A 72,089-nucleotide genomic window follows, 5' to 3' on the forward strand; every position below is an offset into this window, starting at 1 on the left:
TTTTCATCTAACAACAAATTTTCATCAAATGAGGGCCTTTGCCCTTTTCTTATGCAAAATATTTATCAAAATATTTTGCTCATGTATCAATTTTCTCTAAGTCACAAAAAAGACATAAAAGCCAAAAAAAAATCGTATTACACCTCACATTGATCTACATTTACATAATATTTTTCTAGTTTTGTGCTGACGAACTCTTTTTTTTTTTCAAAACTTCCAGCTCTGTACTAATGCCAGCTCCACACTGATGAACTTATCTGCTTTTCAAACATTCCAGTTGCGTACAGATGAACCTCTTATAAAATTGTCTCTTTATAAAAAAAAAAAAATTCAGCCCCATGCTGATGAATCCTTATACCAAACAAATTTTCTGGCCTTGCATTGATGTTAGCTCTATGACGATGAGATCTCTTAAAATTTTATGAGTAATATGCCTGTTCCATGTTAAAGAAATATCTCGTAGGCCATCCGAGAAGCATCCAAATTTGCATTGATGTCAACTCCGTGCTGATGTAACCCACTCTTTTAAGGTCACACAATCCAACTCCTGCAACATCGAAGAAAGTTCTTGAACACCTTTTTGGTTGAAAAAAATAAAAAATATGCATTCCCTTTTTGAGAATATTCATTGAACATTCGTCCTTAGGAAGGGTATTAATTTAGAATGTCCATCTTTCAAATAAAAAAATAAAAAATAAAAAATAAAAATATATTTCAAAATTTTCAATAAATAGGATTGTATTTCCTTATGGAAATATTTATCGAATCTTCGACATCAGGAAGGTTATTAATTTAGAAGGTCCATTTAAAAAAAATTTATTATTATCTATCTCAAAAAATAAAAAATATATGTATTTAAAAAAAAATCAAAATATTTCAAAAACATCTTTCAATTATGAGTTTTATGACTACAAAGAATTTGGCATTAATGAATGACATGGGTGGCCTGTCAAAATTTGAAAAGTTAGACTTAGTTCGATAAGAGGACTAAAGATGGCTTAAGAAACTTATAAATTATCGTCATACGCTCTTCAACCCTTTTTTATTATTCCTGGCTCGTATGAGTATAAACTGTGAATGACAAAATAATAATAAAATTTTTTTTGTCTAAAGTGAGGCATTTTTTTTTCTCAAACTAAGATAATAAAATTCTCATTCATCCACCAAAAACCTTCATTTTGAAAGTATCAAGTCTGATTTCAACCAACCACTTTTACTTCAATGTCCAATTTTCAAATGAAACTCGTAATTTGGGAAATTCATGTCAACGATGTACTGATTTGTTATTCCTTGAAAAAAAATTTCGCAAGATTTATCGAAGAAGAGAATAAAAAATATATGTGCAAGCAAGCCTAAATGATTAATTCTATGGAGCTTTGTAAAACTTATCGAAAATGATCAACAAATAAAGAAGAATGTCGAAAAGATGAGTAAATCAATGAAAGTCTGACAAAATGATTCAGTTATTGTCAAGGAAATCGTAAAATAAATCCTAGTCATAGTAAGTGTAGACACCCCATTTTTGCATTCGCCTGATTAATCAACTCGTCGACCCGATCGCAAAGGTTCCCAATGATGGATGTCTATTCCAATGCTTTATTTTGTTACCAGATATGTTTCAGAAATCCGGATGAGGTATCTCGAACTGACAAAACTTAGAAACCACGCTACGCTAGGAAAATACGACTCCAGAAACATAGAAATCATCATCTTGCAAACCAAAAAGAAGCTTCACGATAAAAATCACTAAAATTACCAAATTACCCCTAACATCAAAACAACCCTAGAGCCTGGATTATGCTTAGGAAAACCCACTCAAACACATTAAACAACAAATCGAAACCAAGTAAACCACTTCGCCAATTTTCACAAAATTTGACAAAATTACGAAAATACCCCTCATAAAGTTCACAATCATTTCATACAAAAAACTTCATAAATGAAAAAAACCAACATTCCCATTAAATTCCTTACGAAAAACTGATTCCAAAACATCCTGAAACATTGAAAAACGACTTAAAACGTAAAAAATCCTCTCCGAGGGCAAAATGGTAATTTCACAATTTTCATAATTAAAAAATTCGAAATTAATAAATAAAACATTAAATAATTAAAGTAAAACATTAATGAAATTAATTTAAAATTTTGAACCTAAAAAATTGATCAATCGGACTTTCGGGTAAAATTGTTGAGGGTTCGTGGGATATTTCTTTAAGGACCCCTCCATTTGGGGGTCCAAAGAATTAAAGATATAATAGAAGGGGGTTCTCCAAAAATTAAAAGTAAATCAAGCAAGACTGAAGTCAAGGTATTAAAGTCAATCAAGTGAAACTGAAGTCAAAATTAAAGTCAATCAACCAAGACTGAAGTCAAGGTACTAATCGAGTCAATCTCATAAGACTAAGGTCAAAACCCTAAATCAAAACCCTAATCTAAACTAATCAAGTCAATCTCATAAGACTAAGGTCAAAACCCTAAATCCAAACCCTAATCTAAAACTAATCAAGTCAATCTCATAAGACTAAAGTCAAAACCCTAAAACCCTAAAGACTAAGTCAAAACCCTAATTGAAACCCTAAAAGAAACCCTAATCAAACCCTAAATGCTTCTAAAAACTTTATAAATAGGAGCCTCCACACCCTATTTTCGTATCAAAGAAAAAACCCTAGGAAAAGTAGGTGAAGAAGCCTCCACAACCTCCCAAAAACCCTAATTTTGGAGCCCCAACTCCTTCCCTAACACCCCTACTCCGATTTTAACCTAAAAAACACCCAAAAATCTCTCAAAAACATCCTAGAAATCCACAACAAATTTGAAGCACTCAGATCCAAGAAGGAGACACCTTGCCTCGGAGATCAGAAATCAGATCCGGAGACAAAACGAAGCAAGGAATACGGTGCAAGGAACTGTTTTTCAGATCTGAGGGAATAGTGCTTTTGCAGATCGAAGGTAAGGTTTTTTTATTTTTTTTAATCTAGGTTTTATCATTAGCAATGTAGATCTATTTGGGATAAGTAGAGACCGGCATTGGCCGGGCGGGGTTGGTGCCTAACACCTTCCAACCCCGTAACATGATCCCCGGATTCAGATTTCTATAGTAGATTAGTTCTTTTTATCCATTGTAGGGTCAATTTGGTTCCTAGACCACAATAACTAGGTGGCGACTCCCAAACCTCAAGGGTCAAAAGCGGATCCGCGCACCCCGCGGATCGAGGGCGCTTTCAGTGGCGACTCCGCTGGGGACATTGAGGATCAGACTTGAAAAACCCCAAGTATGGGAAGCATTGCCAGTAGGACCTAACTTCTTTATTTTTATTGTTAGTTATTTATTTTTTGTTTATTTTGATAATTTCTTTTGGCTCTATTGTTAATCATTGATTTGAATGTTGATCTTTTTGGCACATATTTGTTATGGTCCAATTTGGGGTCATTTATAATGACCATAAATAATACAGGATATCGAAGCTTAATGATATGGGGAATGACCCATTTGTATTATTTGGATTATTGGGACTGTATTAATTAACATTATCCAAGTCGATTTTGAATGCCTTGATTTGGTATATGATTTTCTATGGTTCAACCAAGAGTTATTCGAAAAGATCCTATATAATGCGAGATTTCAAAATGGATGATTATTAAGGATGGAATACTGAAAAAGGGGATCTTTTACCTTTTTATTCTTTTTTTTAGGCGAATGTCGATCTGTTTTTGGGTTTGCGAAAGATTTTTTTTTTAAATTTTTTTTATGTGTTCAGTTCTTCTAAGGAGGCAAGTTATGCTAACAGCAAAAAAAAAAATTAAAAAAAAATAGTTTTGGGCGTGCTGTTGGCAAACAGCAACAATTAAGTTGTTTTTAAGTAAATGGTGTGCCAAAAGTAAAAATTAGATTTTTGTTCTTTCTATCTTCTTCTCCAATGGGAGAAGATAGAAAACAGCACACACAGAGGCGCCTTTCTCTCTCTCTCTCTCTCTCTCTATTAAGGTTTGTAGAAATTCGATCCCCCATTTTTTTTTTCTTTCTCTCCTCTATCTCTGATTCATTGAAATCACCCAGCCGTTCATACTCGAAGTCTTCCCCTCTCAGCACCATTGTCGACAGCCTCTTCTCTCTTTTCCCTTCTCTTCTTCTTCGTCCCTGTCCCTATTTTTCGTTGGTACATTCTGAAGACCACCAACAGACGATTTGTTCACCAACACAAGAACGATCTCTACTCCAGATCAGATCCTTCTTTCTCCATCAACTAATGTCAACCCGATTCGGTCTGTGGCGCCATTAGAGTGGCATACTGATTTGGTTATACAAATGATCATCGCCCTGGCATGCAAATCACGAATTTAAGATCTTAAAAGATCGATGATGACAGAAAAGGGTTCGAGTCTGGCCGGGATCTCTTCGTTCATAGTATTTGGTTCATGGTTTCGGTTTGTTTTTTTCACTTCGAACCTGGAGAGGAGATGATGTTGAGGGAATGTATAAAGCAATTGTTGAAGTTGTAGATGGTGTAAAATTAAGGGAGACTCCTATTTTGTCCGAATCTAGTTGGTATTCGGATTCAAATAATGATGATTACTCAAGCATGAGCGCAGAATCCGTGTTTGTTATTTCACCAATTGGCAGAGAGAGCAATCTATCGCCCCCATCCCTTCGGGTTTCCTTCTTAGCTAAATTTAGAGACTCCAAAACAATTTACTAAAAAGGAATAATTTTGTTTTTTAGCCTATTGTTTGGTTGTTCACTGTTTTAAAGATCTTAACATTACGATTTTTGATTGGGTTTAAAAAAAAAAAAAAAAAAATGTTTTGTTTTATAATTTGTTTGGGGGGGCTAGTTTTACTAGCTTAGCAAGGTTCATTCCTTACTAAGGGTCATTGACCTTGCCACGTGGCATTCGAAAAAGTGATCCATTACCACATGCTTGTGGTGAATGAAATTCTGAGAATTTTAAAATAAATATCTATATATATTTTTTCAAAGGAATTCTTAAAAATTAATTTTCATTTTAAATGTTGACTTTAAATTTGATTTCATAGCCGTTCATTTCCAAAACCTTGGATCAAAGCTAAAAAAAAAAAAAAAAAAAAAAGAGTATTGTGATTTCTATTTTCGGATCCAAACTTTTCCATCAAAATCTACAAGGTTGTGATATTGGATTACTGACATGATGAACCACGTTAATTTGATGACCCTTAGCAAAATTTTGAAATCTTATTGAATTAGTCAAGCTAGCCGATTTCTTACCCCAAAGTTTCTTAGGTAATTTGTTATGGACCTCTCCACGTGAAAAAAAAATCAATTTGTTTAAAAAAAAAAAAGGGGTACATCAATCCTTATGGTGATCGTTCTATCATCAATTCAATGTTCATAGAAATCTCGACTTGTTTAAGGTCATCCAAAATAATTTTTTTGATTGGACCATCAAAATAATTGTGCTAGGATTCGATTGATTATTCCTGATTGATTGCCTATCTAACATGCCATGATCTTGATTGATATATATTTTTGATATGCATGCCTTAATCTTGATCTTGATTGTTTTGGATAGTTATGCTTTATGATCATATTTTTTCTAATATCCATATTTTATGATTTGATCTGACCCATGGGCCCACGTGTTTGAAAAAAGCCCCGGGCACACCCCACCCTGTTTTGCACACACCACATGCACGTTTACTGCTTTACTCACTTACACGTCCCATTTAGCCAACGTGGCACTAGTGCGTGACCCGGTCTTTTCGGAGATGCGACGTCATTCATGAAACCCACAACTCCAGTCACGTACCTTAGGGTATATCGAACTGGGGCATCAATACCGTCTGATCAGGTGATTCTGAGAGACATATTGATGCACCCATGCTGGGGCGACCTGAGCCTTTGACCTATTGTAAGCCACACAGTCACATGTCCCGATTGCCAACGTAGTACTAGTACGTGGTCGGTCCCTTCGTGGGATGCCAAACCATTTATGAAAGCTACAACTCTTGACTCATACCCGTAGGTATAAAAGGTAATCTAAGTATATCAATTGCACTTCTTGGTCAAAATCGGTGCCTAAGCAAGATCTTGCCCCGCTGTACCCTACTGTACGAGGGGGATAGACTACGTCTATTCTAGACGAGAGGTATTTAAGTGGGCCCTTGCTCTGCATTGTGCGCCACCTCTCAACTGGAGATCAAACTGACTGTTTTTGGCTTCAGAGAAGTGAGTTGAGGTTTTAGATTATCGCCTATACGGTATATCAAACCAAGTCACCACGTATCGAAAGGTATATAGGTGTGCTTGGGCAAGGGTGGCCAGATAAAAATGCATTGCACGTAGTAAGTTTAGAGTCTAGAAACCTTCCTAGTAGGTCACGACTCGAACTTATCGTGGGTGTTCCCGGGTTGTTTATTGAATGGAGTCCGTTGATTGATGAATGTATGTAAGTGATGTGAATGATGAGATCCAAGTGTATGATTGTCCTCAAGGATAAAAAATGTTATTTTTGAAAATCAAAATGGGTGCACCGACCTAATAAAAAATCCATCTCTTGCAAATGACCCAGCCCAACTCGATCCAACAATCCTGATGGACCGGGCCATTTAAATCGAAATAGAAATCAAATTTTCAAAGAAGAAAAATAGTTTACAAAGGAAAAGTATTTTCCAGAAAAAATATTTTCCAAAAGGAGTGTTTTCCAAAAAAGTGTTATTCTCTAAAAAAAATGTTTTCTAAGAAAAAACGTTTTCCAAAAAATATTTTCCATAAAAACAAGATTTTCCAAGAGAAGATACTTTCCAAATAAAAAACTATTTTTCAGAGAAAAAAATATTTTTCAGAAGAAAATGTTTTCCAAAAGAAAAGAAAAAGAAGGAAAAATAATTTGTAAAATATCTATTTTTGCGTGAAAAGTTTTTATGGACATTGGAAAACTACCAAAAAATGTTGCAAAAATATAATCAGATAAAAACATTATTTTCCAATATTTTTCAAGAGTGCAACATAAAATTATTTTTCTTCTGAATAATCATTAAATGGATGAACTTTTTAATGGATTGGTGCACAAAATTCAATAAAATCTCAGGGTTCATTTCAAATGTTATCAAGGGGGTGACACTGAAATTGGTTAAATTCACCTTCAAAGAGGTTTTAAGGGTTATCATTGTATCTAAGCTCAATCGTCTATCATCTAGCTAGGGTTGTAAATCCGGTCAGTTAGAATAAACGTCAATATCAAATCAACAGTCAGAAATGACCTCAAAATTTCTCAACATCATCCAATTGTTCTTTGAAGATCATAGTGCTTCAATCTTATCGGTTATAAGCAATATCTCAGTCCTCAGTCCTAATCAAACTCGTGTGGGTACTTGTCTTGAGTTTTCATGAGTCATTTGGGTTAGCTCGAGTCCTTTTTTCCAGCAAGGTCATGTCTTCCTTATATTGAGTCTACTCTTTCCTATTGAGTCAAGCTAGTTCATCGAGTCTATAGAGGTGTCTGTTTCCCCATCTGAAATTGATCGGATAAAGGAAATTTTTGAATACCCCGAGCGCATTAACGAATTAACTAATAATTTGATAGATTTTGAAGATAAGAGTCAGGCTCAACCTTTAATCGAGAAAGGAAAGGTCCTTGACCTCGGAACATAAATAAATTCCTAAAGAGATTCAAATAGAAACCATCTTATCTCCAGAAGAACACAAGGGGATAATGAATTTTCTTAGAAATTTCGAAGACTTGGTTCACGTGGGCCTATGAGGATATGTTAGGTGCAAGTTTGGGTGTTGTCTAACACGGATTATATATTGACTCGTCTATATCGATGGAATCAAAGAAGATGTTATAAAATATATCAGCACTATCCTTACTACATCTTGAGTTGCAAATCACATATTATCAATCGATATGGGGATACCTTTTGAACTGATCTCTAATAATGGGTCTTACTTCAAAGCTTAAATCATTACTCCGTGTTCAAAGTTGAAGATCCAGAATCACAAATCATCCTCCTACCTTCCTCAGATCAATGGAACGGTTGAAGCAGTTAATAAGAGTATCAAGACTATCATCAGGAAAATGAGTCAATAACATCGAGATTGGTCAGAAAAATTATCATTCACGCTGTGGACATATCGAACCCTAATTCGATTCTCTATTGGAGCTACTCCCTACTCTTTAGTGTATGGCATGGAAGCAGTATTGCCAGTTGAAATGGAAATTCCGTCTCTCAGGGTCTTGTTGGAAAATCATTTGTTAGAAACAGATTGGGTTCGTCAGCAGTATGAAGAATTAAACTTGATCGAAGGAAACGATTTAAAGCCCTGTACCACGTGCAAGCTTATCTAAGAAGAGTCACCTGTGCATTTGACAAGAAGGTCAAAGCTCATCATTTACAAGTCAAAGAATTAACTATCAGACTTTAAAGAAAATTGAACACTCCTCATCAACTATAGGAGAAAGTCTAAATTGGAGAAATTCATTCATTAAGGAAATACTGTCTGGAAAAGTCGTCAGACTTCAAGATCATGATGGAGATGAACTACCAGAACCAACCAACCTTGACCAGATCAAGCGGTACTACATTTAAGGAGGCCATCTTTGACCGAATCAATCCTCATATTACCCAGCTACCTTGTTCAACATATCCTTTCTCAACCCCTTTGCAGCCTGTTCAAAAAGAGAAAAATTGTGCCTTTTATTTCTTAGCCTGATTACCTAACCCAGGGGAGGGAAAAATCCGAACTAGGTTTTGGTCTGATCTCAAAATTTGGGGTACGTAGGCAACCTGAGAAGTTACTTCAGACCCGACCACACCAAAATAAAAAAATAGATTCCCTGATGAAGAAAAAATCTAAAAAAAAAAATGCAAAAAAATATCATCCAAAATGGGGAAGAAAATTCAAGAAAAAGTTTAAATGAAATGCCACACAAGGGGCATTTGGGTTTTTGAGCCTCAAAATCCCTTTCATTTTATGCCTAGTCCCAAGCCTACCTATAAAAGTCCTCCTAAGTACCGTGTGAAAAAGTCAAGGAGGGTAGTAGAACATGATCAGACAGTGATTCTAGAAGGTCAGAGGAAAAGAAAAAAAGATAAAAAAAAATGATGAAGCCTACTAAGTTGAAAACCCGAGAAGGGCGACTTAGGTAAAAATTAAGGCAAGCTCACAAAGTTGAAAATCTGAAAGGACAACTTTGGCAACAATCAGAGCCAAGAAAAAAAAAGAAAAAGCTCGCTAGATTGAAAACCTGAAAAGGCGATCTAGGCAAAAGTTAGAGCAAGCTCGATAGATTGAAAACCTGGAAAGGCGATCTAGGAAAAAATTAGAGCAATAAAAAAAAAACAGAAGAAAATCCCAAGCTGAGAGCAGTTCGAGCCGAAACGTTAGAAATCTGAATAATCAAGTTCAATACTCAGCTTAAACCAGGCATAGATTCAGAAGCCACAAGTATCTTGTCTACGATCGATCTGAAAATTCTTGCTTCCCCAAGTAAACCAATGGAGAGAATGGTGAATTCTATGATGAGTCTCAAAAGGAAATATTTTGTTCTCTTGAGCCTGACTCAAAATCTTTAATAAAATTAATCAAAATTAAAAGTTGAATCTTTATTGCGCTTGTGGTAATCAAATATTTCAAATCTTCATACCAGGGGCATTTTTCTTTTTCATCTAGATATGTAATTTCCTCCTTATACCAGGGGCATCTTCTTTATGATGTGTTCAATTATTTTCAATGCCATGTTTATTGTCAAACTAAGGACATTTTGTTTTTAAGCAATGTTAATCCTAAAATGAGAATTCCAAACTTAAGGTTACCCTCTTGATAGCAGTTTTTCAAAAAACTCTTGAGGTTCAAACTCAGATTTTAAATTTACAAAACTTTTTTAAAACCTTGAGGTTCAAACAAATGCATTCTGAATCTCACATAGGAGATAGGACATCCATTCTATCCCAAATTTATTCATTCCCAAAATCAACCACTCTTCTCCAGACTCATTTTCAATCGTTTCTCTCCCAGATTTATTTCTTTGTTCTCAGTTTTACTCAGTCAGTTTCCGCCAAGGGTTATCTTGGATTTTGCTCAGATGCCGCCAAGGGTTATCTTGGATTTTGCTCAGATGCCGCCAAGGGTTATCTTGGACTTTGCTCAGTTTCCGCCAAGGGTTATCTTGGATTTTGCTCAGTTGCCGCCAAGGGTTATCTTGGATTTTGCTCAGTTTCCGCCAAGGGTTATCTTAGATTTTGCTCAACCAGATGCCACCGAGGGTTTGCTCGGATTATGCTCCACCAGTTGCCGTCGAGGGTTATCTCGGATTTTGCTCAGTTGCCGCAAAGGGTTATCTTGGATTTTGCTCAGCCAGTTGCCGCCGAGGGTTTGCTCGGATTATGCTCAGCCAGTTGCCGCCGAGGGTTTGCTCGGATTATGCTCAGCCAGTTGCCGCCGAGGGTTATCTCGGATTTTGCTCAGTTGCCGCCAAGGGTTATCTTGGATTTTGCTCAGCCAGTTGCCGCCGAGGGTTTGCTCGGATTATGCTCAGCCAGTTACCGCCAAGGGTTATCTTGGATTTTGCTCAGCCAGTTGCCGCTGAGGGTTTGCTCGGATTATGCTCAGCCAGTTGCCGCCGAGGGTTATCTCGGATTTTGCTCAGTTGCCGCCAAGGGTTATCTTGGATTTTGCTCAGCCAGTTGCCACCGAGGGTTTGCTCGGATTTTGCTCAGCCAGATGCCACCGAGGGTTTGCTCGGATTATGCTCCGCCAGTTGCCACCGAGGGTTATCTCGGATTTTGCTTAGTTGCCGCCAAGGGTTATCTTGGATTTTGCTCAGCCAGTTGCCGCCGAGGGTTTGCTCGGATTATGCTCAGCCAGATGCCACCGAGGGTTTGCTCGGATTATGCTCAGCCAGATGCCACCGAGGGTTTGCTCGGATTATGCTCCGCCAGTTGCCGCCGAGGGTTATCTCGGATTTTGCTCAGTTGCCGCCAAGGGTTATCTTGGATTTTGCTCAGCCAGTTGCCGCCGAGGGTTTGCTCGGATTATGCTCAGCCAGTTGCCGCCGAGGGTTTGCTCGGATTATGCTCAGCCAGTTGCCACCGAGGGTTATCTCGGATTTTGCTCAGCCAGATGCCACCGAGGGTTTGCTCGGATTATGCTCCGCCAGTTGCTGTCGAGGGTTATCTCAGATTTTGCTCAGTTGCCGCCAAGGGTTATCTTGGATTTTGCTTAGTCAGTTGCCGCCGAGGGTTTGCTCGGATTATGCTCAGCCAGATACCACCGAGGGTTTGCTAGGATTATGCTCAGCCAGTTGCCGCCGAGGGTTTGCTCGGATTTTGCTCAGCCAGATGCCACCGAGGGTTTGCTCGGATTATGCTCCGCCAGTTGCCGCCAAGGGTTAACTTGGATTTTGCTCAGTTTCCGCCAAGGGTTATCTTGGATTTTGCTCAGTTGCTGCCAAGGGTTATCTTGGATTTTGCTCAGTTTCTGCCAAGGGTTATCTTGGATTTTGCTCAGATGCCGCCAAGGGTTATCTTGGATTTTGCTCAGTTTTCGTCGAAAGTTTTCTCGGAATTATGCTCAGTTTATGCTCAGATTATGCTCAAATTATACTCATATTTTACTCAAATTTATCTCAGATTTTAAATCACACACTTGCACAGTTGTTATATCAGTCAATGAGAATTTTTTAAATTCAAGGATTTGACACTGCCAGTGAGAGCTCGCGCTCAAGGACCTGACATTTTCTTTTAGTTCGGGGAGAGTTTACCCTCAAGGATCCGAACACCCCGACGAATTGCTAAATCAGGCTGCAAAATGAACTGTCACTAGCTTTGGCATTCAGATATCGCACTATCTACCAAAATAGATTTGCTATCTAGTTTGCTTCAACCCTCTGCCAAAGAGGGGCATCTGTAGACACCTCATTTTTGCATTCGCCTGATTAATCAACTCGTCGACTCGATCGCAAAGGTTCCCAATGATGGATGTCTATTCCAATGCTTTATTTTGTTACCAGATATGTTTCAGAAATCCGGATGAGGTATCTCGAACTGACAAAACTTAGAAACCACGCTACGCTAGGAAAATACGACTCCAGAAACATAGAAATCATCATCTTGCAAACCAAAAAGAAGCTTCACGATAAAAATCACTAAAATTACCAAATTACCCCTAACATCAAAACAACCCTAGAGCCTGGATTATGCTTAGGAAAACCCACTCAAACACATTAAACAACAAATCGAAACCAAGTAAACCACTTCGCCAATTTTCACAAAATTTGACAAAATTACGAAAATACCCCTCATAAAGTTCACAATCATTTCATACAAAAAACTTCATAAATGAAAAAAACCAACATTCCCATTAAATTCCTTACGAAAAACTGATTCCAAAACATCCTGAAACATTGAAAAACGACTTAAAACGTAAAAAATCCTCTCCGAGGGCAAAATGGTAATTTCATAATTTTCATAATTAAAAAATTCGAAATTAATAAATAAAACATTAAATAATTAAAGTAAAACATTAATGAAATTAATTTAAAATTTTGAACCTAAAAAATTGATCAATCGGACTTTCGGGTAAAATTGTTGAGGATTCGTGGGATATTTCTTTAAGGACCCCTCCATTTGGGGGTCCAAAGAATTAAAGATATAATAGAAGGGGGTTCTCCAAAAATTAAAAGTAAATCAAGCAAGACTGAAGTCAAGGTATTAAAGTCAATCAAGTGAAACTGAAGTCAAAATTAAAGTCAATCAACCAAGACTGAAGTCAAGGTACTAATCGAGTCAATCTCATAAGACTAAGGTCAAAACCCTAAATCAAAACCCTAATCTAAACTAATCAAGTCAATCTCATAAGACTAAGGTCAAAACCCTAAATCCAAACCCTAATCTAAAACTAATCAAGTCAATCTCATAAGACTAAAGTCAAAACCCTAAAACCCTAAAGACTAAGTCAAAACCCTAATTGAAACCCTAAAAGAAACCCTAATCAAACCCTAAATGCTTCTAAAAACTTTATAAATAGGAGCCTCCACACCCTATTTTCGTATCAAAGAAAAAATCCTAGGAAAAGTAGGTGAAGAAGCCTCCACAACCTCCCAAAAACCCTAATTTTGGAGCCCCAACTCCTTCCCTAACACCCCTACTCCGATTTTAACCTAAAAAACACCCAAAAATCTCTCAAAAACATCCCAGAAATCCACAACAAATTTGAAGCACTCAGATCCAAGAAGGAGACACCTTGCCTCGGAGATCAGAAATCAGATCCGGAGACAAAACGAAGCAAGGAATACGGTGCAAGGAACTGTTTTTCAGATCTGAGGGAATAGTGCTTTTGCAGATCGAAGGTAAGGTTTTTTTATTATTTTTTTAATCTAGGTTTTATCATTAGCAATGTAGATCTATTTGGGATAAGTAGAGACCGGCATTGGCCGGGCGGGGTTGGTGCCTAACACCTTCCAACCCCGTAACATGATCCCCGGATTCAGATTTCTATAGTAGATTAGTTCTTTTTATCCATTGTAGGGTCAATTTGGTTCCTAGACCACAATAACTAGGTGGCGACTCCCAAACCTCAAGGGTCAAAAGCGGATCCGCGCACCCCGCGGATCGAGGGCGCTTTCAGTAAGGGTTTTGGATCTACAAAATATCTAATCTTAAGTTGATAAATATCAAATATTATGAAAATATATTATTTTGGAAAAATCAAATCTCGAAATGAAGAGAGGCATTCCTTCTACTACCTTAATATATCTAATGCTAGTCAACCCACTTGAACCTTCATTATCCTTCAATTACTTAGAATTAGGGCATGCCACCCCACACTGGGGTAATTTTGAAAAAGTGATAATAAAAAAAATAAAAAAGGATCATGTTAAAAATAACTTGGATTAAACTCAACAAAATGTGGTTAAAAACATCAATTATCCCAAAATTTATCAAATCCAAGATTTCAAATGAGTTTCGTACCACGAATCGAGAAATTAATAAGACAAACCTTGTCAGCCGCTATGCTTGGGTAACAATTTTTCATCAATTACCCAATTTCATCAAATCCAAGATTTCAAACGAACTTCAAGCTACGAAATCAAAAAATTCAATAAAGTGAAATCCTATTAGACCCCATGCTTGGGTATTCTTTTTCTAAATCCACCACTCCACTTGATGCTCTCAAATGTGCTTAAACAAGTTCTGTTAAACTCACGTAAAAAAAGATGTAGTTTCATTTTTACAAAAAAAGAATAAAAGGTAAATCATCGGTTCAACCTATTCATTATATTAAATTCCATATTGAAGCTTATATCATTTCTTTGCAAACCTCAACCATATCCACGTTACATCTAAAAATTAATGCCTATCCGATTGAGAAATGATTTGAAAATAATACTTTCACCATGAATGTTTGTTGGCGATAAATGAACAACTATCTGTGAGAAGTTTACAAGAAGTGTCTCGTGATTTGAAAGGGTATAGTGAAAACCTAAAAAGATGCTATGAATAAAAGAATCAAATCATGACAAGATCAAATATCATATGCACAACAAAAATTTGAAAGGGCATTGATGCGTAGAAATTATGGAGCTAGACTTGGTGAAAACCGTAATTGGTACCAGGAACATGAAAAACAAAGAAAAAAATGAGAAGAAATGTCATCTCTATCTACCAATTACTTTCTACCTCAAAAAATGTTTAAAGTCGGAATACTCATCAATTTATCAATATCTCTGACAGATTCTAAAGTCTACCATATATCATCAATTATTACATAATTATTTATCTCACAATTAAACACAATCAAATCATTTTCTATCTTTTCGTTGATATCTGAATTTTTAATCAAATCATTTTGCTCATACTAAAAGAATGATTTAAGAAAAATGATGAAAAAAGGCAATAATAAAATAAAAAAATTGCATTTTTGCAAACCAATTTCAAATTGCCAAAACATGTTGGAAAACTTCGATTTTAAAATTCAACAAATCATTACAAAAGCAAGACTTCAAATGATCTTCAAGCCACAATGTCGAGAAATTTAGATCCCGTGCTTGGGTAACTACTTTTCACAAAATCTAGTAATCTACTCAGTGTTTTCAAAATTTGTTCAAACAAAATTCTTAGGTCCGTACAAACAGGGGTTATGTCTATTTTTCGTAGTTCTTTGAACGTAACTCTTGCAAAAAAGGGTAGTTGTAGACACCTCAATTTGAACAGGCCCAATGCAAAAATGTCTAAAAAAGATGTTTTAAATCAAAATGGGCTTAAGGGCCCAAACTCTCAAAAATGTTTGTTTTATTCCTAATATTAACCTAAGGCCTCTTTGATTAGTCCGTGGGCTAAGAATGGGCCATCTCCCACTATAAGCATTTACCCACCTAAACCTTCACCACCTCATTTCTCAAGCCAACCCAATCCTACACATACCCTAACCTAAGCAAGTCCAACCCAACTCCTAAGCCCAATAACTTAAATCAATTCTAATGCAACCTAGTCTAAACCACTACCAAATTGTAAGCCCAAGCCTCCTACTCAAGTTCAAGATCATACCCAAGAATCCAACCAATCACTACAAAAATTAGTAATCATTAATGAGGCACACTTGTCACCACCACAACCTACCTCCCTAAATTCATCTACACAACCTCATCATCATTTTTAAAAAGTTAACTAACTCACACTCATGTCATAACCTACTCTCATCATTCTCTCCAAACCCTCACCACAAGTCATTCTCATACCCATTTTCCTTAATCAACTCACCTACCACAGTCTCATACATTTTTTCTATGTGTCACTATATCCTTCACCCTTCCAAAATATCAATAACCACCCTCTTTACATAATCATTCTTCTAACCAACACCCACACCCTTTAACCAAACCTAAAACTCATCCCATATGGGTCGAAGGATCCAACCCACTTGGATAAAGATAATTATTTAAACCATTTTTTATATATGCCCCCCCTAATCTTAAATCTTCCACACCTATCCTACAAGTCCCATGTCATTCTCTATCATTGTGTACTTTCACCTCATCTTTCCCCTAAAAGTTATCCTAAGGTCCTATAAACCCTCATTCTCTCACAAAACCCCCAAGGTTTGAACCTTTCATCAAGCCTCAACTCTTATATCTCTCAAGTCTCATCTCTTCCAATTTCAAAAAAGAATTTCTCAACTTACTATCTCAATCCACTCAATTCCCAATAATTAAAAAAAAAATCTATCAACCTTCAAGCTCTACACTACAAGCTATTCAAGTCAAGACAAAGAAAAATACTTCAAAAATACAAAAAAGAAGAAACAAGAACAAAGTAGGGTAAGGACAAAAAAGAAAGAAAAAAAATACATTCTCCCCCTTCACTCCCTTCCATTTTCTATTTCTTATTTCTTCCCCTCTTTCTTTATTTTCATTTTTAGAACAACATTAAGATACAGTAGATATCCTCCCTTACTTTAGGAAGATTGGACTTCGCTCGGTCGAAAGGGTAGAGGTTGAAAATCATTTTCAAAAACATTTCTTAAAAACTCCTACACAATTTGCACCCACCACAAAATGTTTTGAGACTAAGGTTTTGGGCCTTTTTCTTATAAAAATGGGTCCTTAATCGATAAGTTCATAATTTCAAAATGTGTCCAAAAGGATGGATCATGAATAAGCCCCTTCCTCAATAAAGAAGCCCTCATTGGTTTAAGTCGAAATTGAAGTCCCTTACAATCAATGGCACAAAATCATATTTTATTGACTTTTCTATTTATGATAAAAAAAATGATCAAATCTAAGATTACACCTATGGTGGAGAAAATAGAGTGCCTAACACCTTCCTTATTTCTTAAAATAGACCACTTTACGTAGATCTTAGGTAGGCCAATGTCCTTATCCATACGAGAGTCATTAATAAAAACACAATAAAATTATGAAACTATTTTTTGGGTGCCCATTCACACCCTTTTTTTAAAAAGAATTGCGGCGACTCCTAATCCAAGTAGTAGTGATCTTCGGACTCGAAAATCTCATGTCTATACCTAGTTTTAATATTAATTCATGCTATTAACCTATGTTATAACTTGATTTTATGCTTTGTTCGAATTTCATTTTTTAGTTCAACACTATAAAAAGGGGTACGAAAAGATAATATGTTATGTTCTCTAATTCGACTCGCTTTTGCATATATAATTCAAGGAACGGATCCTTTGTAGCCCATATCTCATGTAGCTCTCTATAACTCCTTTCTAATGGTGGTAAGATTGTCACATTTATAATAAATCAAATTTTCAAAGATGTTATTAATTCTAGATAATTTACATCATTAACTGAACTTTCTTTTTCTTTTATTTTTATTTTTATTATATTTCCAATTGTGCAATACAAAACTCTCATCATCAGTAGCATTGTAATCATTGGAGCTTATAAATCATCGCCAACCTATGACTGAACTCTCTCTCTCCCAATCTTTGTATTTATCGCTTAAAAATCCTAAGGTTAGGGTTAATTCTCCCCCCCCCCCCCTCTTTCTCTCTCTCTCTCTTAATCTTTGTATTCCACACAAATCACAAAATTATCTGAATTTACTTTACCTTCATGCTTTTAATTCCCATTTACTATTAGGCCTTTCTCTTTTGTGATTTGATGTTATTTAATATGATTTTGTTCAAGACAGAGAGTTACAAAATAGGTAGAAAGAGAGATTTATTCATTGATTGACAGTATTGTTCTTTTATGATGGAGATGTCATCGGTGATGAGAATTAGGGCTTAAAATAAGACGGATTTTATCCAAAATTTGAGTAATCCGAATCCTAATCCTAATTTATTGGATTTGGTTCCTTCAAGTATATCTGAATTAAAATATGGTTCGTGTAAACACCTCAATTTGAACGGGCCATTACTCAAAAGGACCCAAAAATACAGATTTTCCAAATAAATGAGCCAACGGACCTCAAAGGCCCAAGTCATTGAAAAGTGACATTTTGATCGAACCAAAGCTCCTAAGACCTCCTAATGATTTGGGAGGCCCGCCAAAAGGACTGGGCCAACCCTTCGCTTTCCCAATATTCACCGCTCCGCTTTCAAAATAAAAAATGCCAAATCTTCGATAAAGTTCACCAACGGGCCTAAAAAGCTCAATTTGCCAACAAGTGGCATTCTGATTAATTCAATAATTTTAAAATCTCAAAAAAAAAAAAATGGATAAACTAAAAATGTGAGACTTGAGGCATCTATTAATTCCTCTACTTTCACCGCTCTGCTCCCGAATCCAATTACCCTAAGCCCACCTAAAGCTTGCAAGTCCTCAATACTCACAAATTACATTTCTCACCTTATCCCCTAACCTAAATCCAATCCCACACCATCAAAAACCTAAAACATACCAACCATCAAAAATCCAATCCAAACCAAACCCTAGCCAATCCAATAACCCAAACCCATTCCATAACCCAAGCCCAATACACTAAAAAGCCCACAAGCTTTTATCCATATCCAATTCACATCCAACCCATAATCCTAACCCACAAACCACTACCCACATCAACCAATCACCATCTTGATAATCAAATATGACACATGTCATCATCCCATTTCACCTCCCTCATGCAACTATTTACCCTATTAATTTTCTTTAATCCTCATCTACCCACACATCAACCCATCACCTTTTATCTCAAATTAAACACATCAACCCACACCCTTCTCTAACCTACCCTCATTATTCCTTATAAACCTCCATTATCTCAAATCAAACATATCAACACATACCCTCCCCTAACCTATCCTCATAATTCCCTAAGCCCTATTATCTCAAATCAAACACCTCCTCATATCCTACTATCATCACTCTTTACTAACCAACCACCACCTTTCCCTAATCTACCATCTCTACAACCTAAACCTACACTCCCCTCAAACACTCATTTTCTCCCATCAATTAACCTAAATCCCTAATCTCCACACATCATGCCACATGTTACCATCTCCCTCACCCTCCCAACCACCCTCTTACACCCTCCATTCTCTTAAATCAAACACCACTCAATCAATCAACCACTCTCTTAAACACCCATCATCTCACCTCACCAAACACTCTACCCAAATAGTTTGGGTAAGATCCAAATATTTGGTTCAAAACAGAATCCATTTACACTCATTACTTAATTACCTCTCTCCCAACTACTAATTTCATACCCCCACCTTTAAAACATATGTCATTCTCTACTCTCCCCCACTTTACCCCATTATATCCCTAAAATAATCCCTCAACATCTATAAATACCCTCCTCCTCTTTCCAAAAAAAGGCCCCCAACTCTCACTATCAACCATTATTAACAACTCTCTCTCACCAATTCTCTCTTACTAACTCTATATCAAGTCCCACATAAAAAAAGAACTCAAATCTCTACTCACTTCTCCTCTACTATTCTACCTTCACAATAATCTTCTAAAAAAATATATACATACTCTCTCATAATCTACTAAGGATTCAAGAAGACATAAAAGAAGAAAGAAAGAAGAGAAGAGAAGCTTCAAGGTGGGTTCAAGACTCCATGCCCCCTCTTCTCCTTCCTCTTCTATTATCCCCTCTCTTCTTTATTTATTTTAAATGGATTTAAGATTAGTGGATCTCAAGATAAATGATCCATTATGATCATTTCTTTCAATGAGATGATCCTATGATCGAGCCAAAAGTAAATCCTTTCTTAGGGTACAAATGCACACACGTGACACTTTATTTTTCATATTTTTTAAATCAAATGACCGAGTTCTTTGAGGTTACAGCCACTTGGCGGGGAGAAAATGGTGCCTAACACCTTCCCTTTTCTCCGATCGAGCCGCTTGTCTCGGATCTCAAGCTTTGATCAATCATTATCCATCGTGAGTCACCATATGCCAAAAATATTTTTTTTTTCGAAAAATGTACATCGGGTGACCATTCATACCCACTTACAATATGAATGGTGGTGACTCCTAACCTTAGTAGATGTGGTCATCATAATGATGAAACCACGCATCTACAGCTTGGCGACTCCGCTGGGGAGTTAAGGCTCTACCCTCGTGTCAACTCATGCATTTTTAAAGAAAAAAATTCAAAATATACTTATTTGCAAGCTAACATTATTTGTTGTATTTATTTTTTGAGGTGGGTTTCTTTTTCTTTATTTATTCATTTGGGTTTTTTTTTAAAAGGGGAAAAAATCGATTTTTACTTTATTTATCCTATTATATGTCTTTAAGCATGCTTATCATCAAAAAAATGAAAAAAAAATTTTGGTCCAAGCCAAAAACCAAAGGCAATGTGCCTCAAAATGAGTAAAAAAACAAAAAAATTAAAAAAATTAAAAAAAATCATTTTTTTTGTCGAATGGACAGTTGAACTTAAATTGATTGTAACTTTCTCGTCCGATCTCCGATTAACTATTAATTCATATCGATTTGGGGTAGAACAAAATTTTCTTCCAAATGTGACATAGTCAGCAAGATTTTGTCAAGTTAGAATCGATTTTTGAGTTCGTTTACTATCATTTACGCTAGCATTTTCGTTTGACGTCTTGTCGGGATACAAAATGAATAGAAAAAAAAGCATAAAAAAAAATTGGCCCAAGCCAAAACCTAGAGGCAATGATGTGCCTCAAAATGAGCATAAAATTTTTTTTTAAAAAAATTAAAAATTTTTTTTGCTCAACTTGTTCCTTACGTCAATCTTGGAAGCTTTCCTCTTGGAATTTATTTTTTGTTTTGAGTTTTAAAGCTTCAAAAGATCAAGTGGATCATTTTTTTGTTAAACTCAGGGCGTACTGCTCGCTACTTTTTGATTGATCAAAATAAAAATTCAAAGCGATCATCGGTTGGACCATAAAAAAATAAAAATAAAAAGAGAAGTCCTTTTATGATTAGTTCATTCGTAAAATTGAAAAAAAATGATGAAAAAAAAATCGATTGGTTGATGCGTAAATATGAATGTGCAACCCTTATGGACTAATTATCTAAAAATCCATGGTCTCTTTGATCTGGCCAACGGGCCCACTCATCTGAAAAATGCCCCGGGCACACCCTATCCTATTTGCACACACCACTAGCACATTTACTTCATTGTATTGCATGCGTGCATGTCCCTAATAGTCAATGTGGCATTAGTGCGTGGCCCGGTCTTCTCGAAGATGCGACGTCATTAATGAAAATCACAACTCCAATCACGTACCGTAAGGTATATAAAACTGGGCCATCAATACCGTTTGATCGGGTGATTCTGAAAGGTATATTGATACACCCATGTTGGAACGACCAGAGCCTTTGTCCTATTGTAAGTCGCATGATCACATGTTTCGATTGCCAACATAGTACTAGTACGTGGTCGGTCCCCTCGCGGGATGCGAAAACCATTTATGAAAGTTACAACTCTTCACTCGTACCCGTAGGTATATAAAAGATAATCCAAGTATATCAATTGCACTTCTTGGTCAAAACCAGTGCCTAAGCGAGATCCTGCCCCGCTGTACCCTACTATACAAGGGGGATAGACTACGTCTATTCTAGATGAGAGGTATTTAAGTGGGCACTTGCTCAGCATCGTGTGTCACCTCTCAACTGGGGATCAAACTGGCTGTTTTTTACTTCAGAGAAGTGAGTTGAAATTTTAGATTATCACCAGTACGGTATATCAAACCAAGTTATCACGTACCGTCTGATTGAGTACGCTTGAGAAGTATATAGGTATGCTTGAACAAGGGTGGGCAGATAAAAATGCATTGCACATAGTAAGCTCAGAGTCTAGAAACATTCCCTATAGGTCATGACTCAAACTTATCGTGGGTGTTCCCGGGTAGTTCATTGAATGGAACCTGATGATTGATGTGAATGATGAGATCAGAGTGTATGATTGTCCTCAATGATCAAAAAATTTGTTTTTAGAAATTAAAATAGGTGCACCAACCCAATAAAGAATCTACTTCTTATAAAAAGTCAATAATGACCCAATCCATCTCGATCCAACAATCGTGATAGGTCGAGCCATTTAAATCAAAATAGAAATCAAATTTTTAAAGAAGAAAAGTGGTTTACAAAAGGAAAATATTTTCCAGAAAGTATGTTTTCCAAAAGAAGTGTTCTCTAGGAAAAAATGTTTTAAAAAAAAATGTGTTTTCAAGAAAGTGTTTTTCATAAGAACAAAAATTTTCAAAAGAAAAGTAATTTTACATGGACCTTGGAAATATACTGAACTATTCTTTTGTGTCAACTCAAAATGCTAGCTGCAGGTAATAACCCAATCGACCAGTTGGTTAAAACAACAATCACGGGGATGTACACCGTAGAGAAATTCAACTTTGGGAAATTCATGTTGAGATGCGCCCTGTACTTCCACGAGGTGGAGATAGATTGGAACTTTTTGCGCTCTATGGCTAATCGTTGGAACCCTTATATTTACATCTTCCACATTAGGTATATGCACTTGTGTCTTACTCATGAAAACTATTGTGGCATCATGGGGATATCTACTTCAGGTCCTTTAGTCAGGCCTTCATTGAAGACAGGATATTCTGGTGACCACACCACAGGCCTAAACATTTCAAAAGAATAAGTCAAGGCCTTATTCCGTAACGAGAGATTGGATTTAGTACCCTTATTGAGTCCATACCACTCCCGTAGTCATCCCATCAATGTAAAACTAGAAGCTTGGAGAGCCACTAGAGACTATCGATTGTGTTTATGAATCTTAGCCCAATACATACTGACCTCCAAAAGTGAGGGTCAAACTGTTCTGAGTCTTTTATAGACATAGCTTCCCAGCTCTCTAGAAAAGCCAATAATGTACCTCTCATTCTAGCTGAAACCTTCTTAGGTTTGGATGCCATAAAAAATGGTGAGGGAAGGGATTTCAAAGGAAGCCTTCACCTACTTTATATGTGACTTTGCGATCGTCTTAAAATTGTGAACATTCCTTCAACCTTCGAGTATAGGCCACAACATTTTTTCAAGAGAAACATGTTAGTGCGTCACAACTCAGTTAAGGCTTGGAGCAAATGGTTGGATTCTCGCCTTGCCCGTCATATTGATTTGAGATGCCCGTGGTGGATGATGGACTACCCTGTTTTAGGTACCAAATGATCCTATTATGTCCATTTGATTGGACTGGAGGAAATATCTTTTTACCAACCTGCCTTGATCCTAGAACAATATGGAGTACTTATAGAATTTTCGTTACCTCAACACAAAGAATTCTTTCCTCCCGAACAATTGACTGAAAAGTCAGTGCATCTCATTGAAAAGGCTTGGAACAAGCGCACCTTAGGATATCCAGATGGACCAACAGAATTTAGAGAGCTAGTCATTAGAACCAAGAGAAGCAAGCCTAATTGTCCTAGCAATCCTGATGACGATCAAAACAAATCCAAGTGTCTATGTAAAAGAATCTAAGACAGAGTTATTGAAAGTTGTTATTCAATGAAAATCTTATTTGTCAAACAACTTTCAATAGTTCAATAAAATTTCTTTTAGTTTCTTTGTGGGTAATCATTGCATAGATGAATTGTTTAATGGGTTGGTGTACAAAATTTAAAATGTAATCTTCTTTTTCAAAATGTCTTACCGGTTCCGTGTCGATGCTAGTCCCGTGCTAATGAAATTTCTTTTTCAAAATATTTTACCGACTCCATGTCGATGTTAGCTCCTTGCTGATGAAATCTTTTTAATTTTACCGACTCCGTGTCGATGTCAGCTCCGGCTGAATCAATTCTTTTTCAAAATCTTTTTTATCAGCTCTGTGTCAATGCCAGCTCCGTACTGATGTAATCATTTTTAAATTTTATCGACTCCGTGTCGATGCCAGCTCCGTGCTGATGAAATCTTTTTAATTTTACTGACTTCATGTCGATACCAGCTCCGACTGATGCAATTCTTTTTCAAAATCTTTTTTACCGGCTCCGTGTCGATGCCAACTCCGTGCTGATGTAATCATTTTTACATTTTACCGACTCCATGTCGATGCCAGCTCTGTGCTGATGAAATCTTTTTAATTTTATTGGCTCCGTGTCGATGCCAGCTCTGGCAGTTCTTTTTCAAAATCTTTTTTATCGGCTCTATGTCGATGCCAGCTCTGTGCTGATGAAATCTTTTTAATTTTACCAACTCCATGTCGATGCCAGCTCCGCCTGATGTAATTATTTTTCAAAATGTTTTACCGACTCCGTGTCGATTCCAACTCTGTGCTGATGTAATCATTTTAATTTTCACCGACTCCGTGTCGATGACAGCTTCGGCTGATGTAATTCTTTTTCAAAATATTTTGCTAGTCCCGTGTTGATTCCAACTTCGCGTTAATGTTGGCTCGGAGCCAAATAACTCTTTTCTTTAAAATCGTTTACTTTAAAATAAATAACTTTACCCGACCTAATAAAATGTCATGCATTTTTATTTTTGTAAATAAGATAGTAATGCTTGGTCTTCTGTACCCAAAGGTGACCAAACGAAAGAAATATAAGCAACTAGAGGAACCTCCGTATTTTCTCAGATCTTCTACTGTCATCATGAGTTCTTCCGAACCAACACAACCCCTAGTAGTTGAAACGTCAGGTATCGATCCACAAATAGCAGCACTATTGAAAATAATTGAGAGGCAAGAAAAAATGGTAAGTGTCGTGTTAGCTAACGCCAGCATCATGTAAGCCCAAACAATACATCAACATGCGTCTGGATCAAATCAGGATCTACCCGAACAACCTCCATAGGGACCACAAACCACCATGCCTCTTGTAGTGCCTGAATACCAGGGGCCCCCGCTCTATATTCCACAGAATCGACCACCCCCTATGGTCATTCCTGATGACGAATGCAAGTATAGGGCCACAGAGGCCAAGAATGCCACAGATGAAAATTTGGCTCAGCAAATCAAGTCTATACAGGAAGAAATGAGGAGGATGAAGGACATCAACACTATGAGTGGAACTCGGTTCAAGGACCTCTGTTTCTACCCCAATGCTCAATTACCGGCCAAGTTCAAATGTCCAGAATTTGAAAAATACAATGGGGTAGGATGTTCACTGTCACATTTAAAGTTGTATTGTGAGTCTATGTGCCAATATAGCGAGGACGACAGGCTGTTGGTACAATTATTCCAGAAGAGTTTAACAGGACCGGCCCTCAAGTGGTTCTCCGAATTGAACCATACACTCATCAAGAATTGGCATGATCTAGCTGAGATGTTCTAGCACAACTATCGGTTCAATACGAATGTGAGACTGGATCGAAACGACATGGCTAAGATGGTGAGAAAATAGAGGGAAACAGTAAAAGAATATGCCCAGAGATGGCGGGAGTTTGCTTCACAAGTAAGGCCCACAATGACTGAATAAGAGATGAACACCACGTTCATCTCAACACTAGGGCATCCCTTTTATACTCATCTGGTTGGACACACTACAGGCACCTTCTCAAATTTATTTCAAGTGGCAGACCGGATCGAGGACGAGATCCGAACTGGTTTAATATTTGACTTCACAGCCCTAAGCGCAGCAGCAGGGACATCGGCACAAAAGAAGTTAGTGCCTTTTGTCAAAAAGAAAGAGGAAACTCAAGTCAACAATATACAACCCAACCAACATCTTTTCATTCAGGCACCAGTTCAAAGGCTGCAGGCACCACAAGTCCTTTGGGCTCCAGTACCTAGAGCTGCTTGGGCTCCACCGCTGTAGAATCCCTTTCAGATAGTTCCTCCGCAAGCACAACCAGCACCACAATATGGGCAAAATCAACAAGCACGACCCAACAAGGTAAACAGAGTATTCACCAGATTGCCTATGACGCTGACATGATTACTTCGATCTTGCTTAAAGGAGAGTACCTCACAAAACGATCACAAAATCCAGAGGTTGCAAAATGACCAGGGCATAACCCCAGCTTATTTTGTGAATTTCATATGGGTGCACCGGGATACTCTACTAATTAGTGCTGGCAACTCAAGCACCAGGTGCAAAATTTGATAGATAAAAAAGTACTCATACTGGATGGACCAACGAATCCCACTCAGCAGCAGAACATCAACCAAAACCCTCTACCTACTCACAATGAAGGAGGAAGTGGACACAGGGTAAATGTTGTTTGTGGAGAACTTGACTTCAATCCCTCAGATTTGATAGCGTTTATCAGGGCAAAAATCAGGGTCCATTTAACTCAGGGATCAAAAGCACCAACAGTCAGCACAGTCAACCACTACACAACAGATTCATTTCAAAATTCACAATTGCCACTCAGATTGGCCTACCTCACCATCCATCCCATTCATCAAAATACTGCTACCCGACCACCTTTAGTCATACCTTATGGATCACCAAACCATCAAAATTTGACCCGACTTCCTCTTGTTATACCCTACACACTGCCAAATTCTCAAGGATCAACCCGACCCCCTCTTCATATACCATATACTTCATTTTCACGTCCACTGCTCGTCATTCCATACACTCCATCAACTCCTCACATAACTCCTCCTACCACCACTATATCCAAATCATCGCCACCATCCCTCATTCTCAACGTAAAACCCGATCCACCTCCCATGACCATACGCTCACCTAAACCATTCCCCTATAACTCCGACCAGGCAGTTCCCTAGAGCTATGAGACCACCATCACCACAACCTTAGGGGTTGAGACCATGAAAAAAACGATGGTGGCTGATATCGGTCATATGACAAGGACAGGAAGATGCAAAAAAATATCAAAAAAGGGGGTAAGCATCAGGGAAGAGATTGAAGAAACAACAAAAGACATGACAGATGAAGAGAAAAGAAAAGTAAAAGGAAATGACAAAATGAACAAGAATGACCAGAAAGAAGATAAGGTGAAGGTGTCAAATAAGGAGGCTGCAGATTTCATTAAGCTCGTTCGCAAGAGTAAGTATAATATAGTGGACCAATTGAACAAACAACTAGTCCAAATCAGTATTCTGGGTCTGATGCAAAAGTTAGAAGAACACCAAGAGGCATTACTTAGAGTTTTGAGAAAATCGCATGTACCTGCAAACACCTCACCGGCACAACTAGAGCAAACGGTTGGCCAGATCATGGCCCCCAATCCCATTATTTTCACTGAAAGTGAATTTGTGCCTGAAGGACGGGGGGCACATCGAGCCACTAAATATTATGCTCATATGCAAGGGCATGATGGTTGCCAGAGTACTGATTGATAATGGCTCAGCGCTTAACGTTTGTCCTCTTAAAACCTTTCGAAAACTTAACGTTGATTGGTCACATGTCAAGCCCAACAACAAGGTCGTTCGAGGTTTCGACAGTTCAAGAAGTGACTCGTTGGGGGAAGTGGATCTACTTATCACTATAGGTCCATGCACCTTTGAAGTAACATTTGAAGTCATGGAGATACCGACGACATTCAACTTACTACTGGGTAGGCTGTGGATCCACATAGTAGGGGCTATACCTTATTTTCTACACCAAAGAGTCAAATTCATTATGGGGTAGAAAATGATATCCATTTTGGCAGAGAACTTAATCCTGACTGGCAGAGCTCCGGACGTGTCATTTATCGATATAGAGATGACGAAGGACAAAACACTTTATCACTCTTATCAATTCGTTGCTGTCAATTATATTGAGAAGGGGCAAGAGAAGAAAAAGGCAAAGTTATTGAGAACAAATCTGATGGTTGGTCGGGTTATGAAAAAAGTAGGTTACCGACACAAACAAGGGTTGGGGCTGGGAGGAAGAGGGAGAGCTACACCGGTCGAAGCGAAAAAGTACGATCTTTATTTTGGTCTAAGATTTAGGCCCACAAAAAGGAATATTGTAGAAATGAATGACAAGAAAAAAGAGTTTCGACTAGCGAGAAGGCAAAATCATGAACCGAATGTCTGGAATCTAGGCAGAGTTCCACATATCAGCGTTAACTTCCCAAAATCACATATCAGACCCGACAACTTATCAGAATCACCAACAATAAAAAAATAAAAAACGGTAAATTTCGCACCGATGCACATTCATGAAGACTCAGTTGTTGAGTCCCAATCATCCTTCGTAAAAGGCATTGATGTTCTATTCAATGGGGATTCCGATGAAAGTCTATCAGAAACGACTCCAGAATCCACCAATGTGGGGATCACTACCAACCAAAAGGAAGACCCACCCTTCCCCACTAGCATCGACTGGGCATCAGTCGTCATCCCACCAAGCTTGGGAGGGACTATGTCCCAATCTGACAATAATCAATCGGAGATCATGGTCATCTCCGAACCACCAATTAAATCATCCAACAACTCACTTGCTTATCTCATTCGCCCCCTTAGAGAAGGGGTAGCTCTAAACAATTGGGAAGAATTTCCGTTAACCCTTAAGGCTGTTAAGGCCTCCAAAAAAAATGTCGTTAAACAAATCTAGTTTGCCCGAGGATCATAACGAGCCCTCGTCCTCGGGTAAAGACTGTTTTGAGGGCTCCCTATCTTTATTAACGAATTTGCATGATGGTTCTTCTTATTTCAGGTATTCAAAAAGTAATAAAAAAAACAAATATTTCTCAAAAAACAAAAAAATAAAAAATTTCTCAAAAGACAAAAAAATCAAAAAACTTTCGAAATTGCAAAAAAATAGATATTTTTCAAAAGCTAAAAAAAGAGTTTTCAAGGGATCTGCCTCAATCAAACGAGTATCCAGATAAAACAAAATTTGAAAGGGATGAGTATGATTTCGATCTTGAACTCGACTTTGACATTGTGGGGATTGAAGAAGAGTTTGAGGACGAAATGAAGTACCCGCCTAAAAAAATCAAAGATTTGGTAGAACGTCACGAGAAAGGTGTTCAATCAAACATTCAGGATATAGATTCAATCAATCTTGGTACCGAAGAGGACCCACAAATTATCAACATCGGAGCCTTATTAACATCGCAACAAAGGGAAGAAATTATCAAACTCTTACGGAAGTATCAAGATGTCTTCGCACGGTCATATAGGGATATGCCTGGGTTGGACACAGATTTTGTTGTACATAAGTTACCAATTGCCTCAGGAAGTAAGCCGATCAAGCAAAAACTGAGAAGGCTAAAATCATAATGGACCCTCAAGGTTAAAGATGAGGTCATGAAACAGTTCGAAGCAGTATTTCTTACAATTTCTACGTACCCAGAATGGTTGGCTAATGTAGTCCCAATACCCAAGAAAAATGGAAAGGTACGCATGTGTGTTGACTATCGAGACTTGAACAAGGCCAGTCCTAAGGATGATTTACCACTACTACACATCGACACTCTAGTAGACAGTACAACAGGGCATGGCATGTTCTCGTTCATGGACGGCTTTTCAGGCTATAACTAGATAAAAATGGTAAAAGAAGACGAGGAAAAGACTGCATTTATCATACCATGGGGTACTTTCCATTACAAAGTCATGTCATTTAGACTGAAGAATGTAGGGACGACTTACCAACGGGCAATGACCGCACTATTCCACGATATGATCCACAAAGAAATGGAGGTCTACGTAGACGACATGATTGCTAAATCCGGTATTGAAGAAGATCATCTGGTAAATCTAAAGAAGTTGTTCGACAGGCTGAGGAAATACAGTTTAAGGCTAAATCCTGCAAAATGTGTATTCGGGACAACATCGAGCAAACTACTGGGTTTCATCGTCAGCAGAAGAGGCATTGAGATAGATCCGGTAAAAACCAAGTATATCCTCGAGATGAAAGCACCCGTTTCAGAAAGAGATGTTCAGGCATTCTTGGGGAGAATACAGTATATTAGCCGTTTCATTGCTCAGCTTACGCCTATTTGTAAGCCAGTCTTCAAATTACTCAGAAAAAATACACCGAAAAAGTGGAACGAAGACTGTCAGGAAGCATTCGATAAGATCAAGTAATATCTGCTCAATCCACCAGTCCTAGTCCCTCTTACTCCAGGGCGACCCCCACTTATGTACATCTCAGTGCAAGAAACGTCAATGGGGTGTATACTGGGGCAACACGATGAATCAGGACAGAAGGAGCAAGCCATTTACTATCTCAACAAGAAATTTACCTAGTACGAAGTGAACGAAATATTCGATACTTGAGAAAACTTTTTGTGCACTAGTCTAGGCATCTCAACGACTACGTCACTATTTGCTTACGTACTCAACTATGCTTATTGCCAGAATGGACCCACTCAAGTATTTTTTTGAAAAATCGACATTAACAAGTCGTACAGCAAAGTGGTAATTATTATTATCTGAGTTTGATATCACCTATGTCACTTAAAAATCCATCAAAGGGCAAGCAATTGTCGACCACCTAGCCGAGCACCCGTTGCCTGACTACGAGCCATTAAAAATGAACATTCCTGATGAAGTCATACTGATCACTGAGGTTGAAGATGATGATGAGGAGCCAGGTTGAAAAATATACTTTGACGGAGCAGCCAATCAGAAGGAAAACGGAATAGGGGCAGTTCTGATCAAGCCAGATGGATCCCACGTGCCAATCACAATTAGACTAAAATTTTAATGTTCCAACAATGAGGCTGAATACGAAGCATGCATAACAGGGTTGAAGGCAGCACTGGATCTCGAGGTAAATGAGAACTATGTTTTCGGAGATTCAAGTTTATTAGTCTATCAGACGACTGGAGAATGGAAAACCCAAGAGCAGAGACTCGTCCCCTACCACGAGTATCTGGAAGAACTAAGCTCGTGCTTTGATAGGATTTCATTCACGTACATGTCGAGAGCTAAGAATCAGTTTGCAGATGCACTAGCTACACTTGCCTCTATGATTAACATCTTGGAAGACCTAATCATCGACCCTATTGAGATTGGAATTCAAGATGAGCCAGCCTATTGCTTACCCATCGAAGTAGAAGAATCTGAGGAAAAGCCATGGTATTCTGACATCAAGACATATCTTGAAGGTCGAACGCTTCCTTCAGATGCAACGCCAAATGATAGAAGGACCATTCAGAAGCTAGCAGGGCAATTTTTCTTAAGCAATGGTATTCTGTACAAAAAGTCGAACTATGAGATCTTACTCAGGTGTGGCAGAAATAGAAGCAAAACGACTAATTGAGACTGTACATGAGGGAGTCTGTGGACCCCACATGAATGGTCATATGCTGGTCAAGAAAATCATGAGAATGGGATATTACTAGACTATAATGGAGAGTGACTGCTATCAACATGTCCGCAAATACCATCTATGTCAGATCTACGCTAATAAAATCAATGCTCCACCTTCAAAACTACATAATATGACCACTTCTTGGCCCTTCTCACTCTGGGGCATGGACGTCATTTGGCAGATCTCGCCAAAAGCTACAAACAGGCATCGTTTCATCCTTGTTGCTATCGATTACTTCACCAAGTGGGTAGAAGCGGCTTCATACGCCAATGTCACTAAGAGCAATGTCATGAAATTTGTCAAGAACAACATCATTTGCTGGTATGGACTTCTAAGCGGATTGGTAATTGACAATGCCAAGAATTTCAAGAACAAAGATATGATCAAAATGTGTGAAGACTTCCAGATCACTCATCACAACTTTGTACCCTACAGACCTAAGATTAATGGAGCAGTCGAGGCAGCGAACAAGAACATCAATAAAATAATCGAGAAGATGACAGTTACATACAAAGATTGGCATGACATGTTGCCCTTTGCACTACACGCCTACCGAACTTCGTTCAAAACTTCGACTGGGGCAACTCCGTATTCATTGGTCTATGGAATGGAAGCAGTCTTACCCGTAGAGGTTGAGATTCCCTCCCTCCGAATCTTAAAAGAAGCAGAGTTAGATGAAATTGAATGGATTCAATCTCGGTTTGATCAGCTGAATCTGATTGAAGATAAACGCCTTGCAGCAATTTTCCATGGACAGATCTATCAACAACGAATAGCTCGTGCCTATAACAAGAAAGTTAAGCCTAGAGATTTCTTGCCGGGAGACCTTGTATTAAAGAAAATTCTGCCAATCCAAGAAGACGCTAGAGAAAAGTTCAGACCAAACTATGAGGGATCATTCATTGTGCAGAAGGTAATGATGGAAAGAACTCTGATTCTCACAGAAATGGACGGACAAATCTTCCCGCAACCAATCAATACTGACACTGTTAAGATCTGACCCTGAGATGACGAAACGCCATCTTTGCTATCCCAAACAAACTATCACACCTTAGTCAACCCTTTTGAGCCATCACGTTCATTTCTTAACCTAAGACTGGTGCAAGTCAACAACTACAAAACGAAAAAAAAAGAGACAAAAAAAAGAAAATCAAAAGGATCAAAATATCAAATTACTCCTAGGCCGTATGAGGATAAACTGTGAACGGCTAAAAAAATCAAAAAAATCAAAAAGTCAAAAAATCGGACATTTAATCTGAGCTCAACCCAAATCTCCAGCCTAAACAAGATAGAGAGATGCTGGTAGGAGACATAGATCACATTTTCGAAACAAAAATAATCGAGCCCCATGTCTAAACCACTCTAGACAAAACTAGACCTTAACCTTTTCGTAACCTTCCACTACCATAAGCCTAAGCCAATGTTTCGTCCTACTTAAAGTCCTTTTTGATCAAGAAATGTTCTAGGGCAACATAACGACAGTGGCAATACCAATGATCTTACGACTTGGTCCGGACCTCAAAGTCTTATTAGTCGTTGGAAGACTCGAGAGGGGAATCCAAATTGGATATTAAAAAAAAAAAGAGTACTCGAAGTGTAGAGTAGTCAATCTCGTAGCTCAACTTGAGTTGCCGAACCACGAATAATCATCAGTAAACTTGAGAGGGGAATCTAGATCTATTACTCAAGAAAGAGTGCCACTACAAGAGTAGAGTCGCCAATCTCGTAAAATCAACTTGAGTCACCAAGTCACAAAGACACAGAGACTCCGAGCAAAATTGTAATGAAAAAATCTAGAAAAATACAAGCATGGTTTGAAAGGACATAGTAAAAATTCGAAAGGGCTCTATGAGTAAAAGAATCAGATTATGACAAGATCAAAGCCACCGACCCGATGAAAATCCCAAAGATGCGCAAAAATGTGAAAATTGGGTCTGGTAAAAACTATAATGGGTACCAGGGGTAATAAGGGTAAAAAAAAAATAACTCTTGGCCCGCAAGAGTATAAACTGTGAACGGCAAAATCTTTCTAAAATCCCGAGACCCAATCAGATAATGTCTTTCAATACCAGGGCATTGGGAATGACTCTAAAGGAATCAAAAGAGTAATTGACATTTATATCCTCTATGGTTGGCAAAAACACCAAGATCGTCACAACTAAAGATTTTACAAATTCTAAATTTATCGTACATATTTGATAAAGATATTTCATAAAATTTCAAAAAGAAAAACTACTATTTTGGCCGATGATAAAGATTCTAGGACTTATTCAAACTTCAAGTTTTCAAAGCCGTAGATACACCTAAGGCCAAGTAAGTACAAAACCTATTTTCTTTGCATTAATCTTTCAACATTTTGCATACATTTAAAAAATACAAAAAGAGTTAATACAACGCAGTCAATCAAACATCATGAAAAAGGGTTAAGGTATTCCGTCAAAGCACGGATCCGGGCAGCTTGACTCATCATCACTTTTTCAGCGTCCGAAGCATCACGACTCACTAGACAAGACGAGAAGGCATCGAAACAGGGACCAAGCAAGCCCCTCCTGAAATCACTCTCCGGGCCTACTGAGGAAGATAAACCATTGATCATCGAATTCGCAGTTGCAGCAATGGAAGAGTTTATAAGAATGGCCCAACTAAGGAAATCCTTATGGATACTTGGCCTTGACGATGCTTATGAGATTCTAAGTGAAGATGAGTACAAGAGAACATTCCCGAGGGGAATTGATCCAAAACCATTTGGATTGAAATCAGAAGCTTCTCGAGAAACGGTCGTTGTTATCATGAATCACATTAACCTTGTTGAGATCCTTATGGATGTGAATCAGTAGTCCACCATGTTTTCTAGCATTGTTTCAAAAGCAATGATTCTTGAGCTTGTATCAACATGCTAGCAAAAAACTATAAAGGAGCCCTTCAAGTGATGACAATAGAATTTCAAATCCCACCAAAGAGAGTTTTCAATTTCCTTCGCGATGATAACTTTAGAAGTGAGTGGGACATTCTTTCTAATGGCAGTGCTGTTCAAGAAATAACACATATTACTAATGGCAGAGATCTTGGTAATTGTGTCTCTCTACTGCGAGTTAATACCACAAATTCAAGCTAGAGCAACATGTTGATATTACAAGAGAGTAGCACCGATACAACAGGCTCTTTTGTAATCTATGCTCCTATTAATATTATTGCAATGAACGTGGTTCTAAATGGGGGAGACCCAAACTGTGTAGCACTCCTTCTCCTTGGTTTTACTATACTCCCCGATGGGCTAATAGTAAATAGAGGTAGAATTACTGAAGTTGGGTCTGGTGGATTTCTATTGACTGTCGCATTCCAGATCTTGGTCGATTCGGTTCCAACTGCAAAACTCTCTCTTGGATTTGTGGCGACTGTTAAACAACCTCAGTGCTTGCACCGTTGAAAGGATCAAAGGTATCATTACAAGGGACAATGCATGAATTGGGAAGGTTAACTTATGATAGAAATATAACAAAATCAACAAAAAAAGGCAATGAAGAAAGATTAAAAAAAAAAAAAAAAAAAAAGATATTCAAAAACCTTTCGAGTTACACTCAATTCCAATTTGTTAAAACGCGACTGAAGAAATATCTGAATTTCTAAACTCATCAAAATTTCATAAAATCCAAGATCTCACACGAGCTCCGCGCCATCGAGATCAAGGAATTAATAAACGTAAAACTCTATCAGACCCCGTGCTTGAGTAGTCATTTTTCACAAAAATCTTCAATACAATCGGTAATTCAAGATCGCATTTTTACAGAATTTTTCTGGCCCGTACAAATAGGGGTTTAGTCTATTCTTTGCAGTTCTTTACACACAATTCCTACAAAGAAGGGCAGCTGTAGACACCTCAATTTGAACGGGCCACTACTCGAAAGGACCCAAAAATATAGATTTTTCAAATAAATGGGCCAACGGACCTTAAGGGCCCAAGTCATTGAAAAGTGACATTTTGATTGAACCAAGGCCCTTAAGACCTCTTAATGGTTTGGGAGGCCCGCCAAGAGGACTCGGCCAACACTCCGATTTCCCAATATTCACCGTTCCACTTTCAAAATTAAAAATACCAAATTTTGGATAAAGTTCACCAACAGGCCTAAAAAGTCCAATTTGCCAACACGTGCCATTCTGATTAATTTAATAATTTCAAATCTAAAAAAAAATGGATAAAACTAAAAATGTGAGACTTGGGATATCTATCACTTCCTCTACCTTCACTGCTCCGCTCCTGAATCCAATTACCCTAAGCCCACCTAAAGCCCGCAAACCCTCAACACTCACAAATTCCATTTCTCACCTTATCCCCTAACTTAAATCCAATCCCACACCACAAAAAACCTAAAATATACCCACCATAAAAAATCCAATCCAAAACAAACCCTACCCGATCCAATAACCCAAAGCCATTCCATAACCCAGGCCCAATACACTAAAAAGCCCACAAGCCTTTATCTATATCCAACTCATATCCAACCCATAATCCTAACCCACAAACTACTATCCACATCAACCAATCACCATCTTAATAATCAAATATGACACATGTCATCACCCCATCTCACCTCCCTCATCCAACTACCTATCCTATTAATTTTCTTTAAATTTCATCTACCCATACATCAACCCATCACATTTTCTCTCAAATCAAACACATCAACCCACACCCTTCTTTAACCTACCCTCATTACTCCCTATAAACCTCTATTCTCTCAAATCAAACACATCAACCCACACCCTCCCCTAACCTATCCTCATAATTTCCTAACCCCTATTCTCTCAAATCAAATACCTTCCCCTATCCTATTATCATCACTCCCTACTAATCAATCACCACCTTCCCCTGATCTACCATCTTTACAACCTAAACCTACACCCCCCGCAAATACTCATTCTCTCCCATCAATTAATTTAAACCCCTAATCTCTATACATCATGCCACATGTCACGATCTCCTTCACCCTCCCAACCACCCTCTTACACCCTCCATTCTCTTAAATCAAATACCACTCAATCAATCAACCACCCTCTTAAACACCCATTATCTCACCTCATCAAACACTACACCCAAATGATTTGGGTAAGATCCAAATCATTTGGATCAAAACACAATCCATTTACACTCATTACATAATTACCCATCTCCCAACTCCTAATTTCATATCCCCCCACCTTTAAAACATATGTCATTCTCTACTCTCTCCCACTTTACCCCATTATATCCCTAAAATAACCCCTTAACATCTATAAATACCCTCATTCTCTTCCAAAAAAAAAGCCCCCAACTCTCACTACCAACCACTATTATCAATTCTCTCACCAATTCTCTCTTACTAACTCTACACCAAGTCTTACATAAAAAAAGAATTCAAATCTCTACTCACTTCTTCTCTACTATTCTATTTTCACAATAATCTTCTAAAAAAAACATATACACACTCTCTTATAGTCTACTAAGGATTCAAGAAGACATAAAAAAAGAAAGAAAGAAGAGAAGAGAAGCTTCAAGGTGGGTTCAAGACTCCATGTCCCCTTTTCTCTCTACTCTCTCCTCCTCCCTCTTCTATTATCCCCTCTCCTCTTCATTTATTTTAAATGGATTTAAGATGAGTGGATCTCAAGGCAAATGATCCATTAGGATCATCTCTTTCAATGAGATGATCCTATGATTAAGCCGAAAGTAAATCCCTTCTTAGGGTACAAATCCACACACGTGACACTTTATTTTTCGTATTTTTTTAAATCAAATGATTGAATTTTTTAAGGTTATCGCCACTTGGTGGGGAGAAAAAGGGTGTCTAACACCTTCCCTTTTCTCCAATCGAGCCGTTTACCCCGGATCTTAAGGTTTGATCAATCCTTATCCATCATGAGTTACCATATGCCAAAAATGTCACTTTTTTCAAAAAATGTACATCGGGTAACCATTCACACCCACTTACAATATGAATGATGGCGACTTCTAATCTTAGTAGATGTGGTCATCGTAACGACGAAACCACGTATCTACAGTTCGGATATGGATTGATATTCCTTGACCCATCTTGGACCTGGGTAAGATATGGATCTTGTTTGGATATAAATTTTTTCTTATATCCGTCAAGATCCGAATGATATATTACTTCGCAAGTTATATTTGTATATTTTTGAAGTTATCTTTCATCAATTAACAACGGTTGATTGTAGTTGTCAAAGTCTTTTTCCAAAATTAAAGTATTTTGAGTTCAAGTCACCATTTGACTATATTTTAACAATTTTATTTGAAATAAGCTTAAACGATTTGACTTTATCTGACCCAAATCAATTAATTCGATTGGATCGGATCCAGGTATGAATTTAATAAAAGTAAATGGTTCAGATATGATTTTAACTATTAAGATTCAAATTGAATTCAAATCCAGATAAAACAATCAGATATGGATATGGACATACTCATATTTGACTTGAACCCAATCCATTTTAAGTCCTAATGAGAAGAAGAAGAAGAAGAAGAGAGAGGTTGAGTTGTGATTTTCTGATTGAAAATAGAAAGTTAAGAAACAAAAAGTCTTGACTGGTTCCATAGGAAATGTGATTTATTATACACATGATGACCTTAACAACTGTTTATCATAATCATCTAAAAATTTTTAAAAAAAACACTGTTTATCATACAGTTGTAAGCGAAGGCTTTCCCCCTACCTTCCTTTGTACAAAATTGACTTTTGACTAATTGAAAACCTTTTCTTCCTATCCGGAGCACTCTTCGGATACGCGAGTATCCAACGTCAATAATGGACTCATAAATCTAAAGTCACAAACCGAGTGGATGGAACTAGTTGGCCGTCAAATTGGACTTCTACTTAGGTCTCCATAGGAGTTATTAAGATAAAGAACTGGTCTGATAGTTAGTTGTCTGTCCACTCCATTTCTGTGCTTTTTATCCATTGAATTAAATAATGCACAAATTTTTGTGAGGTGCAGATTGAAGGACAGTGGAACAGAGGAAATGCACTTTAGTTTGACTATATAATTCAAAATATTGAGCTTTGAATTTTTTGTAATTCAAACAAATGGATAATATGATGAAATATCCCAACATGAAAAATTGGAACGCATGTAAAATTGACACCTTCAACTCACTCACATTTATTAAAGAGAAATATATCTCAAAATGATCAATTTTTGACATAATTCCCATTTTAACTAATTATTCATTGAAATGATCAAAATCTAAAGAGAGAGACTACAATTTTATCAAAATAACAATTTCATTGATTTAAAATAACAAGATTATTATTTTCTTTCTTAGTGTCAAAGTAACATTCTCATTAATTATAAAAGAGACGATCTCGATATTTTAAACCAATGAGATGGTTAATTTGAAAAACTTGCGATTTTAATTTTGTATTTTTGAGAATTAAAATAAAAAGTGAGACTCAATTGGAATTCGTAATAATCAGCTCACAAAATGGTAATTTACCCATTATTAAATTTCGTCTTTTTCTCCAGCAATGAAAAATCAATAATTTTTTTTTTTTTTTTTCTAAAAAAGTGAGATTAATGATCAATAATTGATAGGCGAAGGAGACTTCCGGGAACCCAAGTCAAATGGTTATAAAACTACTTCATCCAAACTTTACTATATATTTGGCACCTTGGAAAGGGCGAAGATTCTAATTTGAAGTTTTCTTTTTTGTGTTTGTGAAGGAGAAGATGAGAAGAGAAGAGATTTCAGTGGTTCTAGGTTCAGTTTTCTTCCTTCTCTTCTTTGTTGGTGAATCAAGAAGCCTTCTTGAAAGTTGGTCTCCATCGACATGTGGAGAAATCCAAAATATCAGATACCCATTTCGCTTAAAGGGTGATCCCTCAAACTATGGTGAACCACAATACGAGCTGTCTTGCGAGAATAACATGACCATATTAGAAGATAATTCGAGGAGATATTATGTAAAATCGATTTCATATAACTACAGCCGTACAATCCATCTCATCGATATAAACGTGTTAAGCGGCAATTGCAGTTTTCCATACCGATCTCTGAAGTGGGATGAAATGTTTAATAATTCTTTGCAGTTTTATGTCTATTACGACCAGACCTCTAGTGCTACATTCATGAATTGTTCCAAAGCCATCAACAATCCAACATATAGGCACATTCCTTGCTTGAGTGGGAACACATATAATGTCTATGTTCTCTATGGTTACCAATTAATCTCCGATCTTGAAGGTTCATGTAGCTTTATTACTGCAATTCCTATAGACTTCGAGGAGTACATAAAGAATTCTTCAGACCCGAATATTTTCAAATTATTACAGAAGGGGTTCGTAGCATACTGGGGGAACGATCTGTACGATACGGGCGATGATGATTATTATACAGGCGTACTCAAGTTTTGTTCTTCAATCTCCAATAATGACATATTTTTTCAGCCCTGTGGAGGTAACTTATCTTGTTAATTTTTCTATCATTGAATTGTTCAAAATATATTTATAAAAAAAAAAGATGCATTTTTTAGTAAGACAATTCCAATATTAGAAGTAGATTTAAAGGGCTTTTGGAATTCGAATTATCGCTCTAGACTCTAAATAGGTTTGAAAAAGATAGAATTATTAGGATCCTTTGGTAATATCTTTAACTTGTAAAATGGACATGGTGGTTAAAATAAGGTTGAAGTTGAGGATTAGGGTATTCAACTAGATACCAATATTGTGACACTTAAGGCATAGAGATAAATCAATGGATTATATTTGCCAAATCTTTCTTTTTTTTTTCGTTATAAGGGGAAAAAAGCGTTGTTGAAAGTTTGCTTTAGTAATAGGTGAGGTCCTCTAGTGATAGATTTGTTAACTTTAAAGAAAACCAAAGCAAATGGCGTTAAATTCTACATGTGAGGATCGATTTGAATAAATCAATCCTATCCCAAGAGACTCTGGGTTAGATTTGGAGCATCAGATTATTGTTTGCATTGCTATAATTTTACGGAAATCTTTTACAGGCAAAGAATGAGACTCTTAACTCTTCTGTTTTGGGAAGTTTCCCTTCCTCTCACTTATTTGTATGAAATTCATATCTCCCTGTCAATCTCTCTTATTTGAAGTTGCCTGGTTATTAAAAAGATAGAATTAATATTTGCGTGTTTCATTTCATGAAATTATCAAGTTCTTCTAAATGCTTCTTCAACATGAAGTAAAATATCTCTAATTGGAAATGTCAATTTCATGTTTTTGTGGAAAGACCGACCCAAGGCTGAGAAATGGGTGTATTGTTTCTCTTGTTGGGTGTTGTGTGATTTGTCAATTTGATAGTCATCTAAAAACATGTATCTCAGATTTGATTGGTGATCATGGTTGGAGTATTCTTTTTTAAGGACATGAGAAGATGGAATTAGTAGTGGACTTAATATTGGCTCATTTGATTCCAATTTTGGATGAGAAAGATAATGATGTTTAACGAATTGTAGATTCAAATATCTGATGTTCATCGAGTGGCATATTCAATTGCGGTGTATTCTTCGTTTGGCATAAGAAAAGCTACTCTGGAATTTAAAGATCATCTGTTGCTTTATATGCAACTATCTATTATATCTGGTGTGAGCCTAGCAGGATAATTTTTTTAAGGCCTGGAAATCAATTTATGGAATCCTAGTGGGACAAGTTCTCAAATTATTGATCGACATGGCAGTTCAGGCTCATTTATTTTCCAATAATTTAAGTCATTTGTATTGTCGCCCCTGTTTTATTTAATAAAACAGGGGCGGGGCATAAGGTGGTGGCTTATCGCTTTAAAAATATGGCTGTGTTGGAGTAGACAAAAAATGATGAAATCATACTATTAAAAAAGGCGGAATCAAAGTTAGTTCCCTTAAAAATACTAGATGGCAATGACATGGAGAAGAGAAGAACTAGAAACCTAAGCGTAAACAAGTACAAACAAAGGGTGACAAATAGGAGGAATGCATGAAGTAATCTTCAAAATGGTGATGATCAGTTCTAATGGGAAAAGATGAAGATTATAGACATCCAGAACTAGGTTTGATGGATAATATTCAAGGAATAAGGCCGGAGCAGCAATTGTAGTTAGTGAAATCGCTAGTGGGTTAGGGGTGCGTCATCAGGCCAACATTGTCCATCGTGATTTAAAGCCGGAGAACTTTCTTTTCTTGAACACGAGTGAGGGTCACCTTTGAAGATCATGGACTTTTGGACTGACTGTGGACAGTCATAGGTGACCAACTGAATAAGAGGTAGGGTGTGATCACTTCCGAGTCAAATAGACAAAATAAAGACTCAAAGTCCAATAAAGTGTTCATTTGGATTACTTAAAAATATTCAAGGAATAAGAAGTCCCCCCTCCAACCATACTCACCAGATAATTTATGAGATAAATCTCTAAGGAGGGATTCAATAAACTTGATTTGAAGACATATTTAAGTTTGGATTTAGTAATTTTTTCCTTAATTCCTTAAGATTTGCAAACTGCCAAAAACGATATGGAAGTTGATGGTCAGGTTGAAAATTAAAGTAGTTCAATAATATTTCCAATTCAAATCCCATTACGGAACTAATAAGTGGGAGAATATTTAAAATTAGTAAGATGTTGTTAAACATTCAAATCCTATGCTAGTAAATATTTTCAAATGCTTATTTTGTATAATTTATATATTGTGGACATATATGTTTGTAAAATAATTTAACAAGAGAAAGAGTATCTCAAAAATATTTAACAGCTTGTCCAAGTGCCTCGATGATCATGTATAGACTAAGGGTTAGATAGAAAATGGAAATCTCAAAGGCCTGTATTTGGTATTGTCTTATTGAAGGAACTAATTGATCACATATCTTTGGAATGGATCAGTTTGGTTAAATATTGTATTTTTGGGGTTCAATAGCATAGTAGTGTGACCCAACTGAAAATGCCTAAAATTTAATGCTCTCAAGGGGAGAAAAAATATAAGAAATAGGCTTCAAGACATCTGATGGGAGATACGCACAATTTTAAAGTGTTTTAACTTTTTTTCCAATGTTTCCAAGTACTGTTAGAAAGGCATTTGTATAGGTGACTTATTGGTGCATCACAGCTTAATATTTCCAAAGATGTAATTGCTGGTATACCCCTAGGCATCCTACTCTTTTTTTTTTTTTAAATTAAATCATATATTTTCAAGACTAGTCACATTATTGTCAGGGTGTTTTTCAACCCCAAACTTACGATTAATTTTATGTACATGTTACATCCTCTTTGAAATTTCTTTTGCATCTTTTTAATCTACATATTTGGTTACTTATTTTCTATTTTGCAGCTATTCTATTATTCTTTCCTTACATAGCGCTATCATATATAGGTATGATTTCCAATTCTTAGCTCAATACCTCTAAACAAAAGTACTGATTATTACTTCTAGAGTTAAAGCATTTCCTCTCTCTCCACACTCTGCAGGATTGGTCAGAATTATCCTAGCAGTAATTATATTCGTGTTCATAATACACACCTTCCGAAAGAAACATACAACTTTGGATACTATAGAGAAGTTTCTTCGTAATCAGCATGACCTCATGCCCCATCGGTACACTTTCACTGATATCATTGGAATGACTAACCACTTCAGAGAAAAACTTGGTCGAGGAGGTTTTGGGTCTGTATACAAAGGGCAACTCCCTGGTTGTTCAGTCGCTGTAAAGATGTTGGGAAATGCTAATTGCAACGGAGAAGATTTTATTAATGAAGTGGCCACCATCGGTAGAATCCACCATGTTAACGTGGTAAAGCTAGTCGGATTTTGTTCTGAAGGTTCGAAGAGAGCTCTTGTCTATGAGTTCATGCCTAATGGATCACTAGACAAATATATCTTCTCAAAGGGAGCAAAACATCAGTCATTGAGTTGGGAGAAACTCCATAACATTGCTTTGGGCACAGCTAAGGGGATTGAATATCTACATCGGGGATGTGACATGTGCATTCTACATTTTGATATCAAGCCTCACAACATCCTCTTAGATCACAATTTCACCCCAAAAGTCTCGGATTTCGGCCTTTCGAAATTGTACCCAAAGGAATATGACTTTGTTTCGGTCAGTACTACCAGAGGGACAATAGGATATATAGCTCCGGAATTGATATCAAGAAACTTTGGGGTTGTATCAGATAAATCAGATGTTTATAGTTTTGGAATGTTATTGCTAAAAATGGTTGGAGGAGGAAATAATGTTGAGTGTCAAGCAGATAATTTGAGCAAAATTGATTTTCCATCATGGGTCTACGATCAACTCGATCAAGGCCTAGAGCTAGATATTGAGAATGCAACGGAGATTGAGAAAAAAATTGCAAGAAAACTATGCACAGTGGGTCTCTGGTGCGTTCAAATGAAGCCAGTGGATCGTCCTTCCATGAGCAAAGTGATCGAGATGTTAGAAGAAAACGTTGATAATTTGCAAATGCCCCCCAAGCCTGTCTTATCTTCTCCTCGACAAATGTCCATGAGTGTCTCTTACTTAGATTCAACTTCCACAGAAATGTCTATGATAGGATTCAAATAATCATATTTGGTAGAAGGAGATGGGGGAGTGTTATTTTTCTAGCTTGTATTATATATAAAGTTCTTTAATATGAGATTGTAGCATTACTTAATTTGACAAGGTTCTGTCAATAGATGTTCAAATGAACAATCTTTCAAAAATAGATACTTAAATAATCTATATTGATCATTAGGAACCCTATGCTTTTTCCTCCTTTCTCTACCTGGTTGGACTATAAAAGTTTCCATTGTCCAATACAGTGTATTGGACTTGGGGCTAGAGCCACTCATGCAGTAGACCATGTGTACATTACAACGTCCATACAACTTCTGTTTTTTTTTTTTTTTTTGGCTAAACGAGAAGTATATTAAAATGAAAAGTCAGAGGGCATAGCCCTTATGTTATAAGCCTAACAATAGGCAAATACAATAGATCCCCATTAATTGTCATTTTGGCTGAAGGGGGAAGAGAATTAAAGTTAGCAAACGTAGTAAAGAGTCTACTCTGGAGGGCATGGTTTGCTTATTTATCTGCTGGAATGTTAGCTTCCCACAAAACGTGATTGATAATCCAATTACATAATTGCAATTTTTCTTTGATTTGGCAGAACCAAGCATCTAAATGCCATGGGTAAGAGTGCTAAAGCAGCCCTCTTAGATCCATCGGAGTAAGAGCTCTACCGCTCTACCTTCTGGACGATGTTGCCAAACGACTCTGATCGCTCTTGAAGGAGGTAAAATCTTGGGAGATATACCAAATCGTTAAAGCTTAGATAATTCCAAAGAAGAAGATCTTTTCTTTGGGGAGCTAATGGTATCGATCTCAACCAACCATCTTGAAATCTTGACAATGGTGAGCTCTATGGTAGCTTTCACACTTTCAAAAATTGCAGCATTTCTTTCTAACCACATTATCCAAAGGATAATCCAAGGCGCAGAATGAGTTATTAATTTTGGCTAAGAGCAATCACCAGTTTACCCCATTGAAGCACATCATCTAGAGATATAACAACATCAAAACAGTTCCGAATCCAACACAACGTGAAAAAAGCCTATATTTGACGGCCCAAGGCCGTTGAATTTCATAAAATTTGACACACCAAGGCATCAAATTTTTCATTGTCAATTTTTTTTTCGACGGACCAAAACCCTTTATATTAATGAAAGATGGGAGAAATTTGATGGCTCTAAGCCATTGAATTGGGGATCATAAAAAATTTCAATAGCCATAGTGTCATGGTCGTATTCTTTCGAAGCGAGGTCGTGCGGCGCAAAGGGGTCAAATCCACTTGCAAGCTTGTAAATAATGATCGTACACACCGAACGTAGCTAGAAAACAAGTAAATGAGATAACACGAGGCAAAGTCTGGAGGCAACTTTGTTGATATAATATTGATTACACGGGGTAACGCGTTACAAAAGCATAAATGTGTGTTACAAAGTAATAGATGATCCTATGACATGCGAGACTTCCATGGAGCTGAGCTTGAGGGCTTCAGTCAACGTGGGTGTAGGCCGGGGATTGGGAAGCACTAGACACCCTTCCTACAAAGAGTATAACTTTTTTTTCCTAGGTTTCAAGAAGGAAATATCAAAAGTGGAGGCTGGTCATACTCCCTTATTACAGAAATGACACTAAGCTAACAAGTATGCCCTGGCACGGGGCTGACATGTACCTCTAAGCTAACAGATATGCCTTGGTACGGGGGCTGACATGGTTTCATAGTGAGCCTTACATAGTATTACATGGGTGCTCCCGGGTAGCTCCGATGCGAGCTTACACCTAAATCTAGGTGATAGATGTTATGGCCGTTACAGACTCCCCCACCTATATTGCAGACGTCCTCGTCGCATTGACCTGGCAAACTCTTCAATCTTCTGCTTGAAAGGTTGTAGGTTCTCTGCACTCTCCTGTGTGACGAAGTACTCTACGTGTTGCTGCTGCTGTTGCTGGATGGAACTGCTGCTGAATTGACGTCTTCGAGAACTTTGTCGACAACACGCTCTGGCTGAATGAGAAGATGTACGTGTTGAAATGTTGCGCGCGGGATCTCTTGGATCTACATGTTATGACTTGAGACTTCTTGCATGGATGACAGAGTAGATGATGCGTAACCTGTACGATAACCAGAGTTTAGCAAACCTGTACATACTTGGACTGTGTCTCCTGTAGCCTGAGACAATAGTGTGAGAAGTTAAATCCTGTTAGCCTGTGATAAGTTCAAAAGTACTCTTGTTGGAGAAAGAGTTCTGAAAATTGGAATTGAACAAATTTGCATAATTTTCATGATCGACATTGGCAAGATGCCTGAAATACTCCAACGCAGAATTGAATCTCTCCGCTGGCCAATTTGATTGACGATGTCCACTGGTTGGAAAGTCAAGCTGGAATCCAAGTAATCTGCACAGTCCGTCTCATAACTTCCCTGTGACTCTTGAATCTCTGACGCTGAAAATACTCTGGGGAACACCCCAATTCTTGTTGACACTCTGACGAAGTAACTGAAGGGCTTTATTTGCAACTTTAATCTGACAGTAACCTGATCTCAAACCCAATCTTGAAGAGTATTTGGTTGTCCCAAGCTTATCAAACAAGTCAGCACTTTACCGGATAGGATACCTATTCTTGATGGTGATCTTCTTCGATGCTCAATAATCGATACAATGTCGCAAAGACCCATACTGTTACTTGCTCAACTCAGCTAGTCTTGGAAGATTCATCCTGAAAGGTCTCTTTGTAAAAGGTGTGGCAATAGGTAGCAATTCATTCTGATGATCTATCGACCTACGTGACTGTAGTGTCCTTGGAAGTTCATTCGCTATCACATCATCAACTTCTGCTAAAATCTGTGTAACTTGTGTGGGAGTTGAACTATGGTCCTATTTTTCGGATTCAACTCTCAAGGAAGTAATATACGGTTGATTACCTTTCTTTAACCCTTTCTTCAATTGAATGGCTGAAATCAACTTTCCCTCTTCCTTGCCTATGGAGACGAGAACAAAGCTTGGACATTCACCTAGCATGCCCAAGGTGTTGGCAAATGGCATCGGTACAACCCTGTTCTGTCGCATGAAATCTATCCCAATGACAACTCTGAACTCATCGAGCGGAACTGCGAGTAAATCAAGCTTACCCTTCCATGTACCTATCTTGACAGACACTGACTTGGCCAAACCTTGGATAGGAATGGCCTTGGAGTTTACAACTTTCATATGGCTGAACCCTTATCGAGCCGAATATTGAGACGTTTCGCCTCTGTAGGGGTAATGAAGCTGTGCGTAGCTCCTGTATCAACCATTGCTTAGGTGGTCTTGCCACCAACTTCAATATCAACATACATAAGACCCTTCCGTTTTCGACTATTCTAAGTCTCAGATGTCTGCTTCATTGCATTCAAAAGATGCAAGGCTCCCATGTGAGGATAATCACCATAATCTCGCCCACTCGTACTCTCGTGACTAGGGTCACTCTGGGATGTCAATAGTGCAGTCAGTTTGGCTCGCTGTGGGCATTTAAATGTCTTGTGAGGCCCACCACATGAAACACATACGTGCTTGTGACAACGCTTGACTGGCGAGGTATTTCTGCTCTGTGAAGGGGAGGAATTCTGTGAGGATCCTTGACTAGAACTCTGTCTATGCCTCCATTCTTGCCATTCGAAAACTTCTTTGTGTACTCAGGTTACTGGTAGTAACCCTTCGACTGAAGGTGTACATCCCGTTGGCTCCCTCCCACGGGAGTATAATCAGTTAACCGCTCGACTGCTGCAATGGCAGACACGAGATTTTGCACACGTTGCCATTGGAGCTTTGTCTGAACCCAAGGCTTGAGTCATTCTTGGAATGAAAATAACTTGTCTTTCTCTGACATGTCATGGATATCAAGTATCAAGGTGAAAAACTGCTTGACGTACTCATGAACTGTATCTGTGTGTTGGAGTTGCCTCAACTTTTTGCGAGTAATGAACTCCACGTTCTCTGGTAAGAACTGGTGTTTCAACTCTCTTTTGAGGTTCCCCCATGTATCAGTGGAACATTGGCTACATTCTATCTCGGTGTACTTAGTTTGCTACCAAAGTTTTGCGTCACCTACAAGATACATAGAAGCAGTTGTTAATTTTACCTCTTCTGAATCCGGACGAGCTGCACGGAAGTACTACTCCATGTTGAACAGGAAATTTTCGAGTTTTTTCGCATCGTGAACACCATCGAAGGTATGTGGCTCGGGGACTCACAAACGTGAGGGAGAAGCATCACTACTGGTAGGCAGATCATTAGTGACGGCTCAGACCAGGAGACCTACCTTCGTAGTGAGCTCTGTAATCTGTTCTTATAAGTTGGCTAGGTTTCCTCGGGCATCTTCCTCGAGGCCATCTACTCTAACTTTGAATGTTACGGATTTTTCTTCCAGCGTGTGCTGATGACCATCTAATTGCGTAATACCATCAACGAGGCCGGATAACATGACTACCTTCTTCTCTAATACCTCAATGCGTTCCTTGTTTGTACGTGGTGGTGGTGTGTTTGGAGTGGGTTGGTCCGCGGTACTTGCAGCTCCTCTTGCCATTGTTAGCATGAACTAATGGAAACTGGGGTAAGAGCTTGGGGATAAAATCAACGTGTACCTAAACCAGCGTAGTTGAAATTCCAACTGTGCTCAAACAACTGTAGCTCTGATACCAACTTTCACGGCCGTACTCTTTCGAAGCAAGGCCATGCAGCGCAAAGGGGACAAATCCACTTGCAAGCCTGTAAATAATGATCGTACACACCAAACGTAACTAGCAAACAAGTAAACGAGGTAACACGAGGCAAAGCCCAGAGGAAACTTTGTTGATATAAAATATTGATTACACGGGATAACGCGTTACAAAAACATAAATGTGCGTTACAAAGCAATAGATGATCCTATGACACACGGGACTTCCACGGAGCTGGGCTTGAGGGCTTCAGTCAACGTGGTGTTAGCCGGGGATTGGGAAGCACTAGACACCCTTCCTACAAAAAATATAACTTTCCTTTCCTAGGTTTCCAGAAGGAAACATCAAAAGTGGAGGCTGCTCATACTCCCTTATTACAGAAATGCCATTAAGCTAACAAGTATGTCTTGGGACGGGGTTGACATGTACCTCTAAGCTAACAGATATGCCCTGGTACGGGGGTTGACATGGCTTCATAGTGAGCCTTACATAATATTATATGGGTGCTCCCGAGTAGCTCTAGGGCGAGCTTACACCTAACTCTAAGTGACAGATGTTATAGCCGTTACACATAGGCTGTCGAAATTCACTTTTTAAAATTTGTGAAGTTTGGCCCGTCAAATTTTCTTGTCAAAATTTTCAATTTTCACATAGTGCAACCATTAAAATGATTCCAAATTCTTTTCGCAAAGCTACTATCAAAGAATAAATGATTTAACTGTTTCCTCTTCTCTTTCACATAAAGAACATCTAGATGCAAGACTGTTCCTCCATTGTTTTCGGACAGAATCAACTAGGCAGACACCATTCAAGATTTTCCACGCAAACTCATCTTCCTTGAAACCAAGGAATACCACACGACTGAAAAAGAGGCTGACCAGACGAACTTGTCTTTTAGACCTTTTGAAGAGTAGTCGAGAGAATTTCTTGAATAATTTCTCCATTAGAAAGATGAGATTGAAGAGCATTGACATCCCATAATCTCTTGACTAAAGTGGAAAGACCTCTCCAATTGTGAAGGAAAAGCAAGAAATCAATTCCATGGTGAACTAAAATTCTGGAAATTTTAGTCGTGTGTTGCATCATCTTTTTCATGGCCTTCCAGATTTTAAAATCACAACTTTGGGCTACAATAGACCACCAATCACCCGAGGGAGCGTATTTAGATTTAAGAACCTCACTCCAAAAACTTGTATCTGAGATACTACGCCAGCATAGTTTGATTATCACAGATCTATGGATATCAGAAAGAGAGTGAAACCTGAGGCAACCCTCCTCCTTTGACAAGCAAACCTTTTTGTAACTGATGATTTTATTGATTTTTTATTACACTATTTAATCTGAATAAAAATTCGATTTAACTGGAAAATTTAGAATTGAGATTTATACTTAATAAAACTTTCATAAGAACATCGGATTTATAAATAGACTCGAGTTTGCTTGTGCCTACGTCATGGATGAGTAACACATGTTTTAAATCATGGCACTAGAATGCAATAATGTTTGATGCAGATTATCAATGAAATAAAGAAAAAAAAGTTAAACCTTGGCAAACAAGGATTGATCCATAAAAATAATGCTGATTCAATATTTCTTTCAATTCAAAATCGATTTCGATTTACGTAACCAAATTAAAAATAGCCTTTAGGAAGAAATTTAAATTAAACTAAAATGAAAAATAAATCTGCAATATAACTTCTTGGATTAGTCAAATCTATAACCCTTCTCTTAGATTAATTTGTCATTGCTTGTCTCAATCCTCTCGACAAAATTAATGTCGAAGGATCAAATGATGGAGCGGTGAAATTTCAAAATGTAAATTCAAAGATGGTGAACAAATTAATAAGAAGAAATTAAAAGGTTTGAATTTAATATTCTTCGTCTAGCATGTCTTAGCTTGAGCTTATCTAAAAATAAGTCATCCAAATTAGGAAATCAAATCTCAACCCAATAATCCGTACTTAAAAATTTCCTACACTAAACATTAAAGCATATGGTGAAAGTAACAAATTAAAATTAAGAGGGAAAATGTTACTCCGGCTTCATCGACCTCTCCAACAGAGGGTCTAGCCGGTGATCATCACAAGAATCAACAAATTAGAAGAAAATAAAATAGAGAAGAGAGATGAGAAAGATGGAAAATTGATCTTGATCTAAAATTGGCAGTAGTTCCTAACAAAGCTTGAAATCAAAAAAGAAATAGCAAAAAATATAAAAACCCTAATTATAGTGATGATCTATATATCTAAATATACATTTTTCTACTCCGCTTAAACTTTAGTTTGGTCTTTTATTTATAAAGATCATATTAGGATTTTTAGAGTTTGGAAACCTTTCATAAATAAAATAACTTCAAAATCCGACTTCAATACGAAGTATTTATAGCCACCAAATTTTTGTACAAATCTCGAGGAATTATCCACTGACACCACCACGCCGCCCAAGTTGACCAAGCCACTGTGGACCATGTGGGCCCAATTGGCCTACATTGTGGTCCTTGGTCTTGTTTCGGATCCTAGATCGCAGTAGAATCTTTGGATTTTTCTAATTCACCTTAAAACTTTACGACTTTCCCTTATTAAACAAATAACCGTAATAAGGTTCAAAATATATAATTTAATGGAAATCAATAATAAATATGAACTAATAATGAATTATATCTAATTAGAGGATTTAGTATATAATTTATTTGTAAAATCTAGTAATTAGGGTTTTAGAAACCACTTTCTAGACCTTTATCACACTCCCAAACCTAGATTTGCTAGTCCTGAGCAAAAATTAAGTAAAAAATTAAATTACAAACTGTTTTGGTAGGTTACACGACTATATTTAGCAAATACAATAAGTCCTTAAACCCCTAAGTTAACCCTAATGGATGAGTTTGACTTGTGAGGGTTTGTAATGAATATACCTATAAAATTCTAACACTTCAGGCAAATATCAAAATTAAAATCAAAGTATGTAAGGCGAACATAATGACATTTCACAAATCAATCAAAGTTCCTTTATGTTTGAGCAAAGTTCTAAATTTTCATCCTTTAGTTTAGAAAATCCAAAAAAAATAACTTGAGTACTCGTGCAATTTTTCTGATTTTAAAAGCAACATCTTTTTCAAGAACAAGATTTCACCTCCTAACTGCTAAGAATTGTCGGTTCTATCTAAATTCTAACTCGAAACTAAGCATCATGTCTGGGATTGTGAGAGGTGTGGATGTTCACTTTAATACATTTAAAAGATTGTATTTGTGATATTCTAGCTTACTCACGTTTTTACCATTGACGACTTTCACACTACTGAAACTACTTTATTTTGTCTCATTGGATTCTTTTCATTTTTGTACTTTTTTAATTCAAACATTTTTGTTTTGATTTGGTATTTTTCACATTTTTCTATTTTTTGTTTTTCAACTTTTTTCAAATATTACCATTTTTTGTGTTCTTTTTCAAAAAAACAACTAGTCATTTTCAAGATACGTAGTCTAATCCTATGATTGCTATCAAAGTCATACTAACACTCCAATTCTGTTTTTCTTCTAACCAACCAATCAAAGGATAAGGAAGTCATCATTCACTGGACTAGGTTTTTCCTAACATTCTAGATAAATAAGAGGGTCAATTCTTGTTCCATAAAATCTTATTTTTCTATTAACTCAATCAGAATTGTCGTAAATTTTTTCAAAATAATATTTTTATGATTTTCTTAATGAGAAATAACAAAAAAGAACCTATGATAAAAAATTTGGACATGAGCCAGAAATTTGGAATTCATATGTAAACAATACATACAAAGAGTTTGAAGAAAATATTTAAAAATATAAATTTAAAAAAAATTAAAAATAAATAAACAATGCAATTGTGAACTAATCTAATACACCCAAACCTAAATGAAATATTGTCTTCAATATCCAAGTAGTAAAGAAAGAAAGAAAAAAATGTTAGATCATACTTGAAACGAATTGGGCATTAATATGTAAACTTTGATTACAACTAATCTGAAAAGAGTAAAAGTTATAAAACTGATAATTTTCAAAACAGTTTTGCATAAAAGAAATCCTACTTAAGAGTATAAAAAAATCTAACTAAGAAATTAAAAACATCTTAATCTAAGAATTAAACTCATCATGATCTGAATCTGAACTCTCAACAGCCCGTGACTTGCATGTATCTTCTTCTCCTCATTATAGGCCAACATCTATCTTTACCGCTCAATCAACAATTGTTGACCAGTTTGCAGATCCTAATAATGCTAGTTGACTGGTTTGATTGAGAGTTGGCTTAAGGAAGAAGAGATTAGGGTTTGAGGATTTTTAAGTAGAATTTTTCCAAAAAAAATAAAGTTTTTCCCTTGGAAAATCCTAAGAAAATAAAATTTTCAATAAAAAATTTAAGACATATTCTTAAAATTTTCAACCCTTATACCATTTTTGGTGAGTTCAAATTAAGCAAAGATAAACTAAGGTCCTGATAAGGTCCCAATAAATAAATTTTGGGACCATAATTCCACAAAGATTATCAACATTTAAGTGTTAGTTCCCTTTAAATAATAGTGAATTATATCAAACTACCAAATTAATGGAGCTAATAGGGATTCATTAATATTTGCAGGTAAAAATGGCATATTTAAAAGCCAACAATTTATGTAACAATTTTTGTTACAACATGCGAGTAAAAAGGGAGCAACCAGTCAAAGCTGAGTAGTAAAATCTGCCACGTCACTGCACCACGACATCACCCTACTGCGCCGTGACCTTCTCAAGAAATTATATCGCAAGATTTGAGCTAAAATCAGCATTTTGGAATCCAAATCTCAAGGCAAAAGTATTTGGGCATACTTTAGAATGCCCTAACCCTTTAGAATGCCCTAATCCTTAACTCATGTTTTTCTCTTTTGTCCTCTTATGCAAAGAAAAATGGAGGCTACTTTTGGACTTTTCACACCTTTTTCTCTATAAATAGAGCCTCAATTTCTAAAAAAAGGGTCCCTCTTGTCTTTCTTCTTCTTGCTAATTCTTTGTAATTTTCTAATTTTTTTTTCTTGATAGAATTATTTTTTGTAGAAGTGAGATCTCAAGAATACTTTTCTTTCATCATTGTTCTTTAAGTTCTCTTTGTAACACCTTTGAAAGATCATCAAGAGGGAATCGAATTGCAACAAAGACTTAGCTCAATCTCTTCTCCACCATGTTCTCTACATTTTACTTTTGTTGTAATTTTGTTCTCACGATGATTGGCTAGACTCTCCTGAAAGCGCCCTCAATCCGCGGGGTGCGCGGATCCGCTTTTGACCCTTGAGGTTTGGGAGTCGCCACCTAGTTGTTAAGGTCTAGGAACCAAACTGACTCTAACATGGATAAAAAGAACTAATATACCATAAAAAATCTGAATTCGGGAATCAAGTTACGGGGTTAGAAGGTGTTAGGCACCAACCCCGCCCGGCCAAAGCCGGTCTCTACTAACTTCCCAAGTAAATTACATTGCTAAAACCTAGATAAAAATAAAAAAAATAAAAATTTACCTTTCCGATAGCAAGGACTTTGTTCCCTCAGATTTGACAAAAGAGCTCTTTGTAACGTACTCCCTTGCTTCGTTCTGTCTCCGGATTTGATTTCGGATCTCCGAGATAAGGTATCTCCTTATTTTTGAATCTGAACTCTTCAAGTTCGTTGCGGATTTGGGGGTGTTTTTGGAGGGCTTTTAGGTATTTTCTAGACTAAAATTGAAGGGGGGATGTTAGGTAAGGAGTTGGGGCTCCAAAACTAGGGTTTATAGGGGGCTAGGGGAGCTTCTAGACCTACTTCTCTTAGGGTTTATGATTTGATACGAAAATAAGGTGTGAGCACCTCTATTTATAGATGTTTTTAGGAGTTGATTTGGATAGAGTTAGTGTTTAATTAGAGATCTTTTAATTAGAGTTGTGTTTTAGTTAGACTTATTTTAGGTAGAATTGTGTTTTAATTAGAATTATTTTAGGTAGAATTGTTTTTAAGTTAGAACTCTATTAGATAGAGTTATTATTTAATTAGAATTCTATTATGACTTTTGGTCTTATTTGATTGACTTTTAATGTTTTGACTTTAGTCTTAATTGATTGACTTTTAATATCTTGACTTCAGTCTTGCTTAATTGACTTTAATTTTGACTTCAGTCTCACTTAATTGACTTTAATACCTTGAATTTAGTCTTGCTTGATTTACTTTTAATTTTTTGAGAACCCCCTTCCATTATTTCTTTAATTCTTTGGACCCCCAAATGGAGGGGTCCTTAAAGAAATATCTCACGAACCCTCAACAATTTTGCCTGAAAGTCCGATTGATCGATTTTTTAGGTTCAAAATTTTAAATTAATTTTATTAATGTTTCACTTTAATTATTTAATGTTTTATTTATTAATTTCGAATTTTTTAATTATGAAAATTGTGAAATTACGTTTTGCCCCCGGAGAGGACTTTTCACGTTTTAAGTCGGTTTTTAATGTTCTAGGATGTTTTAGAATCGATTTTTTGTAAGGAATTCAATGCGAATGTTGGTTTGTGTCATTTATGAAAATTTTTATGTGAAATGATTGTAAACTTTACGAGGGGCATTTTCGTAATTTTGTCAAATTCTGTTAAAATTGGTGAAATGATTTATTTGGTTCCGATTTGTCATTTTATATGTTCGAATGGGTTTTCCTAAGCGTAGCGTAGGCTCTAATGTTGTTTTGAGGTTAGGGGTATTTTGGTAATTTGGTAATTTGGTCAATTTTTAGTGATTTTTATCGTGAAGCTTCTTTTTGGTTTGCAAGATGATGATTTCTATGTTTTTAGGATCATATTTTCCTAGCGTAGCGTGGTTTCTAAGGTTTTGTCAATTCGAGATACCTCATCCGGATTTCTGAAACACATCTGGTAACAAAATAAAGTAATAGAAATAACATCCATCATTGGGAATCATTGCGATCGGGTTGACGAGTTGATTAATCAGGCGAGTGCAAAAATGGGGTGTCTACAGATGCCCCTCTTTGGCAGAGGGTTGAAGCAAACTAGATAGCAAATCTATTTTGGTAGATAGTGCGATATCTGAATGCCAAAGCTAGTGACAGTTCATTTTGTAGCCTGATTTAGCAATTCGTCAGGGCGTTCGGATCCTTGAGGGTAAAACTCTCCCCGAACAAAAATGTTGTCAGGTCCTCAAGCGTGAGCTTTCACTGACAGTGTCAGATCCTTGAATTTTAAAGAATTCTCCTTGACTAAAAGGTGCAAGTGTGAGTGTGTGTACTGTGTGAAACAGAGTAAAAATGTGTCAGGTCCCAGAGATCTTCTCTCACTGACTATAATGATTCAAAATTGAAATGTGCTTATGCAACGAAAGCAATCATGGCAAGGTTGAACAATAAAGTAATTGGAGTCATAACATTGTAGGAACTTCATTAAACCCTATTTGAAATTCTTTTTTTAGAGCTCGAAAAAATTTGAGTCTCGTTTATTAGACTCGAACCTATTGTAGCCAAGCTTCTCAGACTAAGGAACTTAAACAATCCTATTAATTCAATATGATTTCAAACAAAGCTAGAGTCTCGTTTCTCAGACTCTGGCTAAGGTTTACAGGAACTTAAACAATCCTATTAAAATTGGAGTCTCGTTTCTCGGACTCGAACTAAGGTTAACAGGCACTTCAAAAAGCCTATAATTCAAAACGTTGGAGTCTCGTTTCTCGGACTCGAACTTAGGTTTATAGGCACTTCAAAAAGCCTATTTATTATTCAAAAAGTTGGAGTCTCGTTTCTCGGACTCGAACTTAGGTTTGTAGGCACTTCAAAAAGCCTATTCATTCTATGATTCAAAAATTGGAGTCTCGTTTCTCGGACTCGAACTTAGGTTTGTAGGCACTTCAAAAAGAGTCTCGTTTCTCGGACTCGAACTTAGGTTTGTAGGCACTTCAAAAAGCCTATTCATTCTATGATTCAAAAAGTTGGAGTCTCGTTTCTCGGACTCGAACTTAGGTTTGTAGGCACTTCAAAAAGTCTATTCATTCTATGATTCAACAAGTTGGAGTCTCGTTTCTCGGACTCGAACTTGGGTTTGTAGGCACTTCAAAAAGCCTATTCATTCTATGATTCAACAAGTTGGAGTCTCGTTTCTCGGACTCGAACTTAGGTTTGTAGGCACTTCAAAAAGCCTATTCATTCTATGATTCAAAAAGTTGGAATCTCGCTTCTCAGACTCGAATTTACTAAGCCACGTTTCTCGAGCTTAGATTTATAGGAACTTAAACAATCCTTTTAATTGAATATATGATTCAAAATCGAGCTCAAAGTTTGAAAGATCAGGCCTTTATTGGCTTATCATGCATCTGGATTCGTAATTATCATTGGGTTTCACCGGACTTTTAAGCTTTTGTATGATTTTCTTTTTATCATGTGATTAAGAACAAAAACTTTGGAATTAAATGACCTTCAAAAATGCCCCTAGTTTCAAGGTTGGCTTTAATTGGGACTTGACTACGAGACTGATGGAATGGATTACGCTTGAAAAATATGGACTCTGATGTATGATAGATAGAAGAACTGACATTCTCTTAAATTTAAGACTCTTAAGATTATCATATGTGCAATAAAGAATTGATCATTTTCTTTCGAATTTTTTTTGAAAAATGCTTGAGCTGGACTTAAAAAATCTTGATAAATATTAGAATAAAAGATCTTCCTCTTCAAAATGGTTGATGATTCTACATCTTCCATTAGCGAACACTTGAACAAGTAAACATACTTTTGAAGATCCTACAATGTTCAAGATGACTTCTGATTTTTTCGACTTCAATATTGTCTTTGTCGGATGTGAGCTCTTGGCTAAAAGACAAATATTGTGGCTTGAATGGTTCTGCAGTTTCTGCACAAGCTTCCTTCTGAATTTTTCTTCTTGACGGGACCTTTCCTCCCATTTGATGATGCCCTAATTTTTGCCTAGATCGCCTCTTTAGGTTTTCAATCTAGCGGGCTTTGTTTTTCTTTTTCTGATGATGCCTTGATTTTTGCCTAGGTCGCCTTTTCAGGTTTTCAACCTAGCAGGCTTTCTTTTTTATGGTTATGCCCTAAATTTTGCCTAAGTCGCCTTTTCAAGTTTTCGACTTAGCGGGCTTCTCTTTTTTTTCTTGATGATCTTGTATAACCAACTCGACAACTTCTCAGTTCCCTGCACCTTAACCGAGTCAATTAGCCTTCAGGAGGACTTAATAGGTGGGCTTAGGATATGGTTTAGAAAGAAAAAATATAAGGCTCAACTTCCCAAAATGCCCCTAGTTTGATATTCTCTCTTTCCTATCAATTATTTTGATTTTTTTTTCTAAATGCCCCTAGTTTGGCATTCTTTTCTTTTTATCAATTCTTTTGATTCTTTTTTCTAATGCCATTTAGTTTGGCATTCTTTTCTTTTGAACATTTCAATAGTAGATTTTTCTTTTGGATGACACTTTCCTTAAGAGAATACATTTTTCTTTTAATGACCGGGCCTGAAGTAACTTCTCAGGTTGCCTACGTACCCCAAATATTTCTTTTTTTTCTTTTGGGATCAAGTCAAAACGTAGTTCATACTAAGATTCCCTCCCAAGGTTGGTCGGCATGGTTTAGAAAGAAGAGGCTATTGATTTTATTTTTAAAGGCTGCGAAGGGCTAAAGAAGGTTGTCTTCTTCTTGGTAAGACAAGAAAATGGTTCGACCAATGAAGGCCTCCTTTTGTGAAATACTAATCGATTTGGTCAAGGTTTTAGAAATTCGATGTCTTGATTACTCTATCGAGTAAGGTCTTCTTTTGAGAATGAGTAATCTTCAATCTTCTTCTGAGAAGGAATAATCTTCAGTCTTTTTCTGATAAAGAGAAATCTTCGGTCATTTTTTACAAAGTTGAGTGTGATTGACTTCTTTGTATTTGACGTTGACTCGTTCAATCATTTCCAAACTTCGAAAAAAACCATATATTCTTTCGCGAATGAGAACTCTTCTTTCTTAAGTGAAAAACATGATGAATCCCTTCTTTGCAGATCTTAACACCTTTGTTGATGGTTTCAAATACATCATTCTTGATAATATTTGATTTTGAAATTCACCCTCAACTTTAGGATTTGATCAATTTTGGTGCAATCTATCCATGTATTCTTACGAGACCATGCAGGAACACTGTTGAATTTCTCAAGTAAATTTATTATTCTCTTATATTTTTCTAAGGAAAATGTAGTACCCATTTGCACTTGTTGAGTGTACTCTTTAATTCAAATATTTATCGAGTTTGATTAGTGAGCTTTGAGTCATTTCTCATGTTATGCTCAAATCGTTATTACACGCATGATAATCAGAAGCTTCTATATTTTATTGGAATTGAAAAACATAGATTGACAAACTCGACTAAAACTTGAAAATTGAATAAAGACTAACGTAACTGAAACAACTAACTGGATTTAAAGACTGACGAAAACTGGATTGAAACCCAAAGAAAACTAGGGACAATTATCTACAAAGAGAGAATGTCTTTCTGAGTGAATAGACTACTTGGATTTGACATTAGTACTTTGACTAAACGACTCTTTTGACGGACCCAAAGTGGTACAGATGGAGGTTTAGAACGTTTATGACCAATTATCACCTGATTGGAAGTAAACCAAGGTTAACCATTGACTCTAAAGGTTTGACTCTTAACCACATGATTAAAGTTTTGACATAAAATAGCCAAAGTCTGACGGAAAATCGAATCCAAATGCACCATAAGTCTATAGTGACCAAGAAAGCGAGAAAGGTTAGATGCGGGTCTACCTCTACCCCTGATTGGGATTGAACCTTTGATCAGATAAATTAATTTGATCTTAAGATCGAATCTTTCTAGATAAAGTGGTCTGGATCTTTAAAAGTGAAACCAATTAGTCCAACTGATTTGGTATCGATCAGTTTGATCCATTTGTCCATTGGGTCAACTGGTTTAAGTGGTTCAAATTAATCGGTACATTTCACCGATTGGGTCGGACCGATGTTGCGGATTTTGTTTGATTATTCTGGATCGGTCTGTCCACCTACCTGTTGGTTGGATTGAATAAAGCAACCCAGGAACACCCATAGTCAATTCGGGTCGTGACCTATAGGAAGGCTTCTAGACTCTAGGTTTACTACGTGCAATGCATTTTTATCTAGCCACCCTTGCCCAAGCACACCTATATACCTTTCGATACGTGGTGACTTGGTTTGATATACCGTATAGGTGATAATCTAAAACCTCAATTCACTTCTCTGAAGTCAAAAACAGCCAGTTCGATCTCCAGTTGAGAGGTGGCGCACAATGTTGAGCAAGGGCCCACTTAAATACCTCTCGTCTAGAATAGACGTAGTCTATCCCCCTCGTACAGTAGGGTACAGCGGGGCAAGATCTTGCTTAGGCACCGGTTTTGACCAAGAAATGCAATTGATATACTTAGACTATCTTTTATACTTACGGGTACGAGTCAAGAGTTGTAGCTTTCATAAATGGTTTGGCATCCCACGAGGGGACCGACCACGTACTAGTACTACGTTGGCAATCGAGACATGTGACTGTGTGGCTTACAATAGGTCAAAGGCTCAGGTCGCTCCAGCCTGGGTGCATCAACATACTTCTCAGAATCACTTGATCAGATGGTATTGATGCCCCCAGTTTGATATACCCTAAGGTACATGACTGGAGTTGTGGGTTTCATGAATGACGTCGCATCTCCGAAGAGACCGGGCCACGCACTAGTGCCACGTTGGCTAAATGGGACGTGTAAGTGAGTAAAACAGTAAACGTGGATAAAAAGAACTAATTTACCATAAAAAATCTGAATTCGAGGATCAAGTTACGGGGTTGGAAGGTGTTAGGCACCAACCCCGCCTGGCCAAAGCCGGTCTCTACTAACTTCCCAAGTAAATTACATTGCTAAAATCTAGATAAAAATAAAAAAAAAAAAATTTATCTTTCCGATAGCAAGGACTTTGTTCCCTCAGATCTGACAAAAGAGCTCTTTGTACCGTACTCCCTTACTTCGTTCTGTCTCCGGATTTGATTTCGGATCTCCGATATAAGGTATCTCCTTATTTTTGAATCTGAACTCTTCAAGTTCGTTGCGGATTTGGGGGTGTTTTTGGAGGGCTTTTAGGTGTTTTCTAGACTAAAATTGAAGGGAGGATGTTAGGTAAGGAGTTGGGACTCCAAAACTAGGGTTTATGGGGGGCTAGGGGAGCTTCTAGACCTACTTTTCTTAGGATTTATGATTTGATACGAAAATAGGGTGTGAGCACCTCTATTTATAGATGTTTTTAGGGGTTGATTTGGATAGAGTTAGTGTTTAATTAGAGATCTTTTAATTAGAGTTGTGTTTTAATTAGACTTATTTTAGGTAGAATTGTGTTTTAATTAGAATTGTTTTAGGTAGAATTGTTTTTAAGTTAGAACTCTATTAGATAGAGTTATTATTTAATTAGAATTCTATTATGACTTTTGGTCTTATTTGATTGACTTTTAATGTTTTGACTTTAGTCTTAATTGATTGACTTTTAATATCTTGACTTCAGTCTTGCTTAATTGACTTTAATTTTGACTTCAGTCTCACTTAATTGACTTTAATACCTTGAATTTAGTCTTGCTTGATTTACTTTTAATTTTTTGAGAACCCCCTTCCATTATTTCTTTAATTCTTTGGACCCCCAAATGGAGGGGTCCTTAAAGAAATATCTCACGAACCCTCAACAATTTTGCCTGAAAGTCCGATTGATCGATTTTTTAGGTTCAAAATTTTAAATTAATTTTATTAATGTTTCAATTTAATTATTTAATGTTTTATTTATTAATTTCAAATTTTTTAATTATGAAAATTGTGAAATTACTGTTTTGCCCCCGAAGAGGACTTTTCACGTTTTAAGTCGGTTTTTAATGTTCTAAGATGTTTTAGAATCGATTTTTTGTAAGGAATTCAATGAGAATGTTGGTTTGTGTCATTTATGAAAATTTTTATGTGAAATGATTGTGAACTTTAAGAGGGGCATTTTCGTAATTTTGTCAAATTCTGTTAAAATTGCTGAAATAATTTATTTGGTTCCGATTTGTCATTTTATATGTTCGAATGGGTTTTCCTAAGCGTAGCGTAGGCTCTAACGTTGTTTTGAGGTTAAGGGTATTTTGGTAATTTGGTCAATTTTTAGTGATTTTTATCGTGAAGCTTCTTTTTGGTTTGCAAGATGATGATTTCTATGTTTCTAGGGTCATATTTTCCTAGCGTAGCGTGGTTTCTAAGGTTTTGTCAATTCGAGATACCTCATCCGGATTTCTGAAACACATCTGGTAACAAAATAAAGCAATAGAAATAACATCCATCATTGAGAATCATTGCGATCGGGTTGACGAGTTGATTAATGAGGCGAGTGCAAAAATGGGGTGTCTACATCTCTATAGAGAGGTCGATGATGCCGGAATGAGTTTATTTTGATTTATTTAATCAATTCCTTTTAACTATTTTAATTATGCTTGTGAGAAGTTATCAAGTTTGGGTTATCCGATTTATATCAATTGTACTCATTTTGATGATCCATGCTTAGATAGGATCAAACTTGATCATGCTCAATAACACTTGAGATATGAATCCGAGAATACCAACTTAATTCACTAATCACCTCTACCATTGGATTTATTTTCAAGGACATTAACCGATTTATATTATGATCCACGAACAATGATTTGCTGCGTGGATTGAGATCGAATTAGAATTGTTTAGACTATCAAGTGGGTTTGCGAAGGTTAAATTGATCTCTCTACTCTTTTATATTACTTTAATTTTAGTTTCTATTTCAGTTCTATTCTACACTTAGTTGCAAATTTTCAAATTCTGTTTTGATTTTAAATCGAAGGAAACATTGAATCACAATTGTCCCTGATCTTACTCACCAAGTTTATTTTAAATATTTGTTCAGTTTTATACCTACAAAGCATCGATCGGATCCTACGTGGAAGCTTGTAATTACAAGAAAACAATGAAACCCTTACTACACTACTCATCCTAAAAAAATAAAAACATCGGGTTGCCTCCCAGAAGCACTAAGTTTAACGACTTCAGCTGGACCTATCAAAAGGTCTGATTTTTAGGCTATTTCTTAACATCTAATTTAACGAACACGGAGATCAACTTCTTACCCCAAATGGTGGTCAGGCAGATTTGGATCATTGTAAGAATATGAAAATGATTTTGTAAAATGATCAACATTCCTCGTTTGTACTAAATTCATAGTGTCATCACCTTTTTTGAAATAGTTCTCAATTATCGTAATCCCTAAGAAAGTGGAAGTTGTAACATAGGCATAGTCTTTACATTATTGTGAAATGATAGGCTGGATGAGATACAAAATTGGATTGGGAGTGGTTAGAATTGGTATAACTAACAAATCAGAATTATTCCTTTATTCCTCTTGGACAACATTCTCCAATGATGATGGATCAGTTTCCTTAATCAAATTTGTATGATCATCTTGTTCATTAGGATTTTGAAACACATATTGGTTCTTGGAAGTTATCTCATGTGAAAAGTGATCATTCTTTCCTTCTTCTAAGGGCACAGTTAGCGGACCAAGTTGGACTTCAATCGATAAAAGATTATCATTCATTGATAGACAATCTTTGAATTTCTCAAAAGAATGGAATTGGTCACTAAAGGTATTTTGAAAAAATGGTAAATTTTTAGGGATTGTGTTATCATTAGTTTTGAATTGATCAATTTTTCTTACTTTTAAAGATAGTGATAGGTGACTCCATTGAGTCTTCATTTTGATTAAGACTTGACCAATGTCCTATTGTTGTTGTTGTTGATTTAACAACTTAGTCATCAAGGACTCTAATGACGAAGATTAAGAGAAGGACAAATAAAAGTGATTGAATGTTGACTCTAGCTCTACAACTCTATATTCAAAGAATTATTGAGAATCATAGGATTATTGGGGGATTATGATTAGATTTATCATCGAGGTGTCATGTATATATAAATCCTCATGATTAGCAAAGTGACTACCTTGAATGAACTCATCTATTTAGGTATAGTATCCGAGGAAAACCAATTATCTACATGGTATGGTTGGTTGAACAAACTAAATGTTGGCATCCAATAAGAAGTTTGAGAATTACTCATATTAGCCTACGTAGTACGGAGCATGGGCAGACTCAGACAACACTCAAGAGAATGACCATAATTATCACATAGGACGCACGGGATCTATGATTTTCTCCTAAACTCTATGACGATGCAAATCTACTTGAGGTTCTGTATCTATTTTAATATAAATTATGGACTTGCAACGAAAATAGTAAGGAATTCACAAAGTTTTTTATGAGTTCTATGGACTAGACAACTCCTAACTGTTTCAAAGGGATAATCTGAGCCTCCAACCTAGTTATCTGAAATCAAGGCCAACCAATTTAATCCCTAGATGAGAAGTAGTACACAATGCTTGAGCAAGTGCACTCTTAAATTACTTCTTTGTCTAGAATAGATGTAGTCTATCCACCTAGTACAATTGTATTATAACAAGGTATAGTGGGTCAAGATCTCCCTTAGGCATCGACCTTAATCAAGAAGTGAAATTGTAGTTTTGCTTATTAAGCTAGATGGGACCTAAAGTTAAGTTTAACTAAATTTTAATTAATTTTTAGCTGTGAATTCAATTTCTTAATAGGGTAAGAATTCATTGATGATATCTGATTATTATTTTATAGTACCATCCTCGTAAGGGTGCCCTATTTTCTAAGTGAAAAGCTGAAGGGTGTTAATACTTCACCCAAAAGCAATACAAAAATCCACTTGCACGAGTTACGTGGGGTTCGAGTCTTACCACTCGTTTTAAACATGGGATGAACTAGTTGAATCGACTTGGACCATCGACACCAATCTCAATGTACAAACCCAAAGGGTCAAGGCAGTTACATCCCATTGTCGTCCTTCCTTAAATCTATTATACTCTAAGCTTTGTCGGATTCATAAAATATTAAAGTCCAAACTTTGAACTTTGTAAAATTAAAAATGTACTACAAGTTTAATTTAAATAGAAAAAAAAAATTGTTGTTTTTCCGTTAACGAACCAAATCCGATTGGTTGAATAAAATTTCCAATCACGTTTGTGGTGCCCTGCCAAACGCTAACACAAAGCCCCATGTCAGATTTCGAGGCACAAGGTAGCGCCTCGAAATTTCGGCATAGTCTCATTTGTTTATGTTAGCATTCCAAGGCGTTCAACCTGTACCTAATAAATGACATACAATCCTACATATATACATACAAAAATATAATACTAGCGAAAGCCTATATACATCTAATAACGTAAGATAGATTAAAGTGTAGAAGAAGAAATTTATATACGGGACTATACAAAAATTTCTCACTCTAACAAAAGTCCTATCGCTCAGAACAAAATCTATAATACTCTTGGACAAATCGGCACCACTAGGGGGTATAACCCCAATACTCACTAAGTGACGGATTCTTACTATATATCTGACGCACCAGATGATTCTAATTCGTTTTCTATACCTGTCTCGTCAAGTTTCGGATCTGAAACTAAAAAAATGGAGAAAGAAATGGTGAGTAATAATGGTTACCCAGTAAAGAAGAAAATAATTTTTACCAATAACCTCTTCTAACATAAACGAATAAGTATACTAAATCATTTTAACATATGTAGAATTTTAAAGAAGAAACTACGATTAACTGGCACATATAGCCATGGATGAGCAACTAAACATTTTAAAACTCACATTACATCGATCAGCAGTACTCACTAGAACATTCTCTTTTTTATACAAATCTAATTAATCAAACGGTAACATTAAACATGCATTTCATTTTATATATCAAAATAAGACAACATGTACATAATACACAATGGTGGAGTAGTGGAATTAGAGAATTGGGATTCACGATTGGATCGCTCCCATTTGGGACGTGATGTTTCATAATAAAGTATTAGTTTCTAATTTTATGACTGGTCGCTATTTACCACACTTGCGGGACCATTTATCCGGCTCAGACTGGCCGTTTGATGTGACCGTAAGCAATGTGTCTCTTTTTTATTTGTCAGAACGTTCGACTACTATAAATTAGTAATGATCACTGACTAATCATCTTTGTCTATGCCTTTCAGGCGTGCATGTGATTCCCAAATATATAATCCATTCGTATACGACTATCTTTATATTATAAGTTCACTGGTAAAGATAGAAAGGAATAAACCCGGATTCTAGTTGTGACTCCACTCTCATAAGCGTCCCATGCTACGTATGAGTTTGGTTATCCCTACCGTACATCCCAAGATAGTACACCACTCCGGATGATATAACATACTATCCCTTCAGGCATTCACAAACTCTTTAACAACTCACAAAATAGCTACATATATATTATATTCATTTGAAAATAAAAGAGTAATTAGTAATATAAGGTTGAAAATAGATATCCAGTTTCCTACCATGCAATTGTGGCCACCCGACCTAAAATAAATAACAGAACGGAAAAGTAAACAGGGCCTCGTACTAATAGAAAGTAAATAAATATGCAACCAGTAACATTATCCCTAGATATGTTCACCAATTTACACACAACATAACAATGTAAAATGCAGACATCACCCCTCTGGTGTACTTTGACATTTTACCGTTTCATACCCTTTTTCCCTTTTTCGATTTTTACAGTTCTCAATCTCTTAAACAAAATATCCACTTTCTGATATTCATCAACTCAATATGAGTTCATTGAATATTAAATCATTTTTTCAATTATAAAATTCATTTTTATCATTTAAATTGAAAATTTACAGAACTTACATCAAAATAGAGTCTGAGCGGTGCACAAGACCCAATTGACGAAAATAACCCGGTGAAATATCCTACCCACATGTAATTTGTTATAATATACAATTAAACATATCAAATATGTAAGTTCTGGCGTGAATTTGAAATAAAGAAATAAAATTCTATATTTTTGAAATCTATTACAAATTTTTGATAAAATCTAAAATGTAATTTTCACAATTTACGATTACTAATAGAAATTGAGAGTTTCTTACAATCTTTAGGCGATGGAATTGAAGCACGTGTGCGGAAATTGAGGCAAACGACATGAAAATTGAGGTGATTTGAACTTCGAAATGGATGATTTTCAAATTTAACCCAGTGGTTTCAAAGATCTCGACGACGTCGTCCTTTCTTCCTTCTAAGATGGAGGACAGTTTGATCCTGAAACGGATGAAATCCGAGGTCAATGTTACGAAATCCCCGTATATATATACGACTATTTTTTTATGATACGGGGTGAAAAAGAAAAGAAAACGGAAGGAAATTGGGTGGGTTTTGTAGAGAACGAGGCTACGGACAATTTTCTCTTCTACGTCGAAGGTCGAAAACAAATCGTTCACGACAAATCGGAGTTGGAAAATCGAAAGAAAAATAAATTAAAAAAAAAAACCTTCACTGGTTTTGGAGTCGTGAGAATGATGATGAATATAAAAAAAAAATTAAAAATTTTATTTATATAAAGTCTTGGGACGAAATCGGTATTTTGCCTATTATTTTAATCGATGATAATTTGACCATCTAGACTCAAAAAATGACGAATGAATACTCTATTTTGTCTAATTTTTTATTTTAGATCTAATGGTATAGTCAATTTCTAAAAATTCTATCTCTAACAAAAATTTACATTTTTGGCCCAATGGGACTCTAAAATTAACGTCGTTTTCGTTTTTGACGATAATTCAACTTTTTGGGCTCCAAAATTGACAAGTAAATAGTCTATGTTCAATAATTTTTCGTTATGAACTCAATGGTATAATCGAATTTTAAAAATTCTTACTCTAACAAAAAATCATTATTTTAGTCTGATCCAACTCGATAATTAAGGATTTTGTAACTTTTTTGTTCAGACTCGTATTTGAGCGTGCTTACAGGTTAAAATATGTTTTCTGATCATTTTAAATCTAATGGTGAGGTCAGATTTCATTAAAAATGATCAGAAATATCCTCAAAATTTATCCTAAAAGTCACTTTCAAGATTTTCTCAAAATTCTATTATTTATTTTTTCTCGAGATACGAATCGAAAACTTGGGATTTTACATTCTCCCTCCCTTAATAAAAAATTTTATCCTCGAAATTAAAATCATACCTTATCAAGCTTTGCTGCTATTCTACTAACACGACCTGCATAATTATCTTCTATTCTTAGTCCCAAGTCAATCTCATTTATAACTCGTAACCTTATGTCACCTATATTGCGTCACCCCAATACATTCATTAATTAATTACTCCAATTTAAACTTATACTCCAATTAATCAATTATTTGTATAACCCTAAGATAACAATTAATTCACTTTGTATCACGTCCCTACCAATGTCTATCAATAACAATCCTCTCATATCTTCTCTATTTTTTATCTTTATTTCTCTCATCAATTACACCGTCTATTATGTTTTACTCATACTTACTATGAATATTACTCATCAATGCATAGTCTTACTGCAAACACACCATTATCTTTATATTCAATTCAATATTATATTTTCTACTTATTGTGATATTTCCTCAAAACCTCTGTCATAATCTTTTATAATTTAAAATCTTACTCGAGGGGATAAATCTTACATCCCATCAACTTTAATTCGAAATATATATGTACTACTCACTCTACCTTACATCAACCAACCTATACTTCTCCTTTAAACACATCCAATAAATTATCTTACAAATTAACTACGTGTGAAGGATCTAGCAAATTCTTTTTCAGCATGGACATGTGGAACACATTGAAGGCTTGCTCGAGTTGCGGTGGTAAAATATTTTGCAAGACACACTTTCTTACACTACCCCCAAAATTATAACTTTTACTAATTACTACTTAAATATCATTGTAATATCGATTAAATCTTATTCATTTAACTTTATCTTGCCCATATCACACATATTTTTACTTATTATGTAGTCACATCACTAGCCTTATAAATCGCACTCGTTTTCTCATACTTTACAACTATTCTAACACCTATGTTTTGCATGTTCTTAAATGATCTTCCAAAAATCTCATTCTTTCTTCGCAAGGCCTCCCAATGGTATAGATAATTTCATTACTTAACCCGTGTCAGTTGTTTCTAGCTCTAGCAAGTGTGCAAAATCTCAACAAAATCACATGATCATTAGGAACTAGTGTTGAATATAACTCTACTTTTTAATATTATAACTAAAAATCGTACATTCTAAAACTTCGTTGGACACAAGTACTTTCTTCCTTTGCTCGCGACTGTGATAAATGGCACTCTCTTTTAATAGGTCCTACTTGACCACACGCCTAATATGTCAATGATCTTGTCTTCGTAGGTTTTTATGGAATAGGCAGTTGGTAAACTGGAGCCTACATGCTCTGAACTTGCCTTGTTGGTTCCTTTGGCCCTATTGGCATCATTGGAGCTCCAACTGCTCTATAACTCAATGATGGGGGAACTCTACAACTCGGTAGTGGAGGAGTTTTATATTGTGGATACACTGATCCAGGAAGATTAGCTTCAAATACATCGACCTCTTATCCGGATCTGATTTGGGAAGAAAAAAAATCTAAGGTCGACTAATTTGCCCCCTGAAGGTCTACAACTCCATCTCCCCTCGTTCTACCCTCTAAGCTTGATTCATTGTATCTCTATAATTGGTAGTCTCAATCATTGACCTACAGGCTTTTAGGTAGGGTCATAGTCTTCTAAATAATCTACGGGCCTTATACAGATCTATCAAGATAAGCTTGAGTGCACATCGTGACAACCTAATGAACATCATATCATAGTCTGTAATCGATAGGTTACCTTGCACTAATCTCAAAAACTCCTAGTGTTTGATTTCTCAAGTAGTCTCGGATATAAATCTATTGAGAGAATATCCACTCGAAGTCTACCCACTCAAACGATCCTTCTCCCAATACATTCCTCTCAAAATATTACTAATGAGTGGCATCCCCGTCCAACTGGAATGTAGTCACTAACACCCACTGATCTCTCGGGTACTATATGACACTAAAAATCTCTTAGCTTTTCAAAATCCACTTATTGACCTCAACTGGATTGAAAAACCCTCAAATCTCGATGGATGTAATCGTTAGAAATTCTACAATCATATCCCTAGATTTACTTTTCCTTTGGGCTAAGAGAATTCTCTCATTCTTCAAAGGCACTACTTGTGGTAGTAGTCCTTGAGGTGGAATAGTATTTGCCTCTTGCGAAGAAATCCAATGCTCCCTTATTTCTTGGATTTAGTGGTGAACCTTGCAATTATGGTAAGTCTTATACAATTTCTCACTTCCAATCGTTAGTCTTGTTTGTTCGGGGAGGTACGAGTATGTTATCAACTTTATTAAAATATGGTAGCCTTATTTTTTCTTGAATTGGTTTGTCTAGCATCTTTTTGAGTCACGCATCCTTAATCGGTTGACTTCTAATCGAACATTACTCTCCTTTATGTCCTAATTTGCCACATTCGTAATATATTACAAATCTTTCTTTCGACTAGTTTAGTAGTATATGTTGTTATTTCTTATAAAATTCTTCCATTCATTGAGTTGGTATGTTTATAATATCACTCCTCACGTATCATTATCTTTCTATAAATTTGCTAATTTCGTAATTATTTGTTTCTTATTAGATACTAAATGTCTTCTTTCCATTTGACTTCGAGGTGGTGATGGTTGTATTATTCATATTTCTTCTCTATACTTGACATACGACTCAACCATCTGTCCCATGAATGACATTAGCTGTGCTATCAGGTTAGTGGTCTGATCCAGAATCAGTCTCGTCTCCGTTGCATTTCGACCTATTCCTCATTTACTCATCTCCCTTGTGTTTCTCCGTAGCAAGGCACTTATCAGAATAATGCCAAAACCGCTTTTAAGAAACTATGAATTACTACCGTAGTCTAAAACTTAGTAATAGACTCCATTTCTAGTACTAACAAAATAAACCTAGAATCCTATTCTAGGCTTACTGGGCTCTATAGACTTCTAGACACAGAAGAACTCGTAATTCCAATACGGAACTACTAATGAGCTCAAATACCGAATTCCTAGTGACACTTTATGATTATCGTTCTAATAGTTATGGTATCAGTCAATTCTTCAAAACATAGTAGATCTTTATCCCATACGGATCTAATACTATGCTCTGATATCATCTGTGGCACCCCGCCAAACGCTAACATAAAGCCCTATATCAGATCTCGAGGCATTAGGTGGCCCCTCGAAATTTTGGCATAGTCTCATCTGTTTATGTTAGCATTCCAAGGCGTTCAACCTGTACCGAATGAACGACATACAATCTTGCATATATACATACAAAAATATAATACTAACAGAAGCCTATATACATCTAATAATGTACGATAGATCAGAGTGCGAAAAAAGAAATTTATATACGGGATTATACAAAAATTTCTCACTTTAACAAAAGTCCTATCGCTTAGAACAAAATCTATAATACTCTTGGACAAATCGACACCACTAGGGAGTATAACCCTAATACTCACCAAGTGACAGACTCTAGCTGTCTATCTGACCCACCAAATGATTCTCACTCGTTTTATACACCTGCCTTGCCAAGCTTTGGATCTGAAACTAAAAAAATTAAGAAAGAAAGGGTGAGTAACAATGGTTACCCAGTAAAGAAGAAAATAATTTCTACCAATAACCTCTTCTAACATGAACAAATACGCATACTAAATCATTTTAACATATATAAAGTTTTACAGAAGAAACTACGATTAACTGGTGTATATAGCCATAGATGAACAACTAAACATTTTAAAACTCATATTACATCGATCAACAGTACTCACTATAATATTCTTTTTTTTATACAAATCTAATTGGCCAAATGAAAACATTAAACATGCATTTCATTGTATATATCAAAATAAGACAACATGTACATAATACACAATGATGAAGTAGTGGAATTAGAGAGTTGGGATTTACGATTGGATCGCTCAAGACGGATAATAAAGTATTAGTTCCTGATTTTGTGGTTGGTTACTGTTTACCATACTAACGGGACTATTTCTCCGGCTCAGGCTGGCTGTTTGACGTGACCATAAGCAATGGGTCTCTTTTCGATGTGTCAGAACGTTCGACTACTATAGATTGTTAGTGATCACTAATTAATCATCTTCATCTATGTCTATCAGGCGTGTATGTGATTCCTAAATATACAATCCATTCGTATACGACCACATTTATATTACAAGTTCACTGCTAAAGATAGAGAGGAATAAACTTGAATTCCAGTTATGACTCCACTCTCATACGTGACCCATACTATGTATGGGTTTGGTTCTCTCTGTCGTACATCTCAGGATAGCATACCACTCCAGATAATATGACACACTATCCCTTCAAGCATTCACAGACTCTTTAACAGCTCACAAAATAGCTACATATATATTATTTTCGTTTGAAAATAAAAGAGAAATTAACAATACAAGGTTGAGAATGGATATCCAGTTTCTTACGATGCAATTGTGGCCACCCGGCCTAAAATAAATTACAGAATGAAAAAGTAAATAGCACCTCACGCTAACAGAAAGTAATTAACATGCAACTGGTAACATTATCCCTAGATATCCGTTCACAAATCTACACACAACACAACAATGTAAAATGTAGACATCACCCATCGGGTATGACTCTAACATTTTACCCTTTCATACTTTTTTTCATTTTTATTTTTATTTTTACAGTTTTTAATCTCTCAAATAAAATATCCATTTTCTGATATTCATCAACT

At 36.5% G+C, this 72,089-nt stretch overlaps 1 protein-coding gene across 2 annotated transcripts; it reads left to right on the plus strand.

Moving 5' to 3' along the window:
- Positions 1-38,684: 38,684 nt before the first annotated feature.
- On the plus strand, positions 38,685-43,768 carry LOC147394421 (rust resistance kinase Lr10-like). 2 transcript variants are annotated; one of them, XM_086453546.1, is made up of 3 exons: positions 38,687-39,506; positions 42,367-42,408; positions 42,504-43,768. In XM_086453546.1, the coding sequence occupies exons 1-3, from the start codon at positions 38,780-38,782 to the stop codon at positions 43,598-43,600; spliced, it is 1,866 nt and encodes a 621-aa protein (XP_086309672.1). In that variant the 5' UTR covers positions 38,687-38,779; the 3' UTR covers positions 43,601-43,768. The 2 variants fall into 2 exon arrangements, with proteins under 2 accessions (XP_086309673.1, XP_086309672.1); XM_086453547.1 differs by lacking the exon at positions 42,367-42,408 and having other exon boundaries at positions 38,685-39,506.
- Positions 43,769-72,089: the final 28,321 nt, after the last annotated feature.

The sequence above is a fragment of the Akebia trifoliata genome, chromosome 9, assembly GCF_017979445.1.
Source record: "Akebia trifoliata isolate Shusen 1 chromosome 9, ASM1797944v1, whole genome shotgun sequence".
In the NCBI taxonomy this organism is placed as follows: Eukaryota; Viridiplantae; Streptophyta; class Magnoliopsida; order Ranunculales; family Lardizabalaceae; genus Akebia; species Akebia trifoliata.

Excerpts from the sequence above, each read along its gene's own strand:
- LOC147394421 (XM_086453546.1), top strand. The coding sequence starts at position 38,780 with ATGAGAAGAGAAGAGATTTCAGTGGTTCTAGGTTCAGTTTTCTTCCTT. Across the intron at positions 39,507-42,366 it reads ATTTTTTCAGCCCTGTGGAG|CTATTCTATTATTCTTTCCT; the intron begins GTAACTTATCTT and ends TCTATTTTGCAG. Across the intron at positions 42,409-42,503 it reads CATAGCGCTATCATATATAG|GATTGGTCAGAATTATCCTA; the intron begins GTATGATTTCCA and ends CACACTCTGCAG.